This window comes from Solanum dulcamara, chromosome 2, assembly GCF_947179165.1.
Source record: "Solanum dulcamara chromosome 2, daSolDulc1.2, whole genome shotgun sequence".
NCBI lineage: Eukaryota > Viridiplantae > Streptophyta > Magnoliopsida > Solanales > Solanaceae > Solanum > Solanum dulcamara.
In genome coordinates, this window is record NC_077238.1 from 55,977,393 (window position 1) to 56,049,481 (window position 72,089).

The 72,089-nt window shown below is 36.4% G+C and overlaps 2 protein-coding genes and 1 pseudogene across 2 annotated transcripts; 1 reads left to right on the forward strand and 2 right to left on the reverse strand.

Annotated features, from left to right (window-relative positions):
* Window positions 1–1,482: 1,482 nt before the first annotated feature.
* LOC129880577 (non-specific lipid transfer protein GPI-anchored 1) lies at window positions 1,483–8,468 on the forward strand. Its single transcript, XM_055954667.1, has 2 exons — window positions 1,483–1,891; window positions 8,012–8,468. The coding sequence occupies exons 1-2, from the start codon at window positions 1,552–1,554 to the stop codon at window positions 8,251–8,253; spliced, it is 582 nt and encodes a 193-aa protein (XP_055810642.1). The 5' UTR covers window positions 1,483–1,551; the 3' UTR covers window positions 8,254–8,468.
* A 19,496-nt stretch (window positions 8,469–27,964) lies between these two features.
* LOC129876205 (uncharacterized) lies at window positions 27,965–30,201 on the reverse strand. The gene is made up of 3 exons (XM_055951568.1): window positions 29,951–30,201; window positions 29,779–29,862; window positions 27,965–29,218 (listed from the first exon to the last, which is right to left on the reverse strand). Exons 1-3 carry the CDS (start codon window positions 29,996–29,998, stop codon window positions 28,250–28,252), a joined length of 1,101 nt encoding a protein of 366 aa, XP_055807543.1. The 5' UTR covers window positions 29,999–30,201; the 3' UTR covers window positions 27,965–28,249.
* Window positions 30,202–43,035: 12,834 nt separating this feature from the next.
* Window positions 43,036–43,137, reverse strand: LOC129881290 (5S ribosomal RNA; annotated as a pseudogene).
* Window positions 43,138–72,089: the final 28,952 nt, after the last annotated feature.

Genomic DNA, 72,089 nt, shown 5'->3' on the forward strand with positions numbered 1-72,089 from the left:
GAGATTTCTCACGAAATTCTCTTGAATTTAGACCCTTGAATCACCAAAATTAGGTTTATATAGGCCAAGAAATAATTTCTCGAAGTTCTTCCAAAACTCAATCCGAAAATGGGCATTACTATAAATAAAATCACGATTTTTACCTGAATCGAATGCTCAAAATCAGTTTTCAATCTCTCCTTGCATTCTCCACGAAAAATTTCACAAGTTTGTCTTTTTAATCATCCAATTTGGAGCCCTAATGCACAAGTTATGGAGTTTTAAAGTTAGAAAAAAAAAACCCCAAAAAAGAAATAAAAGGGCTGCTGCCAGCCCTGCTGCCCTGCTGCACTGCTGCAATTTTTGAAAAAAAATAATCAAAATCTCCGATGGGGTGCTCGGGATTCGTTTGGAATCCGATAAAAATAAACCACATATGCTACCCCACTAAATTCGATGTTTCGGACTCAATGGCGCATTCAGAATTCCCATATGAGATCATTTTAATAAAAAGTGAATCCCACACCCAAGAGCCATTTTAAGTCTCATTCCACAATGAGTCTCGATATTAGTCCGGAAGCCTCGAAAAGTGAACGAAGGGTCGTTCTAGACCAAAATTAATTTTTTGGAACTAACCGTGCTATTAGAATTTTCATTCGAGCTCATTTTCTAACAATGTTGACCAAAGTCAACCATAGACTAAGTTTCAAAGTCAAAAGCGTCAAATCGCCCCAAACTCGTATCGATTGCCTCGATAGTCATTCCAACAGTGCTACTAGCCTAATTTGGTCATTTCGGAGCTGATGGAACCATCAGAATTTGAATTTGAGATCTCGTTGACCCAAAACTCAAAAAGTCGCAACTAAACCAACTTAGGCCTTTAAAATACCAAAACGGACTCGGGACCTCTAAAAATTCAACCAACACTTCTTCTAGACCAAAAACCATCTCCCGAATCTAACGGAGTCGTCGGAATTCCATTCCGAGCATCGAAACTTCAAAAGTTGACCAAAGTCAAATCTTGGCTTAAAGTTCTCAAATTCTCAACTCAAGGCCTCAAATCTTCGTTACAACTCCAAAACTGATTCTGTAAGCTCTCCTAGGCCAATTTCGACATTTCGGAGCTGGGAAATCGACGGAATTTTATTTCGAGACTCATAGCTCCAGTTGATCCCAAATACCACTTTCTAGTACTTAAAGCTTGTGAAAACTCAAAATTTCCAAAGACTTAACTTTTTATAGAATTTTTTAAAACTCAACAACCGATACCAATCAAAAATGATTCGAGACAACTAAAGAGAGGAATAAAATGATCATTTTATAAGAATTCAAAAAATGACCATGAAGGTCATTAGAATGAATTGGATACAGATACGACAGCTGACTTCATTTAAGACCATCCCGCTTCACATGCTGACAACCAGCCTATAATTCATTACGCTCCCAACTACCCACCTTTATTATTCCGCCTATTAATTCCTATTTATTACACCCCGAAGACTTTACTCTCCACAACAAAATTAAACATCTACGTTTTATTACTACAAGCTTTCCTTCCTTCCCAAATAAAAAATGGCAAGTGCGTATAAATTAGTAGTTTTACTGATAGTCTGTACTGGATTATTAGCTGATGGGGATGATAAGAGCTTCGATGACAAGTGTGGTGCGGAGTTTCAAAAGGTGGCAGCATGTTTAACATACGCGACGGGGAAGGCACCGTCGCCATCGAAGGAGTGCTGCGATGCGGCAAAGGATATAAAAGAGCATGAACCGGTTTGCCTATGCTACATAATAGAACAGATCCATAAAGGATCAAGTCCTCAGTTGAAGAGTATGGGCATTCAAGAAGATAAATTGCTTCAGCTTCCTTCTGCGTGCAAGCTCACTAACGCTAGCATCTCTAACTGCCCTAGTAAGCTTCTTTTTATACTATATACTATATATAAAAATAAATGACCTGCATGTTATACTCTAACAGTGTATAGTATAAATTCGTTAGATGACATAATCTTTTCATGTGAGTTCTTGTTCATGCCATACTATAGTCAATATGTGACTTTATAAGGTGTACATGCTGTGAATTACTTGTAACTTGTAAGCTATGTATTCTCTCTTATCCTTTTTACACTTGTTGACTTACATTATTCTTTTAAAATTATTTAATGTTTTTATTTTTAGTTATTTTACTATTACTACTTATTAGAAGACGCTACAAGCAGGCATGACTTCGTCAACATACCTGCTTGTATGCCAAGGGTAATTTGGTAATTTACTTTGTATTTTTTTCATTTTGTATTTTATTGCTTTATATAGATAGAAAAGTATGTAAAAAGTAAATTATAATAATTATTAATTTAAAATATTTTAAAAATAAGTTAATTTTTTTAGCTAACTCTCAGAATTCCATCTATACCACATAAATTGAGATAAAAGGAGCAATATATATTTTGTAAAATACATAAAATATAGTATAAATCACAATAATTAACAACCTAACTACAAAAAGCTTATTAAAAAATTTGTTGACTTTCGAAATTTTATTTGTATCACATAAATCTGGGCAAAGGGAGTAATATGTATTATGTGAAAATTACATAAAAAAAATATTATAAATCACAATAATTAATAACTTAAAATATCTAAAAACACATATAAAAAATCTGATTGACTCTCAAATTCATATGTGTTACATAAATTAGGATAAAAGAGTAACATATATAATGAGAAAATTACGTAAAACGTATTATGAATTACAATAATTAACAATTTAAGATATTTAAAAAGCATATAAAAATTGGTTGACTTCAAATATCATATATCACACAAATTGAAACAGAAATAGTAACATATCTTGGGCCCATGGTGGTATGGACTCGATATCTAGTATTAAAAATAGACATTCACTTCTATTTATCTGTTCAGTTTGAAAGAAATCAAGAAATAATTTATCATTTTGTTTCTATTTTATTTTTATTATTAAGTACTATAATTATTTTTAATTCATTTCTCAATATATAATAATTAGAGATGATATTATAACATTATTATTTTTATTTCTTATTTCTTAAAAATTGCGTCAAATCAACCATCTGGACAGATGGAGTATCTATTAGGAGTTTGTTTTAGTAAATTATATATACTTATAATTATACTTTTGAAATTTAAGTTAATTATTAATATTTAATGATAAAAAATATTAGAGAATAAATTTCTCTTAATTTGTTAAAATAGATGAACAAAACAAATATTTTTTTAATAGAAGAAACTAGTAAAAAAGAAAAAGAGGGAATACACTACATACATAAGAAAATTGCTCATACCCAATTTTTAGTTTTTAGCATGTTATTGTACTTATTTTTCCAGCATGGTTTATCTTTTTCAAACACCATAAAAATAAAAAAGAGCTTAAAAATCAAAAGCGTTTAGAATAAATCAATCCAAACATCTTTTTAGAAATTACTCCTTTCATTGTAATTCATGTGACACTTTTATGAGAGTAAAATTGACAAAATATTTGGACAAAATTAAATTAAATTAAATTAACTCAATATTTTAAAATTTAAATTGAAAATTCTAAAACAATTTATAAATTATAATTTATTCATATAAATAAAAATATATTAAAATATTAATCAAAATTGGGATAATTTAGCTACCTAAGTTGTTGGGACAGATAGTAGCATGTGTCAATTACAAAACTAATTGTTTTGCGTTCATTCTCGTTTAAAACTCTGCTTGTTCAAAATCCTACTGTTAGAATTTTTCTGGCTTAATCGGTAGGGTATTCATTTTCAACCGTAATCGAATTTAAGAAACAGTTGGACCACTTTGAGGTGTGTATAATAATCCAATATTATAAAATCAATACCGAACTGATATTCCAATAATTGTTTTTTATAAAACTATTAAACAATCGTTAACCCAATAACTCAATAGCAATAAACCAATAACACTTTTTTTGATTCAATTTATTGGTCGGTTCGATTTTTGTACACCTCTACTTTGAACAGTTAGAATTGACTTTTTTGGTTACTTATAATTTTTTTTATATTAACTCTTCATTTTTATATCTAACAAACTTAAAAAGATTATTTTCTTCTATCCATTTTTCATGGCAAAGAAATCCACATTCCTCTTTTTTTCTTTTTTTTATCTTCGTCGTTTTCTTTAAGGTTGCTTTGGTTGTGATGACAGTGACACAGTTTATACCAACTTAAATAAAGATATGAGTTTAAACCAAAGAAATATTTAGGCATGAAATATTTGACTATGAGCCCGTTTGAATTGGCTTTAAGTTGGTCAAAATCAACTTAAAGCCCTTTTTTAGCTTTTGGACGTGTTTGTCTAATGCTGACTTTAAGCCATAAAGTTCTTAAAGTCAGTCAGAAATGAAAAGTTAGGATTTCTAACTTTTTTTTCCAAAGTGTTTAAAGTCATTTTCTTTGACTATGGAAATTACTTTTATATCCTTTATATTTTAACTAAATTCTCAAACTACCTTTTTTTATTCTTTTAACCCTAAAATTCACATCATAAGCACTTTTATCCAAACACTCAACTGCTTATTTATAAAAATAACTTTCAGCACTTCAAAATTCTAAAAGCACTTTATACATAAAAATTACTTTTTTAAGCATATCCAAACGGGCTCTATATAGGGTTACACGAAAATGACTTTTATCAACCTGTCTAGTCAAAATTTAGCCTCTTCATTAATTGTGGACCATCTCACAATGTTTTCAACAGTACAACTCTTAATATATTTATGAAAAATTGATATAAGTAGTTGTTTATTAAAGTGTAATATATATTCAAGGATATTCATCAGCTATCTTCTTAAAATATGAGATTTAAAATTTTAGGAAAGATAAAAATATTATTTATTATATATAATGAATAAATAAACTTGATGCTATAAAACTTATTTACATTGAACGATTTTGACTCTTTAAGTCCGATACTAAAATTAAAGGAGGTTAGACGGGATGACTCCTTTATATGTCCTGGAGTTTTGAAATGTGTGTCAATTTGGGATAGCTATTCTGCTTCATTTTACTTATCAAGGTTATTAAAAATAATTGGTCATAAATATTTTTTATTTTGAAAAGGTTTTTTTTAAAAAAAAGTTGTCCGTCAACAAAAAATATTTATGGACGCTAACTAAAATATACAAAATACATACTATATAAAACATACACATTGCCGAATATCATTTTTTAGGACGGCACTAAAAGGTAATTATTTTTTTTAATAAATTAAAATAGAATTAATCATTTTTCACTTTTACACTAATTCTAATAAAAAGGGACAGAGATTAATGTGCTAAACAAAAGCTTATTAAATTAAGATTAAAGAATAAAGAGATACGTGTCAAAAACACACCTAAACTATTTTTTTTTAAGTTTCATACCTAAACAGCTAAACTATTGGAGTGTGCGTTAATAAAAATATTTTATATTGTTTATGAGGGTGGGATAGTAATACTTTAATATTTAATTTTAACTAATTCTAAGAATTTATTTAATTTTTATCTAGGTGAAATATTTTGTCTATGTGGAGTGTGATGTGACAAATTTTTTAAAATAAAAGAGAGAGAGTAGCACACACAAGAGTGGAATAAAAGCTTATTAAATTAAGATTAAACAATAAAAAGATAAGTGTCAAAAATACACCTAAACTATTTTTTTTTAATTTCATACCTAAACAGCTAAACTATTGGAGTGTGCGTTTTAAACAGAGTTTTTGTCAATTATCACAAAAAGAATATGTTATTTGGAAGTGTAAAGAAAATACTACTCTCTCATTCTTAACATATGTGAATTTTTTATTTTTAGTTAATCTAAAAAACGAGGCTATTCAGGATAAGGTAGGAGTGGCCTCAGTGGAAGATAAGATGCGGAAAATGCGACTTAGGTGGTTTGGGCATGTGAAGAGGAGAGACACAGATGCCCTAGTGAGGAGGTGTGAGAGGTTGGCCATGGATGACTTCAAAAGAGGTAGGGGTAGGCCGAAGAAATATTGGGGAGAGGTGATTAGACAAGACATGGCGCAGTTACAGCTTACCGAGGACATGACCTTAGATAGAAGTGTGTGGAGGATCCGCATTCGGGTAGAAGGCTAGTACATAGTCGCGTTATCCTACCCTATTAGTAGGCGCATTAGCGCACTATAATTTCCTTTGTGGAGGACTCAGATTAGGATTAAAGGCTAAGTGATTCATCTTTTGCACCATAGTAGTTGTAGTTCTGCTCATTGTTTATTGCCTTTTGATTTCTGCATTGTATTGCTGTTTATAGTTGTGGCGCCGTTGTACTTTGACTGTCTTATCTATCTTATCTTATCTTATTTATTTATTTATTGTAGTTACGCCTCTTTCTTCCCGTACCACTCTACCACGACTTTCCCTTTTGCTATTCCTGTTTTCATCTTGTTTTCTATATGTTTGCCCCTATCTGACCTTTTATCTTGTCCTCTCTTAAAGCCGAGGGTCTTTCGAAAACAGCCGCCCTACCTTTCAAGGTGGGGGTTAGGTCTGCGTATACTCTACCCTCTCCAGACCCACATTATGGGATTATACTGGGTTTGTTGTTGTTGTTGTAGTTAATCTAAAAAAGAAAGACATTTTTTATATTTAGAAGGTGATGATTTAACTTTAATTTTTTTTAATTTACCCTTAAGTGATGTGCAACCATATCATTATGTATGATTTGTTTTAGGGGTGAATATGGCCGGTTACGTGACTATAATTTGTTTTCACAAAATTACCTATCTTTTCTAACACAAGAGTCATTAAATTTTGAGATACTAACTAAAAAATCACAAAGTCAAAAAATGCTAAACCTTTTGATGCTAACTTTTTAAAAAAAATTAATAAATAAAAATTCAACTAAAAGCTCTAACCCGACCCTATCCAAAATTCAACACCCAAACTTATATGAAGAAAGTAAAATATTAAAAAAAATTGAATAGAACCTTGTTTCCCAAATCTGTTTGAAAGGGCTGATCGGAGCTGCGAAAAATTTCTACGTACTCTAATTTTGAACATACAAAATGTGGTAGACATATGTATCAAATTTCAGACAAAAATATAAAGGCAAAGACTTTGAAAGATTTAGTTTGGAATGCAATAAGAGAACATAATGAAGTCCTGTTTAAGAGATTATTTATGGACGAACTAAAAAATGAAGATAAGAGTCGTTCTTCTAAAATTTTACTTTTTTCATATGGATTTTGGGTCCGATAGGGTCAAAGCTTTTTTGTTGAATTTTTATTAATATATGATTTTTTTTTAACAAAAAGGAGTAAAAAAGAGTTAGTATCGGAAAGTTTAGCATTTTCCAACATTGTGATTTTTAGTTAGTATCTCAAAGTTTAGTGGCTTGTGTGTTAGAAAAGATAGTTAAGGGACTTTTGTGAAAACAAGTGATGATTGTTACGTGATCATATATGCAATTTGCCCTTAGGCCTATACCACAAGTTTCAAAGGTCTTTCTTTTACTCATAAACGCAGAAGCGGATCCAAGGTTTAAATTTTGTGAGTTCAACCTTAAACATTTTAGCATTGATCGATTATGGGTTATGAATTCATACCAACTATTTATTATAATTTTAGTAGATCGTTACACATTACTTTATGTTTTGCATTGAAAATAAATTGGATTTAGATGAATCCGATATCATAACTATGCATCGGCATTTACATAAATTTTGTGTGCCGTTAAATACCTTCATATAAATTAAGACGAAGGAAGTAATATTCATGTCTCAATCCAAGCATATGATCAATTATATTATGATTTTTTTCCATAGTTCACGTTGCTTCATTTAAAATCATCATATTATTTGGAAGTAGAAGGAAACAATTTAATAATAACATTCTTTGTGGATGCTGGTGCTAGGATATTTTTCTCTTCAAATTTACTCAAAGTCATATCCATACTCATGTCGGATTCATTTTAATATGTCTCTAGCTACTTATAGTTCTCTTCTAAGTCGAATTAAAATACATTAATTTCCTTGATGGTGAGCGCAGAGCTACTCAACATTCCTCCAAATTCTCCTGACTATGCCATCTTCACCAATGCGACCAAATCACCTATATCCACACCTGCCGGATCTTCGTCATCATCATCATCGTCGTCGATGGATACTAATAAAGACGTTTCCAAAGGATTCAAGAACGGACCCAAGCTTTCAGTCGCCGGAACAGTTATAGCTGCTGCACTTGTTGCAATCTTTTTAGCTGTAATTCCTAGGGAGCTACTAATGTTTTGATTTAACTAGAGCAAACAAAAATTAGATCACTTCTGTTGATTGCCAGGTTTGGTTTAATTTCCTTGAAGTGTTTGGTTGTAAGTCGTCTTGCTTTGTTTTAATGAATCGATGTACGTACGTACGTATGGAATTATGTTGTATGGATTTCTTTTGCCTGTACGAGACTAAAGAGATGTTTGACCATGTGAGTTATTCAACTTTATGTTTTTCACTTTCATGGAGGTCGAACTTTTTTTTTCAAATCCATTTTCAAGCCATTTTTCTTCTTCTTTTTCATTGTATTACTTTTCTAAATCTACTATCACCTCCCTTCATCTTTTTCACCGAAAAAATAGATACCAACACTCATATTTCATATTTCTTCTCTCTTTATTTCTCCTCTCACTCTTTTCTTCCCACAAAACAACACTAAAAAAAACAAAAGAAATAACTATGAAAAATAAAATAAAAGAAAATTATTTTAAAAGCACAAAAGAGATTTTTGAGTGTAATGAAAAAAGACGATTTCTGATAGAAAAGGAGGGTAAGGTATTGTAAGGAGGTGAACTCATGATGATCTAACCCACTTTGGCAGCCTAACTCTTAGACTCATCCTTTCTTTATTTTCCCTCAATCTCGTTTCACACTTAGACAATGTCTACGAAATAAGAAACACACAAGCACGTACAGGAACAAATCCCAACTTTGTATTAAACTCGTGCCACAAAGAATCACACAAAATAAACCTCACAAAAATTCGACCCAAATGACTCTCTGCCTGTGACTGGTTTGCCTATGCCAATAAATAGGCCACAACACCCAGTCATGTGCCTGCAAAGTCAGTTGACATCTCCAACTGATAGGACAATTCAAATTCGAATTTACAAACTTATCTAAAATGCTGACAAAGGCCAAAACGACTAGAAATTGCTCAACTGCCCACGCATGTACGAGGCACACGCGGGCAACATTCACTTTTGGTGCCAAAGTTTGCATCTGGCCTCCCAAACTTGCGCTTTCCCACATGTCTACACTATGCCCAGGTCCTGCCTAGCACAACTTGCCATTGTGGTCCAGTCTCCTCAGCCTTTGCCTCATTTATCCAGCACTTAGCCCACACTTTTTTAGCCACGACCTTGCCACCATCATAACCTTGTCTTGCCTTAGCTTTGCCCAGCACTTGTCATGCCTTAGCCATGTCTTGCCTTGCATGCCTTAGCCACGACATTATCAAGGTCTTGTCAATTGAGCTTACTCTTTACTGATTGCATTGAGCCTTGACTAGGTTCATCATGTAAATCCCTAGCCATGTCCGAGCCACTCGAACCATCAAGTTGAGGGTCTAACAAACTTCCCCCACCAGATGAGTTCATCATCTTCGATAAACCAGAATCTAAGTACGCCTTGATCTCGTCTTCAAACTGCCACAAAGACTAACCTTTCTCCCATGTAGCATCACACACTGGCTTCCCTTTCCATTCAACCATAAATTCTTTTCACCAATTCTTCTTGCTTTGACCCAAAGTCCTATGATCCAGAATCCTCTCAAGCTATTCTTCAAAATGCTTTCTTATAATAGGAGGAGCACGTCTGGTTGTTGACCTTGTTGGATCCTCAGCATCGTCATTAAAAGACTTCAAAAAAGTCACATGGAATGTAGGGTGAATTTTCAATTTTTTCGGCAAGTTCAACCGATAAGGAACTTCACCCACCTTCCTTATGACTTCAAAAGGTCCATCATATTTCGAAATCAGTATACGATGAATTATCTTGTTACTGATTTTTTTCTAAATTTGGGGAGTAAGTTTTAGCAACACCTTATCCCTAACCTGAAATTCCAAAGCATGCCTATGTTTGTCAACATACTTATTCATCTGTTTTGTTGCCTTCCTCAAGCTGTCTTGTACCTCATCTAGAAACTCTTGCTTGTCTCGTGCATACCTGTAAGAAGCAGGGGAATTTACTTGTGATTTAGACTTAGAAACTTCCAGTGGTGTGTTAGGCTAAATGCCAAACACCAATTTAAAAGGACTCTTCTCTATTGCTGACGACCTATACAGGTTATAACAGAACTGTGCACTATCCAGCAACTCAACCCAATTCCTCTTACTTGTATTCATGTAGTGTCTAAGATATTCTTCAAGCAGATGATTGATCCTTTCAGTTCGTCTATCAGTTTGTGGGTGGTTTTCCATTGAGAACTTCAAATCAATACCCATAATTTTAAACAAAGCAGTCCAAAACCGATCAGTAAACCTAGCATCACAATCACTCACAATATCCAATGAAACACCAAAATTTTTCACAACCTTCTTATAGAATAACTCAGCAGCTATTTCAAAAGAACATAAAGTAAGGGCAATAATAAAGATATCATATTTTGAGAACCCGTCAACCACAATCATGATTGATTCTTTGTCATTCACTCTTGAAAATCCACTAATGAAATCCATTGAAACAGAAGCCCACGGACGCTCTACAATAGGTAGAGGTTGAAGTAACCCAGCTTCCTTCCTTCTTTCTGTCTTGTCCAGTTGACACACTAGACATGATTTCATATTGGCCTCAATGTCATCTTCCATTTTTGGCTAGAAATAATTTTGGGACAGCAATGCCATCATCCTTTCAACATGTGGATTCCCAGCATAAACAGTATCATGTGTCTCTTTTAGGAGTTTTCTTCGAATCCCATTACCTTAAGGAACAATGATTCTCCCCCCTATGAAATAGAGCAGATCATCCTCGATCCAATACCGTCTAACTATACCTCCTTCACTTGATCCATTAACTTAACATATAATGAATAATATGCAACAATAACTTTTATCATATCAAGAAAATCAGATTCAAGTCTAGTAATTGCATAAACAACAACAAATACCTCTTTGCGACTTAGTGCATCAACCACTTGGTTTTGCTTGCCTGGTTTATGTACTTATACGAATTCATATTTAGCCAATATCTCTTGCCATCTAGCCTGCTTCGAACTCAATTTCTGTTAAGTTTTGAAGTATTATTAGCTACATTGTCTGTCTTGACAACAAACTTGGTCCCAAGTAGATACACCTTCCAGATTTGAATACAATAGAGTAATGCCACCATCTTCTTCTCATGACCAGAATACATTTGCTCCGCAGGATTTAATTTTCTGCTCTCAAATGCAATAGGATGTTCACCCTGCACCAGTACACCGCTAACAGCATAATTAGAGGCATCAGTATGTACCTCAAATGGAAGATCAAAGTCAGGCAGCCGTAATATTGGTTCAGATGCAATGACCTTCTTTAACGAATTAAAAGCCTTCTCTCATGATTCTGACCAAGACTATTTCACGTTCTTCTTTAGCAAATCCGGCAATAAGGTTACCTTCTTTGAATAGCTTGCTATGAACTCCTATAGTAGTTTTCAAGACTAAAAATGATCTCAGTTCTTTAACCCTACTAGGTGCTTTCCATTCTACAATTGCCTGCACTTTCTTAGGGTCCATGCACACTTGGTCTTCACTTACCAAATGACCAGCGAACTCACATTTTTCTATCTTGACATAGAGTTGGTATTCTCTAAGTCATTGTAGCACCTTTTTCAAATGCAAAATATGATATTCTAGAGTCATACTATATATGAATATATTATCTAAGTAGACTACTACAAATTCATCAAGATACTCATAAAGTACATTGTTCATTAAGTTGCAGAAAGTAGCCGGGGCATTAGTCAGCCCAAATGGCATTACAAGGAATTAATAGCTACCATATCTAGTGATATAAGTTGTCTTTGGGGCATCCCCCTCAACAATACGCACTTGCTAATAGCCAGAGCTCAAATCTAACTTAGAAAAGAAACTAGCCTTAGACAACCTATCCTGCAATTCTTGAATCAACGGCACTAGATACTTGTTCTTCAGAGTCACTTTGTTCAATGCCCTGTAATCAACACAAATCCTAAGACTGTTGTCTTGCTTCTTTCAGAACAGGATTGGTGTACCAAACCGAGCCTTTGAAGGCTGAATCATTCCGGCATCAATCAACTCAGACAATTGCTTACGACATTCAATCAACTCCAATGGGGACATGCAGTAAGGAGGTCGTATCGGTGGCATTGATCCAGGAATCAATTCAATCCTGTGATCAATTTCTCTCCTTGGAGGCAACTCTTTAGGCAGTTCCAGAGGCATCAAATCCATGTACTAAGTCAGAAACTTAGCAAAAGCATCTAGAACTTCAATCTGCATATTTGGCTTCAGTTTAACCAAAGCAACAAGATAAGTCGGTTCACCCTTCTTCAATCCCTTCTCAAAAGCCATAGCAGATAATAGTGCAGAAATTCTAGTATTCTTCTTACTTCCCTCGTCAAAAGGGTGGGTTTATTTCATAAATCCAGGGTCCTTCTCACCTATAGATATCAGACCATCTAAATGACGAATAGGATTAATTTTAAGTTTCCTCATAAAGTCATTTCCCAAAAGCTGGTTAAAATCATCAAGTGATACAACAGTCAGATTATGCACACTAGACCAGTGCCCTATTGTTAGAGGCACGTCAAGAGCCATGCCATAGCCTGGTTGTACAGCATAATTGACTACCTTCATCCTCATTGTACAATCAGTCCCCTTTAAATCATATTCTTTGACAATTTTTGAGGCAACAAAAGTATGAGTCGCACCAGTATCTACCATTGTAATCACATTCTTGTCCCGATCTTCATGTCAATGTACATTAGAGTTCTATAGGTGTCTGATAAATCATCCACCATTTCAGCAGCATTTATATAGGCAACATCTTTGTCTGTGTCCATTTTACTAATACTAGACAAAGTGTTTAGCAAACGCAAATGATTAACATAAGCAGCAATTTCCTGTCCCTTACTCTTTACTTGTTTCTCTTCGGCCAGTAGAGCATTTATTTTTCCCTACTTAGGACAGTTCCTTGCCTGATGGCCTGGTTTCTAACAAGTCGAGAAAACCTTTTCACCAGTGGGCTTGCTTTAAATGGACGACGCAACATCCATCTTCCCCTTTCCTTTGTCATTTTCCTCTTTCTTTAAGTTGTCTTTCTTCTAGTCTTTACCCTTATCCTTCCTCTTAGTCTTAGATGAAGGAGTTGGGTTAGTAGTGGCACTGTTAGATCAAAAATCAATTAAGGCATCCATTGCAGCAATTGTACTTGACAGATCTTGAAGTTTCTACCTGTGCAATTCATTCTATGCCCACCCCTACATGCCAGAAATAAAGTTGTGCAACTTATGTTCATCGAGCATGTTCTGAATATCCAACAAAAGTGATATGAATTCCTTCACATACTCACGAATAGATCCCACTTGTTTCAAATATTTCAACTTGTCCCTAGCAACCAATGATGAATTAGTTGGTAGGAATTTCTTATGAAGTGCATCCCTAAGTTTTTCCCACATATCAACCTGAGACTCTTTGCACTCTCATCATCAGCATTCTTCGTCCGCCACTACAGAATAGCATTAACACAAAAGTAATGGACTGCAATAATCAACTTGTTGTTTGTAGGGACTGAACACTAGCAAAGTAATGCTCTAGATCCCACAAGAAATTTTCCAATTCTTTGGCACCACGAACACTATCAAACGACTTGGGTTCACGAACTTTAATCTTGGCATGTTTTTTGTCTCCTCTTGGCAGATTTGCAATAGCCAGATGAAGGACTGTCACCTTCGTCTTCAGATCTTCATATTCCTTCTTAAGGCCCTCAGCCCTCAATTTGTGTACCCATAGACTCATGAAAAGCTTGCAACTCAGCCAACTGCACATCAACATTCCCACAATAAGTTTGCATCACTGCATTGATGCCCTAAATTTGAGTTAGAACATCAATCATGCCTTCATCGCCTGTTGTCATGCCAGAATGGCCTCCAATCATGCAACCTTTTCCTATAAGTCATTGTAACTGTTTTCGCAAGCCATTTTTAGTGTCGAAACCCTTTGCTCTGATACGAGTTATAAGGGGGTAAACTCACGATAATCTAACCCACTTCGGTAGCCTAACTCTTAGAATCAACCTTTATTTTTTTTCTCTCAATCTCATTTCACACTTAGACGTTGTCTGCAAAATTAGAAACACACAAGCACGTACAGGAACAAGTCCCAACTTTGTATTAAACTCCTGCCATAAAAAAGCACACAAAATCAGCCTTATAAAAGTTTGACCCAAATGACTCTCTGCCTGTGCCAATAAATAGGCCACAACACCCGGTCACATGCCAGTCATGTTCCTGCAAAGTCAGTTGACATCCCCAACTAATAGGCCAATTCAAAATTCAAATTTACAAGCCTATCTAAAATGCTGACAAAGGCCAAAATGGCTAGAAACTTCCCAATCGCCCCGCAACCTTCACTTTGGCTTCAAAGTCTGCCTCTTGACCTTTTCGCCGAAAAAATGAATACCAACATTCATATTTTATATATTTTCTTTCTTTCTCTCCCTCCCTCCTCTCGCCTCTCTTTTTCTCTCAAAATAACACCAAAATAAAAAGAAAAAAAGAACTAAAACAATTTTTTAAAGAAAATTAAGAAAAAAAACGAAAATTGTTGAGTGTAGTGGAGAAGAAAAATACCATCGAGGCAAGGGGTGAAATTGATTTTTTTAGAATAATATTTTTATTTTATTCACTAAATGAATTTTAAACTTAAAATAACACATGTAATCATTTAATCGATTGTTGTTATGTCATCAACGAGTGTATTACACTCTCCTTCAATTTTTTGATTATTGTCAAAATGACACAACGGGAGCCTACATGAGGTGCCTGCAATGAATATCGTCCAATTAAGGTGTCTAAGTGAAACTTGGTGCCAATTTTAAAGGGTCAACGATAGATTTGGCCTTTCAAGATCAATGGTTGGTTATAAAATTTCTAATTGGTCCATTTTCACAAATTTTAAATAAAATGTTTCTTCTTTCCTTTGCAAAAAGGTTTAATCAAACACAACTCATTTTTAATTCTACTTCATGATCATCCATTTGAAACAAAGTGAAAAATATTTAAAATTTATGTTCAAATTAGGGATGTCAATAAAGCGGTGAGGGTGCAGGGAGGGGCTATAAGCAGGTTTAAATTTTTTTCAAAAGAGGTCATGAGGGGTGGGGCAGGTCGCAGGTTTGGGGATAAAACTCTTCGCAACAAAATAAAAGCTTTTATTATTATTATTAGAGGTAAGTGTAAAAAAACATACCTAAAATATCCTTTGTTTTTTGAGTTTCATACCTAAACTATTGGAAGTATGAGTTTCATATCTAAAGTATCACTTATTAGTTTGAAAAACGCACATCAGTGGTATGTGTAATACATTTTCTCTATTTTTTGAAAAAAACCTTGTCACATGACATTCCACATTGATAGAATATTCCACCTTAACAAAAATTAAATAAACTATTAACATTAGTTAAAATTTAAAGACTAAAGTATTTCTTTCCCCCCAACATTATTTTTTTATAAAAAAATTACTTTTTTTTTAAAAAATATTTTTAAAAATAATAAAATTTAAAATATTTTGCCGCACATCGCCACCTCTTCCTCCCCCCCTTCCCCCCACAATCCCCGTCCTTTTATTATTTAAATTTCTTTTATCGAAACATTTTTTAAAAATTCATACTTCACCCCAGCACATGTAACCTTCTGCTCTTAATTTATACTTTTTTTCTATTTTTCTCATTTTGCGTTAGATATTTAGATATATTTTTAGGGAAATATTTTTTCCTACTTGCGTACCGAATATAAGAAAAATAAAAATTTTATTTTAAGAAAAATCTTATGGCAAGTAAATTTTTTTTTCTAAAATCAAATGTATATATCTAACACAAAATGAGAAAAAAAATTAAAAGTGGAGGATTAGGTGGGGCAAGGTAGAATTTTTTTTTAAAATAAAAATATCTAAAATATTATTTGAAGGGAAAGGAGGGGGGAGGGGTGGAGATGAAATAAGAATTTTTTAAAAAACTTTTATAAAAGATATTTAATAAATAAAAATAAAACTAAAAAATTGGGATGTGTGGGGTTTGGGGAGGGGGTATGGTGAGAGAAAGTGGTGGAGTAAGGTAAGAAAATATTTTAAATTTTATTTTATAATTTTTTTGGGTGAGATAGTAATACTTTAATAATTAATTTTTAACTAATTCTAATAATTTATTTAATTTTTGTTAAGGTAAAATATTTTATCCATATGAAATGTGATGTGATAAAGTTTTTTAAATAAAAGAGAGAGTGTAGTAAACACTATGTGAGAGTGGAATAAAAGAGAGAAGTGTGTTTTTCAAACTAATAAGTGATAATTTAGGTATGAAATCTACACTCTCAATAGTTTAGGTATGAAACTCAAAAAAGAGGATAGTTCAGGTGTGTTTTTGACACTTATCTCTTATTATTATTATTATTATTATTATTATTATTGTTGTTGTTGTTGTTGTTGTTGTTCTTTCTTATAAAACTCTAATTATGAGAAAAAGAATAACTTTGTCTATGAAACTGCATATTTTTCTGCCTCTGAAAGATAAAAATTGCCTCATCGTTCTCATGTACCTCTTCGGAACTGAATCACATCAATATGTTAGCAAAATTACCTCGCACACGTGGTTGCTCGCAAAGGAGACACCTGGCGATAGAATGAAGCCAGGAGATGATTTGGTGTGAAGGGTCGAGGAAAGCATCCAAGCATCCACTTCAGGATTCTTTGCTCAAGTATCTGGATTGATGGTTAATCTAATTTAGTTAGACTCATCTCTCAACTAAGACAATCAAGTGTTCATTATCATATAAAAAGGTGGGAACTGGTGGCCTGAGGACGGAATAGGAGAAGAAAAAGACTTGCTGCCCAAAGGCAGAATAAAAGTTCAAAAGGACGAATACGTCAGATATATCCGTACAAGATCCTGCAAATTAAGAGAAATAATAGCTAACATGCATAACGATATTTTTAGGTGGAAAGTTTCCATTGGTCGTAGTACTTTAGCACTCGAGTGGAGCTTTCCTATAAGTTGATGTATTAACAAGTCAATTCCTTAAATGGTCACCCATGTTTAGGAAATTTGTCACGACCCAACCCACCGGGCGGTTCGAGCACCTATTCTAACACCTAGATAGGAGAATCCTTACAAAAATATCATGCGAAAGTTTAACAATACCAAAATACCAGCCTAAAGAGTCAGGAATACACCATAATTGAATTTAAAAACTCTAAGGTTTATTACAAGAAATATTCTAATACCCCCAAGGATACTAGTATAAACAGGTATAAGAGCTTCTAAGAGTACAATATATAAATAGAATAATGATACAACTCCCACCATAAAGAAGGAAGAGTAGAAGCTATTGAAGAATCATCCTCGTCTTCACTTATAAAATATCACTAACCCTACAACTAGACTATGCCAAGTGACATAGAGAGAGTAATATTAGTACAAACAACACATACTGGTAGGCATCATCGGTCAACCCGATACCCACCGCATAGTATAAAGAAATCAACAAAAAAAAGCATGCTCTTAAGGAATTACACTGCCAAACCTTTATGCATAAATTCTTACCATTGTAGCTGGTACACTGCCAACTCTAATACAGATCAAGGCCTAGCCCTTCTAACACATAGAGGAGTTTCTGAACTACGAACCACAACTAACTCAATTTAACCAGTCTACTACTTTCAGCTTTCACACCAACACTTGGCCCTAGAATAATTAACATCTCACAAATATTTAGGTGGGCTAAGGCTCATTTTCTAACCCTACTGGCCCACTGTGGCAGGACCTATCCCCTCGCCAGAGCGGGATTCCTTCCGCTAGAGAGGCATGTTCAGAGGAAAAAGTTTTGAATTCTCTTCAAATATCCACATTAACATAAATGCCCATAGAACATCAGGAATATCTGACTTTAAATCACTAATTTCACTTAATAATGCATTGATTACTCTCCACTTATTAACTTACGACCCCATGCCTACAATGCAGACAAGTCTAGCAATCACAACATAATCCGAACGGGCATATACATGAACACATTATCAATTTATAATTTCAGAGCAATATAAAGTTTCACAATGTAAATCTCACATACAACTTCAATATGGTAACACTTGGACCTTCGGTCCTTTTATATCAATTATTACAAAAGATAGGCATGCTCAATTATAATTGAGTCAGTTTCTATATCATCACATATATAGTCAAGATCAATTCACAGATGATAGCTACACAATATTTCTCTCATGGAACTAATACTTAAACTTTTAGTGTGTCAAAATGTGGCAGCTGATCCAATAGTTAGTAGGTGTCGAAATATCATCAAAATGCGACACCCGATAAAATATATGTGTCGAAATGCGATACCCAATTCAATATATATGTCAAAACACGACAATCAATCCAATATCACAATCATAATGCAAAATCATAATCCACAACGAATAGTTCACATACTTGCACAATCAAGTAATCTGGCTCATTGTATGTAATTGTTCACAAATAGTCGTTTCATTAGTTTCATTCTATATTTTCCTTCATTAACAATATTTCATCAAGCCTTATTTATTTAAGGCATCACTTTTGGGTAGAGCAAGTTTAAGATTATGAATTTCATAGTCTAGGAATTGTAGACCCATCACAAAAATATATCAATCATCTGACCACAACAATTAAATACATGGTAAACATCACCACATTACTTAGTCAATAATAAGGGTCTCTCAGTGATATAGATTAAATAATAACATACAACCATAGGTAATCAAATAGATTCATGACATGAGATTTATCAACACTAAGTCATTCACATTCACCCTTTTATTTCATGATTCGCATTACTCAAGTAATTCACAAGGAGTAATCAGCATAAACACACAAAATTATAGGTATAATCACATCTCTTTTATATACATCAATAACTCATAACCCATAGGTCTCAAGATCTCTTGACAATCCAGCAATAGTCTACATTCTGCAAGGGTCATTGGCCTTCTAAATAATTTTCACCAAGGTTAGCATTCAAAGAATGAACTTTTATCACTAGCCACATAATAATCATGATCCACAATATACATTCCCACTCTAAACATTAATTGACAATCATTTAACCATCCAGACTCCGTACCTGAAGGCCCGAGCATGAAATCTTCCATCAATCTATATTATATTATGTAATGAGAATAAATTTATAACAACTCAATTGAGAAACCCTAGCCTATTTGGGCGCCAAGCTATTATAGAAGGATTATAGTACGATCCCTAACTTTCATAGGGAGAAACTTTGGAGACGGGCCTGAAATCCATGGGTTGTAGCCTTCCTCATGCTAGGAATCTCTTTTTCCTTTCTCTCTAAGCCTAGAACAACCTTTTGGGGGTTTATAGGGTAACCCTCACTTATTTTGGCACTTGGGAGAAGAATGAGATAATAAAATTATGCCCTTTTAAACTTTTTTCCCGTCAAATCCCACTCTGGCGGCCAAATCCCGCTTTGGTGGCCCAGCATGGACAATGCTCAGTAAAATGAACATAATTTTTATTCTGAATTCCAAATGAGGCAAAATTGGTGGAGTTGGAAAGAAGATTTATAGACCTTTAATTTAATACGTCAGGGGCCACCTAATTCCTTATAGGATGAGAGATATAATCATTTGAAGTTGACCCTAGTTTGAACTCAAGTCCAAAACTAAATCGAAAAGACACTTTCAACTCAACTTTAAGATAAGAGCATAGTACGACCTTAATTCATAACTAATGCACTCGCATACCAAGAAATTGATCCTAGTCTTATGATGAAAGAGATTTGTATGCCTTAACCGCATATATTTTTAATAACGACGGGCTAGGTTATTATAATAGATACCAGTTTATCCCTCGTTCATTCCCAAACGACAACACAGAGGAGAGGGAACAAGCCAATGTAATAGTTTTTCAAAACCAATGATGAGACACCATTACAACTTAGGGAAAATCACATCTAGGCTAACCCTTTTTATGTCAATGCTATATCTGGAGTTCCACTAACCTGAATTCTATTTTAAAAGTTCCTATAGGATACTATGTCCCTCAGATATCATGATACCACGTTAATCTTCTCAAACTCTACACCTCAAGACACCAAATAAGTCTAAAGCACACAATTCATAAAGTTCATTGCAATATATTCTAATTGAAATCTTGTCAACTCTCATACTAGGATGAACTTTTCCCAGGCACTTACTCCCTAACAAATGCTATAACGAGCACATCATCCCTACTCAAATAGCAGTAACAACAAAGTATCTCACAGATAAAATATAAGAATCAAAACACCCCAAATAAGTATGCAAGAATGCTCATTCAAAATCAATAATCGAGCATCAGTCACATTCACCGATAATGACCTCGACATCACACTCTCGTCGAAAATGACCTTGACATCACACTCTTGTCGAGAATGATCTTGACAACACACTTTTAATCTCATCACAATGATCAGGAACAAAATACAATTTGGCATGTTCACACAATAATGAGGAAACAAAATTTCAAGCAATTCACAATCCCAATGGACTATCAAAGCATATCATAAGATTCATATCAATGTCAATATCAGCCATTTTCACACAAGGGTCCTCTCATGGGACCTACAAGTACTTAGTATGTGTTGGAACATGACATCCGATCCAAGATTTGTGTCAGAATGGGACACCTGATCCAAATGTGTATTGAAACGTGATACTCATTTGAAGCATACAATTCAGCCAAAATCACAATGAATAGTCACATTTATATATCTACCAAGAACATGTTCATCACAGGTCAAGTCTAGTAAGTAGTCATTTCACATAGATCATTTCATTCTTCCCTGTTCATATATACATATGCATACAATGGAGTAATTTAGTAGGCAAATGAATCACATACGGGAAACAAATCATCAACTCAACCCGGAAACATTACCCATATCAAATTAATAACCTTTATGCCCATTACCAAAAAGGTTCTAAAAATACTAGACAACCATGACCAGACACACACTTAAGAATTTTTCCAATTATCTTAGCATAAACAAATATGCACACTACAGGGATCTGTTCATCATCCACCTTAAACTAATAACATCATGATAACTAGAAATACCATTTTAGAAACAACTAAAATATTGAGTTCCCATAAACTCAATCAAATAGTCAAAACAATTATGATAAATAGGCACACAATATAACAATAATTACACCATTGAGTCCTCACAAACTTAATCCAATAGTTAAAACAATCATGATATATCCCGAACTCCCAATCTCAAGTCTTAGCTTAGTAAACACATGAAATTGTATTAATTCCTTTAACATAGTTCCAAGACCAAACCAAGCAATGCATAGTCAACAACTCAGTATCACATTATTGAAAACCAGTTCTGAGATATATTTAAAAAATCTTTCATAACCACAATTCCGCTATTACGCAATAATAGCCCTTTTTCCCCCTTCTCATATGGTTTTCAACCAATCCCGACTGTCCTAAAATCAGAGTTTCTCCACAGTCATAAATCATTCTTTTTCCTTACTATTTTCACGATCGGTAAGTCCATACACAATTAAGAGTTTTATTCCCTCACATGAGTATATCATTTAACATGTCAGAAATTCATTCATTAATCACCTTGTAATTTATCGTTAGTGTTGACACCCAATTTTGACCAATCTATAACTACTTTTTGGATTGCTATCCTAATAAATTGACATTTTCAAAATTATTTCTTTGTTATATAAATAAATTTATATTTAGTTTTACCCAATAAATTGGACATTTTGACATTCGTAATTTATAATATTTTTGCTAATATTATAACTATTATCTTTGTTTTTTTTTATTTTTTAAATAACGAGCTTCATACGTTCACATGTCTATTTAGTATATATTATGTATGTGTGTGAATTTTCTTTATATAAAAATATATTTCTTAACTAAGTTTATTTTATAATTTACTTATTCATATTAACATGCACATATTACATATCTATTTTAATACGTCTTGTATACATGTTCATATAAAGGTATTACTTAATTAACTTTATTATATATTTTAGATAACTATATTAATTATGCATTTATTTTAGTACGTATTATATACAAATGCACAGTATATACACATATACATATATTTACGTAGCATATACATAAGTAGTTACTTTATGTATAAAAATATTACTACTTGGTAAAATTTATGATTTTACTTATTCAATATATATATTATGATTATTAATTAGATAACAATCTATTCAATTTTTTTCACAATTTTATTTAAAGCATAGTCCTATTCATTTTAGTTTTAGCCAAGATTAAACTCAATATGACCCAAATTTCAAATTTTAAATCTTCTTTTAATCATATCCATCCATCTCATCTTTATCAAATGACAAGATTCAATCTAAATCGCTCATCAAAATTGATGAACGGCTAAGATTACAATTTCAATTTCTAATTACCAAACACCCCAAAACCCTAAATGATTTTGATTTTTCATCTTCTTCTCATCTTGAGAAGAAGACCGTCGCACCTCCATACTCTTTCTCGAAATCGCCTCACCTTCTCCGTCGCTCATTCGCCATCGCACCTCCTCTCTCTATTTTGTCTCCATTGACGCCCTTCTCTCTTCCTCTCCTCAGCCGCACGAGCTGTTGTCCAGAGAAGATAGCAGCAACCACCAGCTTCTCCTCTATGAGATGGATAACACAGCAACACCGATGTAGCAGCCGCGCGAGCTGCTGCCCAACAACCAGCCACTCCATCTCGATGTCCAGCACTACTCCTCCAGCTGCAGCGTCGCCTACAACAACAAATCAGGCGCAACAACAAAACAATAGCTGCAACAAGCAGCTCAGCAAACACCTACAATAACAGCTCCTCTGCCAGCAACCACCGGTGAACGCCATGCAGCAGCCACTGGTGCTTCTTCTTCTCCAGCGCCGCTCCAGTCAATTTTTCGGGGTTCCGATCGATGAGCAAACAACAACGATAAGGCTAGCAGCAGCAAGTGACGACGACCGTTGTCAGGATCGAATTGACCAAGGACTCGTGGGTTCGAGTCATTCGGCAAAGACGGATCTTTACAGATCCATCCCAGTTTTGTTCTCAAATCCATTATTTCATCCTCGAATGATTTCAAAATTTGAAGTCAGGTTTGTTTGGTGTTAAGCTTGTTTAGCATTTTATTAATACTCATTGTTCATGTGAAATTGATTGCTGCTCATTTCGTTTAAGGCATGAACCTTTTTTTTGTATTTCTTGCTTACTGATTCTTTACACTTTCAGATATGAAACCTTCATTTTTGTCTAATTATTTTGTTAATTTTGGTATGTGTGTCACTGAATCTGGATATGATTAAGAACTCTTGGTATTTGGAAATTTTGAGTAGTTTTGTTATGAAATTGATTATTCACTAATTTTGGTTATGTCTGTCATGACCTAAGGAACATGACCCAATTCCTTAGGTCATGATGGCACCTACAATAACCCTCTAGTAGGTAAGCTAATCCGTCAACCCGAAACTTTAAGTAATGGGTTTGAGAAAAGAAATTAAATAAGAGTATCAAATTAAAAAAGTAAACAGAATGAATAAGCGGAAGTAAACCAAAACATGTTTTAAACAACTAAAGATCCCTCCCAGAATCTGGAATTCACAAGTAAAGAGCTGCTATAAAATAAAATATGAGTACAAGTCCCGAAAGTGGACCGAAAATATATATAACAACTGGCTAGTCTCAGAAGGCAAAAGATGGGCTATCCATGCTGAAGGAGACAAGAATGATCTAAAAACGCCAAGTTCTCACCCTAATATCCGAAGTTAACTACAAGAGGCTCGATTTATCCACAACGATAGCTGGTGCTTGGTCCTACATCTCGAGAGTAGATGCAGAGTGTAGTATAAGTACCAAGACAGTAGGTACCCAGTAAGCATCATAGGTCAATTGAGCAAAAAAGGTAAAAACAATATGAAAAAGAAGAATAGCCTAAATATGAGTCAACATAATCATCAAAAGGGGAAAGAGTACTACCTATGAGAACTACAGCTAACTATACCTAACTGAGCCCCCATAAGCCCAGTCGGGACACTCGTGCGCAAGTTAAATAAAAACTCGGACGAACCCCCATAAGCCCGCCGAGTACACAAAATAGCTACAACTATCCAGGCTAGGAACTAAGAATCTGCGATGTTAGGAGCCGAAATACTATATCATTTCTAAATCCCGAATCTTTAAGAGTCAATCGATCTAGTGGTGACTTAGGGATCGAGGCCGGGACTGGAACCCAGATGCTCATCCAAATATTTAAAGTGGCCAAGGCCGGGACAGAGTACCCAGATGCTTGTCATAATACATAAGTGCGATCAAAGCCAAGACTGAGTACCTAGATGCTCGCCGTAATACATCGGCATGATCGAGGCCGAGACTGGGTACCTGGATGCTCATCATACTAGCAAGCCGGTAGAGGCCGGGGCTGAGTACCCGGATGCTCCCTGATAATTCAGAGTGGAGGCCGGGACTTGGTATCTGGATGCTCACAGATAATTTATCCAATGATGCCAAACATTCTACTTTCCAACTTAGAATACAACAGTACCAAAAATCTTTTCCTAAATGAGTCAACCGATATGCCACCAAAATTGAAATCGAAGCCAAAGTCAACGATCACGAAATCTAGTATTGCCGACGCATCATGAAAGTCACGATTATACCAATTTATGAATGAGAATATTTTTAAGAGCAAGGATAATGCCTAACTAAGGTCAAACTATCAAGCACTAGCCTATTACACCATTCTACAAGGATCTAAGTCCACCGGAGCGGCGCCGAAACATCTAAAGAAAGTTTGCATCCTATACTAAGGCCAATATACCCCACACTGTCAACAATGTGCTTATTCAACTCTCTTTATAATACGAACAAGTAACGATAAGATACACATGCTTCTAAATATCCGAAAAACCTAATAACAAGCCTAAAGCATGATTTCTAACACATAAAATATACAATCATACTACCCAACCCAAATTCCAACTATTTCAATATGCTTTCACACATTCCATCTCAATCTAAAGAAAGATAAAATCGTAGCCTACTTGTAGGCTAAACACACGGGTTCCAAATCACTGTGCTGGAGTTTTTCCCCTCCGAACTACCTCAAAATATTTCCAAGCTGTCAAAAACAGAACCACGATGTCAATACGGTCGCTTAGACACTAATTTCATAATTTTTGGAGACAGACCAATTTTGGAGTCTAAAATAGAAAATGTGGGACCCACATATAAAATTCTGGATTTAACCCCCAAAACAGATTCTAAACGTCACCCCAAGCTCACAAATTAAATTTATAACACAATTCAGGGTGAAAAATTATGCAAGACGATCAAACAATCAATTTCCACATGTTCAAACTAAGAAAACAAACAAAGCAGTCTCTTTACATGTCGATTTCTCAAAAAGTGAATTTCACAGTCTCAAAATTTTAGACCCATCATAACAATATATCAATCATCCAACCACAACAATTAAATGTATGGTAAATATCACAATATTACTCAGTCACTATTAAGGGTCTCTCAATGATATAGACTAAACCATAATCTATAACCATAGGTAATCGAATAGGTTAATGGCATGAGATCTATCAACACTATGTCATTCACATTCACCCTTTTATTTCATGATTCACATTACTCAAGTAATTCACAAGGAGTAATCAGCATAAACACACACATTATTGTTATAATCACATCCCTTTATATACATCAATAACTCATAACCCACATGTCTCAAGATCTCCTGACAACCCAGCAATAGTCTTTATTTAGTCCCATAAGGGTCATTGGCCTTCTAAATAGTTTTCACCAAGGTTAACATTCAAATATTGGACCTTTATCACTAGTCACATAATAATCACGATCCACAACATACATTTCCACTTTAAACATCAATTGACAATCATTTAACCATCTAGACTCTGTGCCCGAATGCCTAAGCATGAAATCTCCTGTCAATCTACATTATATTAAGCAATGAGAACGAATTTATAATAACTCAATTGAAAATATCTCGCCTACCTAGGCGCCAAGCAGTTGTGGAAGGATTATAGCATGATCCCTGACTCCCATAAGGAGAAACTATGGAGACGGGCCTGAAATTCTTTTAAAGACTTGAGCCTTCCTATGAGCTCATGTATTAACTTAGTTGTCTATAAATAGTAGCTTTCACTTACTTTTGAAGGATTGAATTTTTGGCAATTCTAAGCAATATTCTTCTGATCTAAATCTTTCTATATTTTATATTCATTACTAAGAGTCCGTTTGATGGGCTTAAAAAAGTAATTTTTATGTATGAAGTGCTTTTAGAACTTTAAAGTGCTGAAAGTTATTTTTATAAATAAGCAGTTGAGTGTTTGGATAAAACTGCTTAAATGAGAAAAATGATGTGAATTTTAGGGTTAAAAGAATAAAAAGGGTAGTTTGGGAATTTAGTTAAAATATAAGGGATATAAAAGTAATTTCCATGGTCGAAGAAAATGACTTTAAGCACTTAGAAAAAAAAGGTTAGGAATCCTAACTTTTCATTTTTGACTGACTTTAAGAACTTTATGGCTTAAAGTTAGCATTAGGCAAACACGTTCAAAAGCTAAAAAGAGGCTTTAAGTTGGACAGGCTCTAAGTCTTAGCTCTCAAGTAACTTAAGCTCAATCATATCTGATCGTAAAACCGACCACATGTTGTTGTCTCTTGAACAAAGCTAAAACATCAAGCATCGGAGCTTTACCGTTTCATTAGCTTATTTTACTATATTAGTGTTATCATTATGCTCATTTATTAGCAAAAAATTTCTTGCAATGAGATAAAATTAAAATTAGTTCTGTACTCACATGTTTTGATTCCAAATTTTATACTTCAACAACTTTATTGAAGGAAAATTTATTTAATATTTTAGAAGTTGAAATTTATAAAATTGTAGATTTGCAACTTTTTAAAATTTTGAATTAGATCGATTTTATTATTCTGTTTATTTTATTTTACATAGAGAAATTAGAGTAACAAGATTAAATCTCTTGCTTTTTTGTATGAAAAATAAAATTTAAAAAATTCACCATGATTACAAACCGTTAACTGCTAAAGAAGGAAATATGAAAGTCATTAACAATAATAACATGCTTCATTTAATCCTTTATTGAATTAAATCATGACTTATATCTTCTCTCCTCATTAATTTTATTTTGAATCATTGAAGTTAGGGTTCTTTTTTAAGAGCAATTTGAAGAAAAAATTTCGGGGGAGAGAACAACTGGACAACTAGGTTAAAGATTTAATTTCACGGAGGCATGACTTCCGTTAATATAAACCTAAGCTACTTGTATAAAAAATAGACATAGACCAAACTTGATAAGTTTTTGAATACTTCAATAACTAAAATCGATAAGTGTATAATTAAGGGATTAAAAATCAGTAAATATATAGTTAAGGTATTAAACTTAATAATGTTTTGGATAATTAAATGACTAAATCCGATAAATACATAGTTAAAGAACTATTTTAGATCTACTCCAATAGTTTTGGGACCATTTATGACATTTTCTCTATGAAACTCACATTTTCCATAATTTAACTATGATATTAAAAAAAGAACAAAGATATTTTGTGTGTATTTTTTACCCTCCTAATCAGTCACTAAAGAAATCACAATAAATATTCCCCTATGTGAATTAGATCACCCACCCACAAAGAAATTTTTCAAGAAAATGTAACATCTCAAGGATGTATATAATCATATTCGAAGCAAATGAAAACTAGTAGAAATTGTCTCACTCTGTTTTAAAACATCAGTAAACAGAGAATTATACATGCACAAAGATACATTGTAGTTGTCCTCTTTTTAACTTTCTTCCTTAACCCTGAGATTTTTTTAATTTTTTTTCCTACCCACCCCATCACCCATTAAAGGATCAATAGTATTTTCACTTACTATCCATCGTAATTCGACCCATCAACCTATGAATTGATGGCAGAGGTGCTCAACCACTTGAGTTGCCCTCACTTTTCAACCCGAGTAAATTAATTTGTTGAAGAAGCTGCAGTTCAAAGGATTGTTTCCTTACGAGAAGGCAGGTGATTTTAGAGGGCTGAGCATGAGTATTATCAACTGTACATAACATGAAATCCGGCCGATGTAATGCTAAAGACAATCTTTCTTTTCCTGCATCCAAACCAGAAGCATCTAACAGAACATGCCATGAATTTCTATGAGCTTCTGAGATCCAATGCATTGAATAACGCGTTTCTTCCACATAAGCTGGATAGGCAAATAGCCCTTTTGGACTATGCTTTGATTTCCTCCTAAAATATTGGCTAAGTTGTGATCCTTTGATCCTCAAATCAAGCCATGTTTCTGGTGCTGCAATCACTTTGGAATCTTTAAAAGTAACAAATTCCCTTATGCAATCATACTCTTCACCAAGAATTGTCATGTAGTAATTTCCCCTGAAGAAAGGGTAACATTCTCCAATCATCATCATGGCTTCTTTAAATGTAAGTGCAAAAACAACTAAATACTCCTCTTCACTTAGTCCACATTGTTGCAAAGCACGATTACGGACTTGAATTTCTGGGATTGAAATGAAATTCCCTTGGTATGAAGTTTTCTTGGTGAGGATATCTAGCAATCTTGATGGCTCCAATTGGATTTTTCCCAACTCTGAATTACTATTGCCAAAAGAAGACGATGAGGACTCTCTCCTCGGGGATTTTCCCTTTTCATTAGCCGATGATTCTGAGGATTCATCGTTTATACAAAGTGCATAAAGATCAATTTTATCTCCTTCTTCCACAAGTCCATTGCAATATTCAGGGTACTTGGCCAAAACATATTGTTGAACATATTGCATTTCACTTGGTGTTATTGGCCCTGACCATCTTAAATCAAGCCCATGGAGTGTTGATATCGCTTCTGCCACCAAATGCGCTGGAATTACAGTATTTGCCTTCTGTTCTTTTATCAATAAATCATAATTAGATCAAAGTCTTTAATATCATAACATGAAATAACTAGGATGTATTTGGTATGAAAAAAAACGCCTTCCAGAAAATAAGTTATATGGCGTTTGGTTATCAATTATTTTTCTTCAAGAAACAATCTTCCATCAAAAAGGAGAAAAATGACTCCGTTCACCTTTAGGTGTGAGTAATTTTTCCTTCACAATTATCTCAGCTCTCAATTTGATATCACTACTTTAACCAACCCAAACATTGTTATCAATCTTTATTGGAAGATTTCAAACGCCATCAGGTTTGTCAATTTTTTTTATTTTTTATAAATCATTAATGTATATATTTTTTATAAAATATTTTACACTTCCGAGAAAATGTTTTACATAAAATAAGTATTCCAACAACATCTAAAATATAAAAGAAGAAAGAAGACCAAAGGAACAATAAATTTAAGCATTCAATTTGGCACTATTATTTTCATTTACATTCAGTTTGAATAACCTTAGGAACAAAATTATCATTAAAAAGCATATAGATGGAGAGAAATTGAACTTGCCTTAATCACCATGCTGTTTGGTCTGCTGTTGATTGGTGATTTTGGTATAGGGGGTAACAGGGAATATTCTACAACTTCACCATCCTAATCATGAAATTGAAGCTTCATTAATTGAATCCTTAATTAGTACAAAACCTTGATGATTACTAAGAAGATAAAGAAGAGGTCATACCTTGGAAGCTTTGTTTAGGCTTAATTGTTCTTCGGCATCTTTTCCCATGTTGTGATGTTTCTGATTTTTGATTAAACTAAACAAGAAGGAAATGAAATTTTGAGAAAAATAATGGTGCAGAAGAAGCTAGTTGATTTGCACAGGCATTGTTAAGATAAATAATTAACGTTAAATATGTTATGAAAGAGGGACACAAAAACGCCGACATTAATAGAAGTAGGTAAGACATTTCTTCTGAGTAAACAAATAATTCTTCAGGTTTTTGGCTGGAGAACAGATTAAAAATGTTTTTACAATATATTGTATTATCCAAGCGTTGAAAATAACCTTTGGCAAAAATATAAGATAAAGACTGCGTATAATAGACCCGACAAATTCTTCTCCAAACCCCGCGCATAGCGGAAGATTTAGTGCACCGGACTGCCCTTTTATGCAATATCATACATTTTTGTTAATATAAAGTAACAAAAGAAGTGTCATATAAATGTAGAGTAGTACTGCTCTTTTCGACTCACTTGATCTTTTCTACTCTTTTAATCTTATGTGAAAGAAGAAGAAATATTTCTTTTTATCAAATTAAAGAATGCTCAGAAGACCAATTTACTAAGATGTTGAAATGACTTTTCAGAAGGTATTTAATCTATATATTCTGATAATATAAAAAGATTCTTATGTTGTTAATGTATTTAAACCTATTAATAAAGACAGCTATATGTAATTATCGTCTAGGTGTTCAGACAGTGTAAATATCCCCTTACACTGGTAATATATAGGATTTAAACTGGAAAATAAGTTCCGGATAATTTTTAGTATTCATAAAGTTTATGAATAAGCGAGGGACATACTTAGTAATAATGCTTCAACAAATCAACTACGATATATTGTATTATTAATTAGTTGGCATTTAGTCATTAATGAAATTTAAAAAGGGTCATTGAGCTTGATGTTCTTGGGTTTCGTAATATAATTCCAATCAAGCGGATTAGCGGACATATAAGCCAATCACAATTTGACTAAAACCAATACGGAAAGTGCAACAACTCACTAAATTAATTTGTTAATTACTAATTAACAAAACATAGGGGAATCACTTGGAAAAAAATAATACTATTGTTAGAGATAACGACCCTTACAGCATTTAAGAACGTTGGCTAGGTATCAAGATTGTTTGGTCCTACTATGTGAGATCATCTTGAAATGTTCAGTACTAATTCAACAACAATTCTTTTAATAGAAATAATAGAAATATACCGCCTTTGGTCTCATCTCCAACGTTATTTAAAAATTTTAAGTAAAGAAAATTAATTTTGAGCAATATTCTATCTAGAATGTTCATATTTGACCAAAAATCAACAGGGCAAAGGCATCTTTTCTATGCTCTAATGGGTATTTACATTGCACAAAAGAACAACTGGTCAAGGATTTCTCAACATACAATAAATAAATGATGATATCTGAACTTTTCTTTTCTTTTGCTTGTTCTTCTGACAATAGATCCAGTATTTTCGAACTGCAGAATTTTATATAAAGTAAGGTGTTGGAGTTTTAAAAGGTTTCAATAGAAAATGAAGGGTTGCGATTTTTCTGAAGAGTTGCGATTTTTTGAATAATTGTGATTTTTCGAAAGATTGTGACTTTTTTGAAAGGTTATAACTTTTTCAAAGGATTGTGTCTTTTTCGATAAGGCACAATAAACACTTGTTTATACTACCCTTTGTTTTCTGTAAATAGAGGGGTTTTCTCTCATTTCTGACATCGAATTTTCTTCTTCTTCTACATATAATTTCTTACAAAGAAAGTAAGAGTCTTTGTGTGATTTCGTTGTTGACTTTTGAGTTCGCTGAAGTTACTGAAGTTTGAGATACCTGTAAGACCCCAAAAGTTGGAATGCCAAAACGAAGGAAAAGTTGCAGAAATAATGTTCTGGTGCAAATTTCTACGAGCCGATCTACGGATCGTAGGAAGACTTATAGTCCATAGGAGGATCTCGTAGGTAGGGTCCTAAGATGGGAAAAAGATGCGTGTGGGCTCAAGCAACGAGTGGCTTCTACGGACCATATAAGGTCATACGACCCGTGGAAGGGGGTCGTAGGAAGGTCCTAAGGAAAAGGAAAATTCCAGTAGCTAGAGTTATGTTCCACGAGAGGTCCTATGTATCGTAGGAAGTCTTATAGGTCGTAGGATAACTTATAGAGTGAGATTCAGAGAAGTTGATTTTTTGGATTTTTAAAGTTGTGCAGGACGAGTGGTCCTTACGACTCTTAGGGGAGTCTACGACCCATAGACTAGGGTTGTACGATTGAAGTATCAATTTTAGTAGCTTCAGTTTTGGTGCATGATTTCTGCGAACCTCTTGGACGAAGTGTAGAAGACCTAACAAACAGTAGGTCTAATCTGTACGGTCATTTCGAAAGAATTAATCTTGGGATATTTTGGTCATCTCCCATTCCTTCAACTCCTAAATTATGTAGTTTTGGGCTATTGTGGACGACCTATATCTACTCAAACCCTTCAAGTTTCCCCCATTCTTTCCAATTCTCCTAAATTTCTTTGTGGAATTAAAGGATTTCTCCCCTAAGGTCATCCTCTCCAACAAGCTAGGGTTCTAAGAAGTCAAATCTTCTCTCAATCTTTTAGGCTTGATTTCAGCAAGATATGTTCAAATTTCATCCATGGATCGTCTTCCATCCATATCCATGGAGTACCAAAGAATCGTCTACTGTTTCATGAAATTAAATTAAATTTTTCTAGGATTTTGATGATCTTGCATTGAGTTCAATCATGCTTTTACTAGATCTCAATGATCTTATTATGCACAAATAAGTCTTAATTATATGATTTTGATGAATTTCACATGAACCCATGCCCTATGACTATTCTATGATTAGAAGCCATGTTTTGAAGCTATGCATGCACTATAATTTAAGGATGCTTCTATATGAAGTATTAATATGAATTTTATGAAAAACTTGTCATGACTAGGATGCTTTAGATAAATATCTCTTATGAATTAATTATGTTATGAATCATGATATGTTGAAAGAAGTTATTCTTATGAATTTCAAGTATGCTATGATGAATTTGATATCACTAGATTTTTACCATCTTAAAATATTATGATATGTTCACGTTTATGTATGATATTTCGTTGAGAGAATTAGCTAGCACTGAGCGGACTTTGGGATGGAGGCTCTCCCATTAGTAGAGGCCATACCTCTAGTAGCAATCCCCTATTCCCATAACTACGTGCCACCGTAGGAGAAATGGTCCTCCGTTAGTTGAGGCTTGATCCCTTATAGGTTAATGGGTCCATTTATGTTTATGATCCTTACCTTGACATGTAGGACAACCTCTTTTGAATGTTGGGTAGACATTAGACTCCATGTTGTAGCTCACATGGTTTATGTCAGTTAACAGTATCTCTCACTATGATTTATGATTCTTACTATGTTATGTTCTCAGTATGATTCTCTTATGATTTTCTTATGAATATTACAGTGACCATGTTTTACATTTCTAAAAATATTTTTAAGGGATTTCATTAAAATTTAGTTTGGTCATTACATTATCACATTTATGTCATGCATTGCATATTCTCCATACTGAGTATATTCATATAGTATTGACACATACTCTTTTCCCTATATTATTTCATAATATAGGTCACGACTCTTCTTCCCATTCTCCTGGCTAGTATAGGTTCCATTTGGCATTGCTTGCTTTGGTGAGTTCTCATATTTCGATGGAAAAACAACTTATGTCGTCTTTATTTTTAGACTCATTTTACTTTTAGATGCTTTGGGTGAGCTAGGGCATGTCCTATGCCCTCGTTTATGATAGTAGAGGCCTGTCAGACTAGACTAATATGGATTTTCTTTTATTTCAGATGTTATGTTTATATTCTCTTTTATCGAGACTTTTGTTTGAGACTCTTCCACATTTAAATTTACTCTTGAATATTATGTTATCTAAGTCATGCTATATTATGCTAAGAGGCTTGTTTAGGGTCTTTTGAGATTCTATTCACCATGTCACGTCTATGGTCTAGCTTGGATCATGACAAATTTGGTATTAGAGTATATGGTTTAAGTTTCCTAGGGTATCTGACAAAGCCGCATCTAGTAGAGTCTTGTTTATGAGTGTGAAGTGTGCCATATTTATGAATGAGAGGCTATGAGGGGCTTAAGAAACTTCACTTTTTTCACAACTCTTAAGTCATGCAATAGAGTTGCACTCGATTAGATTTTTCTTCTAACTCTTGTTGTTTTCATTACATAACCAAGCCTCCAAGAAGATCTTACATGAGAAGGAATTTGAATGTGAATGAAGATAAAGAGCGACAAGCACCTCAACCTCTGGTTGATCCATTGGCTGATAAATTCTCCCATGCCGAATTTAGTGCCATTTTTCAAGTGCTTTCACAAGCTATAGTGGCACAAGCCAACCGAGAGTTGGTAGCTCCTGTGAAACCAAATGTGGGTACGGTGGCTACAAGAGTTTGTGACTTCACAAAAATGAATCCTCCAGAATTTTATGGTTCAAAGGTGGATGAGTATCCACAAGAGTTCATTGAGGGCATTCAAAATATTATTGATATCATGAGTGTGACCCCGATATAGAAGGTGGTTTGCCGTTTATTAATTGAAGGGAGTGGCTCAAGTTTGGTTCAACTAATGAAAAAAAGGAGAGAGTTATGGGTGACGGTCCTTTGGATTGGGAAAAGTTCAAAGATATTTTCTAAAATGCTTATTTCCTCTCTAGATGCGGGCGATAAAAGTGCAAGAGTTCATAAATTTAAGGCAAGGAAATATGAGTCTGAGGGAGTATGCATTGAAGTTTACACAATTATCCAAGAATGCTCTAACTTTGGTGGCGAATTCTAGAGCTTGTATGAGCAAGTTTGTCTCCGACATTTCCTACTTGATTTTCAAAGAATGTAGAACCGAATATTGATTAAGGAGATGGATATCTCGAGGTTGATGACTCCTGTTGGAAAAATTGAGGAGGAAACTCTTTAGGAGATGGACAGAGAGTTCAAACCGGCTTAGATCGATAATGGTGACTTTTCACATTTAAGGCCCGATAATGGAGGTTGTTCTCAATTTCAACAAACTTTAGGTGGTGGCTCGTTCTATAGGGTCCGTATATAAAGTCTCTTTTCTCATAATGACATGCCACTGCAGGTTGCCTTCATGGATTAGCTAGTGGATCCACATATAGCATATGTACATGATCCGCCTAGCAGGGTAGAGTCTACCTTGGCAAGTAGATTCCCATTTTCTTTTTTGTATGGGGAGATAACAGGATTCCATATTATAGCTCGCATGATATTAATATCGGTTATGGTTTCTATCCCACCTATGTATACTTTTCCTATGTTCTTTATGATTTTAACTATGTCTTTAAATGCGTTGATCGTTATGGTATTTCCTCATGATCTTATCCTCTTCATCATATATGGTAATTGATCATTTCATCCTATGTTTTACATTGCATGTCATGCTCACATACTTAGTAAATTCAAACATACTAACGCATATTGTGCCTACATTATCTCATAATGTAGAGGTTAAGGATGATATTCACGTACGTAGCTAGTTGAGTTTCTTATAGTGAAATGTTGGTGAGTCCTCATCTTATCAAGGATGAGTTACGATGTTGTTTAATCCTAAAGACTTTTATTGAAATTAAATGTTGAGGGTGAGGTAGGACATGTCTTAGCCCCTGCCTTTCTTGTTTAGTAGAGGCATTAGTTGGAAAGATGAAGTAGAGTCGATGTTGCTTAAACTTTTACACTATTCTAATTCATGTTTAGACTCTTCCCATATTATTTCAGCTTTACTTTACCTCATGTATGCTTAATGATATGTCAAGAGGCTTGGTTGGATCCCCTTAGGGATTTCGATCGTCGTGTTACGACTAGGCCTTAGGTCAGGTCGTGACAAACTTAGTATCAGAGCACAAGGTTTAAGATGTTCTAGGGTGTCCAACATGTCGCGTTAAATAAATTCTTATTCATTAATGTGTAGCGTGCCATATTTGTGAATAGGAGATTGTAACACCCCCTAAAAACGTTGTATATGGTGTTCCAATTCTCGATGAAAATAATACTGATTCTGTATTTTGGTTATAACTTTTCATAGATTGGTCTAAATTAGGTGATTCAAATTTCTAAATAACCCCAACATCATTACCTACAACTTTTGTGAAGACCATATCTTACAATACAGAGGTTAAGTAGGTCAAATAAATTAATCTTTGCAAGACCTAATGCTTTGATGAAATAGAGTATTTGTAGAATAATAATAATATCTCACTATAGGATTCTCCAAATCAGTTGATTCTTAAACGATATGAAAGGAGACTTCTAGAGCTACAATTCATATGAAGATACCAAATCCTAATTAGGAAGTTATCTTGTTCAAAGTAGCTTTGAAAAAAAAAATTCCGTAAAAAGAAGATTCATCTCACCAACAATGGAAGACCTAGATCCATTTGACATCACCATGACATCAATATCCTCTATTTTAAATCACCCATGACATCACAACCCTCCATTAAATTTTCAGATTTTTCTTTATAGTTATTTTAATTATTGTTAGATCCCTCCTACACACCTATAAATATCCACCTTATTTCATTATTTTGTTTATCAAGATTTCTCGAGCAACTCTTCTCTCTATACACTTCTTTACACATTCTCAAAATATAGTTTTAGTTCTTAGTAGTGTAGAAATACTAGTCCAGTGATTTCTATACTCCGGGTAGTATACAAAATGCTCCGACAATGAGAAAAGGCTAGGATTCAAGAGTGTTCATTAAGTTCTTCAATTCTTAGTAAAGTTTCGGATTCTAGATATGTAAGACTTCAATGAGAGTATTCCTTCCACTTTCATGCCTAAAGTATTTTGATTATATAATAAATTTTGTTTATTTTCTTTAAGCTTTACTCTAAGGTATGTGGGTATTGATTCATGGATGATGAAGCCCAAATGAATTATCAAAGTCTTCTACTTAATTCAAGTATGAAACATTATGAGTTTTCATATCATGATTTCAAATGCATAAATTATTGAGTATTTGAAGTTTAATTACCTATATTAGCGTATATAAGGCTTCAATGGGAGTATTACTTCCAATCTCATGCCTAAAGTATTTTGATTATATAATAAATTGTGTTTATTTTCTTTAAGCTTTACTCTAAGGTATGTGGGTATTGATTCATGGATCCTTTCATTCATGAAGCCTAAATGAATTATCAAAGTCTTCTAATTAATTTAAGTATGAAACATTATGAGTATTCATATCATGATTCCAAATGCATAGATTATTATGTATTTGAAGTTTAATTACCTATCTTATATTAGTGTATGTAAGACTTCAATGAGAGTATTCCTTCCACTCTCATGCTTCAAGTATTTCGATTATATGATAAATTATATTTATTTTCTTTAAGTTTTATTCTAAGGTATGTGGGTGTTTATCAAAGGGTTCTCCCACCTATGAAGACCAAAACTCTTTCAACTAAATCTGTTGATTTAAAATAAAAATTTCTTATGGGTAATTCTTATTTCTACTCAATAGCATAAATAATGGTTAAACTAATAATTATTGATCTATGTTGATGTAATATGATTTTATATGTATGAATTGATGGTTTGTAATATTTTTTTATTTGTCTCCTTAAAGGTGCTTGAAATTCATGGTGGGTTATTTAAAACATGATTTTTAATTAATGAATTTCAAAGTATTTATGCATAATTTCATTTACATTCATGTTTGAAAGTTGAAGTAATTTGAATCCACCTAGTTTTCTACGTTTTTAATAAAGTTTGACTTGAAAACTTTGACTCCAAAGAAATATTTATAAAAGCAATGTCTATGATTAAAAGGGAGTCTTATGAAATAAAAGAATAATGAAATGATATGAATAATGGATTCTTTATTCAATAAGGACAATTCTTGCATATTAGAATTACCAAATGTTTTAATGAGCTATGATGTTTTGAATTCTCAAGCTATATGCTATGACTATTTTGAAGTATTAAACTATTTCGTGGGATTGCCTTAGCATCGAATTGGTCATTGAGATGGAATTCGGTAAGGAAATCCTAGTAGCAACCCCTTGTCTCATTAATTATGTGCCAACATAGGAGCCCTTGTAGGCTTAGGCTAATGGATCCATGAAATCCCTTAAAGATAAAGTTAAACAAATGAATGAAGTTGACGGAGTTTTACCCGGCAAGTAGTCTCCCCTGCCAACGTAGGGGGTTATGTTGGATTCCATGTAATAGCTCACATGGTCTTAAATGTTGGTTATGGTGATATTCCCACAAAAAATAATGTTTTAAAGGATATCTATATGATTGATTATGAATGCATTGCATTATGTTTCCTATTACACAAATGTTTTAATGTTTTCTTAAAGTTCATGCACGCCTATATACTTTGTACATGCAAAGTACTAATGCATACTCTTTTGCCTATATGATATCACCATGTAGGGACCGGTGCTCCTCCTCGTTCTTCTCTACGTGGCTAGTTGAGATTTCATTTGAAGGCTACTTTTGGTGAGTTCCCATGTTTCAGGAATAATACTCCTTTGCTTTCTAGCTTATGATATGTTGAGACCTCTAGACACTTACTATGACAATTCATTCTATTTTGATTGATGGTGATCTAGGGACTTGTCTTAGCCCAATAAATCTAAAATTTAGAGGTATTGTTGGACATATATAAATTGAAGATTTACTATTATGGTTTTTTCTTATTCTTTTATAATTACCTATGAAAGTTTAAATGAATGCTAAGAGGCTTGTTTGATGTACTTTCGGGTTCCTCATTCCTTGTGTCACGTCTAGGCCCTAGGCTTGGGTCGTGAAAGAGGCTATAAGGTGTTTTAGGAAATCCTCACTTCTTTCATGATCTATGTCATTCTATTGAGATTATTGTAAGACTTCCTTTCCCTAACGATTGCCATTTGCGATTTTCAGAAAATGCCTCCAAGAAAGCACCTATGTAAAGAGGGGTCAATGCTAATGATGACCAAGCTCCTCCGATCCCTCAAGACAATGGTCCCCTACCCGATCAAGCGACTAATGCAGAGTTCTAAACCGCTATTACCATACTAGCCCAAGTAGTTTCCAACCAAGGGGTTGCGTCTCTTCCTAATACTCCTACTCCGACTTCTAGAGTAAAGGACTTTGCATGGATGAACCTTGCCGAATTCTATGGTTCATAAGTTAATAAGGATTCTTAAGAGTTTATCAATGAGGTATACAAGATAGTGAGTATTATGGGGGTAACTTTGGAAGAGAAAGTGGACTTGGAAGCTTACCAACTCAAGAGTATTGCTCAAGTTTGGTAAACTCAATGAAAGTTGGAGAGAGTGGATGAAGGTCCTATTAAATGGGATTCCTTCAAACTTGCTTTCTTTGATCTCTTTTTGCCTCTTGAGATAAAGGAAGTCAAGGTATTGGAGTTCATCAATCTTCGACAAGGCAACATGGGTATGAGGAACTATGCCATCAAGTTCACCAAGCTATCTATGTATGCTCCTTCATTAGTTGCCGATCTACGAGCCCGAATGAGCCAATTTATATTGGGGGTGTCCGACTTGGTTTCTAAAGAACATTGTACCACTATGCTTGTTAAGGAAATGGACATATCTTGTCTAAGGACAATTACTAAACAAATTGAGGGACAAAAACTCAAAGAAATGAGAATGTCAGATTCTAAAAGAGCTAGGTATGAAGGTGAGTTCTCTAATGTTAGGATCGGAAGTGGTGATAGTGGCCGTTCTGTCACGACCCAACTCCGTAGGTCATGAATGGTGCCCGATTTGGGCACCCATACGTACCCTTAGCCCCACTGAGTATGTTAACAGAACAAACAAATGAGAAAATCAAAATAGATCGCTAGAGAGTGCACGAAAATAAATGTGGCACACGAAGGCCGTTAAGGCTGTCACTGAACACAAGCCAAAAAAATATATACATAACCCACATCACAAGTCTACAGACCTCTGCAGAACGATAGTATAGTCATATAATGGGATAGGGCCCCGTCGTACTCATAACCAATATGTACAAATGTACAACAGAAAAGTTAGTACCAAAATAGGGCTCCGGACAAAGGAGCACTGCCAACCAATAGTACCAAAATAGGGCTCCGGACAAAGGAGAAGTGCCAACCAATAGGGTGGACGTCCTAAGCAAACGGATCAGCAAACTGAGCGTCTGTACCTTGAGCATGAAATGCATCCCCCTAAAGAAAGGAGGTCAGTAAGGAAAATATACCGAGTATGTAAAATATGGACTGTAATAAGTAAAGTCATTACCAGAGCAGAATGTGCAAAAATGAGCAAATTATCCAGAAATATCAAAATGCTTATCTTAACCACAAATAAGGTATGCATAAAAATATATGCCATATCCGACCCCATTATAGGACTCAGTGAACAAATCGTGGTCGTTGCCCCATCACCGGTGCCACAGCACTTCATAACTTCAGAGTAGGGAATATCTCAGTAATAGATCATATCATATCAGATGGTCATATCATATCATATCATATCATATGTGTACATGGCACATCATAACTCCACAAATCCCATGTACACGCCGTACCTGCCTCCTCATATCGGGGCATGACGAACAATGCAAAAAAGTACGCAAGATAATAAATCCTGGCCCAGGCTCAGTGAAAGAAGCATTAAGACATCCACGAGTGGAGTAGTGAGAAACTAAATGTAATATAAAATACAAAACCTTTCGAGAGACTCGATAGCATAGCTCCGATGACAAGTCATAAAAGAGAAATTGAGCAATAATCATAGTGCATGTCTTTCAGATGTCATGATGGTCTATGTCAAAATAGTCTTTCTGAAATCAGTTCCATATTTCAAAATATAATATGGAGCTTAATGGAATAATTAAAATAATAGTCGTTTAATATTTGGAAGCATAGAAAAAAGTTTCCTTTGAATTCTACTAAAGATAAGTCAAATGGAATAATTAAAATGAGCTATCATTCAAAATCAAGACAAGAGTCCATATCAAGTACCTTTTGAAAGTCACTATGGATTACATCAAAATAGAACTTCTGGAATTATATACTCGTATCAAAGCATAATAAAATGTCTTTTGGGAAGTCAAGAAATTGGCCATCCTAGTGGCTCTAGGAATAGGAACTTCCTTGGAACCATATAAAATTCATATATTTGTTTCATAAAGACCATGCCAATAGAAATATTAGCTTTACATACTTATGCCAAGCCATTCTAAGAGAAAGAATAAGCTTTACATACTTATGCCAAAAATATGCCGAAAGAAGGAAACGTTAGCTTTACATACCTCTTATGGATTACTCTTAATATATTCACCTCGTCTTCTCTTGAAATTATTTAACATGAAAGTAATATGAATATCAACCATTCCTAACTTTTCATCATCTTAAGTTGCACACGAGTATTCATAGAACTCATTTCCTCGCTCGTCTTCTTGAGTAGTTCTTTAGCTATTTAAGGAGTTAACAAAAATCGGGCAGCACCTCCTTTATAACATGCCCTATCCGAATTTCCAATTAGATCCCTAATCACTAAATCCAACCAAAAAAAACAACCTGCATCTTATATATAAATAAAATATGGCAATATTACACAACATAAGCTCCAAACAACTTGCTAAAAATTACGATACCAAAATAGGGTTTCTAGTATTTATTTCGCAAAACCTTTAATTATACAAAATGAGGGGTCGTGTGGATACAACCAGAAGCCCCCACACTTATTTTATTATACTTTTAGTCCCTTCAACACACTACCACACACCTGCAACAGCATACCACAAGCACAACACCTTGCTTCGACTACAATATAACTATATCGACTCCAATTTAGCTTGCTTCGAACGTTAAACATTTCTACAACATTTTTACACCTCCAGCAGAATAAAAGGTGTGTAATACACCCTATAACAACACCATAAACTTCAAATTGGAATAAAAAACCTTACCTTACTTGAAATTGGCCAAAACTCACCAAATCGAGCCTCAGAAACTCTTCAAACTTGCTCAAATCGCGCGGACTGCTTGTTATCCATTTGTTGCTTCTACAAGCCATGATTTTATACTATTAATACCTCCATACCATCATTTTATATGCTAGATAATTAATTTATGGAATGAAATCGGGACTTACCCTTTGTTTCCTCCTAAGTCGTTGCCCTTTTCTCTCTTAGATTAGGGTTTTCTTTTCCTTTGATTTGCTGAAGTTTTGGGATCAAAATGAAGTTATGAGTCATGTATTATGTATTTATAGGCTGCCTAGGTAGGTGAAACATGTTATCCCTTAAGGGTGATATGTGTCTAGCCCCTATTAGGTCACCGCATCCATGCGACCAATGAGGGGCTGCCACATGGCAGTGGGATCTACCCCAAGATGATGCATCACCTACTTGACCCTAAGTAGGTGTATCACCTTCTTTTACAAGTAGGTGAGTCACCTACTTGCTTCGAGTAGGGGCGTCGTTTCCTTATTTCTCTTTTGTGAGCTCGTAATCTCATCTCACTTCAAGAGCCTATGTATTCCTTGCTACTTAAGATCAATGTGTACTCAAGTAGATTAGTATGTAAAATGTCCCAAGTAATAGCTTTCACAAGTAAGTTGAGTCCTACGACTCACTACTTGACCTCCAACTTCTTCCGGATTCTTATAACCCTAGTTTCAATCTTCTCTCTTATGGAGTATCTCCTTCTTTTTTCCTTAGGATTATTTGATAGCGTTATAGATTATCCGACTCACATGATGACTTCTAAGAAACTTAAGCGCCTTCCCAAAAATTTAAGAAGCTTAAGAAGCATTCCAAGGTACAAAATTATAGGGTGTAACATTCTTCCCCCCCTTTGGAATATTCATCCTCAAATGTAAACCAAAACCTTCCTCAGATCTTATATGGACTATATGGAGAGTTTCTCTGTCCCATTGCCATAACATATACTTTCATCGAGCAATCAATATCAGAGTTCCAAAGGTTAGTATTACTTGTAGACGTAGGAAATAGGTATGGATACTTGTGTTTTATTTCCTCTTTCACTTTCCAGGAGGTCACCCATCCTAGTACTACTCTCGCCCAAGCATGCTTAACTTCGGAGTTCTGATGGGATCCGGTGCGTTAGTGCTGGTATGATCGCATCCATCCCTTAAGGTCTCCACCAATGGTTCCTTACACGGTCTCAGATACCGCGACTTCTATCTATTTATTGCTGGCCTCGAGATCCATTCATTCCTTATAGGATTTCGTTTAAAGTTTAAGCGTTCTCATTTACATATGATAGCGTTAGTTGATTTTCTCTTACGCTTGTACTTGTCTTATCCACTTCCCCCCTTTTAGGGTGTACCCATATCATCCTCTATTTATTTTCAACTATTCATGCGCAAATGATTTTATTCCAACATATTTAACATGCTGTACCATGTCTACACCCTATGTTAGATCATCCATACTTTAAGTTGCCCCTATAAGAAACCCTAGTACCACCATAAGGTGCTTAGTATCCTCGATAGATAGTACATAATATAGTCCGAGTACTGATACTCGAGTCATACAACATAATGTAGGAGTTTAGTCAAAGCCATATTTCATTCACCCCAATATTATCAATCATCAATGGAGGAATATATTATAATGTAAAGCCTGAATTTATCAGTACATATACAGTCTGGGAAAAGGTCAACAATGTACCTGTGATCACGTCTGGAGATGCCTCCTGATCCTGTCGGGTGGCCAAAGCATAAGTGCAGTTCGAAGGACTGCTAGAACCAGAGACCCCACCATGGTCCCTACCGCGGCCTACCAGTGTAGCTACACCCTGCCCCATAGGGCTCATAGCTATCAAAAAAGACGATGACCCAATAGCTGATGTAGTAGGCCGAGCCGTGCCACCCAAACTACCCTTATACGGGCAATCTCTCATCGTATGGCTTTGATGTCCATAAGAAAAAAACCCCTTATAACATGGTAACACTCTCCCAGATGGTACCTGCCACAATAAGAACACTAAATCCTGGGTGGCCTTATCTGACTAGAGTCTCTGTCTGGCTGCAAATTGGAAGCCCTGAAGTTTAGACATGCTCCCGAATATCCTACGCCACCTGGTCTCTGATCTACGGACTGCGGAGGCATACTCCATGTTAGATGGGTGGGCTGTCTGCTACCCTGCTGCTAGGATGGTCTACTCCAAAATTCTTCAGAATACCCGGCTGACCTAGCTCTCTTGGGCTGACTTCTGCCAAAATCTTGGTCGGACTAGTGTACTCTATGTCTGTCCTCCATGCCCTGAGCATGTGCCTGTATACGGGCAATGTCTATCCCTGGATGGGCAGCCATTACCAAAAAAATATCAACCAGATACCAATCTAGGCCCATCACATATCTGTGTATCCTGTCAGTCATATCAGTTACTAAAGCGGGTGCATATTAGGCTAATGAGTCGAACTCCAAACTATACTCGCGAACATTGCGGCCTTGCTTCCTTATTAGTAAAAATCTATCCACCCTGGATCTCCGTATCTCAGGAGGCAGGAAATGACTGAGGAATTCCTCCACAAACTTGTCCTATACTGCTGGAGAAGCGACTCTGCCCCTGGATAACTCCCAGGACTCATACCAGTTAGCAGCTACCTTGTGCAGTTTATACGAGGCCAACTCGAATGATTCTGTCGTAGAAGCCTTAATCAGACGTAATGTATGCTGCATCTCCCTAATAAACTCCTGGGAATCTTCCTCGGTCTTTGTACCAAAGAACTCTGGAGGATTACAGGTCAAAAACTCACGAGCCCTTGAACTATCTGGCCTGTGTACCTCATCTCTACCTAAACCATATCTATGCTCTTGGCCTGCCACCAATTTAGTCAAAAGCTAGACCGCATCCCGCATAGCTCTGTCCTTAGCTCTTAGCTGTGGAGCTAGAGGCTCGGGTGCTGGGGCTACAAAAATTAGTGGTAAAGCCGCCTTCTGATCTATAGCTGGGGCTGCCCTAATCTTCTCTGATGCTGGCGGCATAGCAGAGCTGGTTGTCAGGGGCACAGTCTCCGACTTAGGCTGAGGTCGGGCCCTGGTAACTCTGTGGGCCTGACTAATCTCACCCGGTGCTACTGATTTGCCTTTTTGGGTAGCTATTGCTTTCCTCGGAGGCATTACTGAAAACCATAATAATTCATTTTGTTAGGGCGGAATCATCTTGATAATACAACTCTATCGCATGATCTAAGATAAGAAAGAAAGATAACACTCTAAATGTCCTATAGCCTCTTATTTATAGATGTAGTGTACAACACACCGATAAATAAGACTCTACTAGACATGGTCTATAGATATTCCAAGGATGAACTGCTATGATACTACTTCTGTCATGACCCAACTCCGTAGGTCATGACTAGTGCCCGATTTGGGCACCCATACGTACCCTTAGCCCCATCGAGTATGTTAGCAAAATAAATAAATGAGGAAATCAAAACAGATCGCTAGAGAGCGCACGAAAATAGATGTGGCACACGAAGGCTATTAAGGCTTTCACTGAACACAACCCCAAAACATATATACATAACCCACATCACATGTCTACAAACCTCTACAGAACAATAGTCTAGTAATATGATGGGACAGGGCCCCATCGTACCTTTAACTAACATGTACAAATGTACAACAGAAAAGTTAGTACCAAAATAGGGCTCTGGACAAAGGATCACTGCCAACCAACAGGGTGGATGTCTTAAGAGAGCAAATCAGCAAACTGAGCATCTGTACCTGCGGGCATGAAATGCATCCACCCCGAAGAAAGGGGTCAGTATGGAAAATGTAGCGAGTATGTAAATCATGGACTGTAATAAGTAAAGTCATTACTAGAGCAGAATGTGCAAAAATGAGCAAAGTATCTAAAAATATCAAAATGCATATCTTAACTACAGATAAGGTATGCCGAAAAATATATGCCATATCCATCCCCATTATGGGACTCGGTGAACAAATCGTGGTCGCCACCCTATCACCGATGCCACAGCACATCATAACTCCAGAGTAGGGAATATCTCTGTAACAGATCATATCAAATCAGATGGTCATATCATACCATATCATATCATATCGTATCATATGTGTACATGACACATCATAACTCCACAAATCCCATGTACAGGCCGTACCTGCCCCCTCACGTCGGGGCATGACGAATAATGCAGAGAAGTACGCATGATAACAAATCTTGGTTCGGGCTCAGTGAAAGAAGCATTGAGGCATCCATGAGTGGAGTAGAGAAAAACTAAATGTAATATAAAATACAAAACCTTTCGAGAGACTCGATAGCATAACTTCGATGACAAGTCATATAAGAGAAATTGAGCGATAATCATAGTGCATGTCTTTTAGATGTCACGATAGTCTATGTCAAAATAGTCTTTCTGAAAATGTTTCCATATTTCAAAATATATAATAGGGCTCAATGGAATAATTAAAATAACAGTCGTTTAATATTTGAAAGCGTAGAAAAAAGTTTCTTTTGAATTCTACTCAACATAAGTCAAAGGGAATAATTAAAATGAGCTATCATTCAAAATCAAGACAAGAGTCCATATCAAGTAACTTTTGAAAGTCACTATGGATTACATCAAAATAGAACTTCTGGAATTATATACTCATATCAAAGCGTAATAAAATGTCTTTTGGGAAGTCAAGAAATTGGCCATCCTAGTGGCTCTAGGAATAGGAACTTCTTTGGAACCATATAAAATTCATATATTTGTTTCATAAAGACCATGCCAATAGAAATATTAGCTTTACATACTTATGCCAAGTCATTCTAAGAGAAAGAATAAGCTTTACATACTTATGCCAAAAATATGCCGAAAGAAAGAAACGTTAGCTTTACATACCTCTTATGGATTACTCTTAATACATTCACCTCGTCATCTCTTGAAATTATTTAACATGAAAGTAATACGAATATCATCCATTCCTAACTTTTCAGCATCTTAAGTTGCACACGAGTATTCATAGAACTCATTTCCTCGCTCGTCTTCTCGACTAGTTCTTTAGCTAGTTAAGGAGTTAACAAAAATGGGGCAGCACCTCCCTTATAACATGCCCTATTCGAATTTCCAATTAGATCCCTAATCACTACATCCAACCAAAAACAACAACCTACAGCTCATATATAAATAAAACATGGCAATATTACACAACATAAGCTCCAAACAACTTGCTGAAAATTACGATACCAAAATAGGGTTTCTAGTATTTATTTTGCAAAACCTTTAATTATACAAAATGAGGGGTCGTGTGGATACAACCAGAAGCCCCCACACCTCTTTTATAATACTTTTAGGCCCTTCAACACACTACCACACACCTGCAGCAGTATACCATAAGCACAACACCTTGCTTCGACTACAATTTAACTATAGCGACTCAAATTTAGCTTGCTTCGAACGTTAAACATTTCTACAACATTTTTACACCTACAACAGCATAAAAGGTGTGTAATACACCCTATAAAAACACCATAAACTTCAAATTGGAATAAAAGACCTTACCTTACTCGAAATTGGCCAAAACTCACCAAATCAAGCCTTAGAAACTCTTCAAACTTGCTCAAATCGCGCGGAATGCTTGTTATCCATTTGGTTCTTCTCCAAGCCATTATTTTATACTATTAATACCTCCATACCATCGGTTTATACAGTAGATAATTAAATTATGGAACGAAATCGGGACTTACCCTTTGTTTCTTCCTAAGTCGTCGCCGTTTTCTCTCTTAGATTAGGGTTTACTTTTCCTTTTCTTTGCTTAAGTTTTGGGATCAAAATGAAGTTATGAGTCATGTAACCTGTATTTATTGGCTTCCTATGGAGGTGAAATATGTCAGCCCCTAAGGGTGATACGTGTCCAGCCTCTATTGGGCCACCACATCTATGCGACTAATGAGGGGATGCCACATAGCAGTGGGGTCCACCCTAAGCTGCTGCATCACCTTTTTGACCCTAAGTTGGTGCATCACCTTCTTTTACAAGTAGGTGCATCACCTACTTGCTTCGAGTAGGCGCGGCGTTTCCTTATTTCTCTTTCGTGAGCTCGTAATCTTATCTCACTTCAAGAGCCTATGTATTCGTTGCTACTTAAGCTTGACATGTAATCAAGTAGCTTAGTATGTAAAATGTCCCAAGTTATAGCTTTCACAAGTAAGTTGAGTCCTACGACTCACTACTTGACCTCCAACTTCTTTTGGATTCTTATAACCCTAGTTTCAATATTCTCTCTTATAGAGTATATCCTTCTCCTTTCCTTAGGATTATTTGATAGCGTTATAGATTATCCGACTCACATGAAAAATTTTAAGAAACTTAAGAGCCTTTCCATAAACTTAAGAAGCTTAAGAAGCATTCCAAGGTACAAAAGTACGGGGTGTAACACGTTCTAAATCAGGACAAGGTTCAGGGAAGAAGTTTATAAAGGATAGGGTCCCATACCCTAAGGTTCCAGTAGGAGGTGTGAATGCTAGTAGCCCTTCCTTTTCTAAGTGTTCAAAGTGTGGAAAGAATCATGGAAGAAAATGCTTAATGGGAATAGATGCTTGTTATGGATATGGCAAGATAGTCCATAATCAATCTGAGTGACCTCATGTTTCCAACAAAGGCATAGAAGGTCTTCCTCAAGGAGGACAATTACAACAAGGCACCCAAGCTCAACCAAAGGGTGGCCAACGCAACAACCAATTCTATGCTCTTCATGCTAAGTAAGATGTGGATAAGACTCTCGATATGGTTACGGGTATGTTATGGGTCTTTAACTTTGATGTTTATGCATTGCTTGATCCTTTTGCCAACTTGTCTTTAGTTACTCCTTACCTTGATATAATATTTTATATGTGTCCCGAAGTATTGTTAGAACCTTTTTCGGTTTATACTCCCGTGGGTGATTTAGTGTTAGCCAAGAGAGAGTCTATAGAAATTGTCCCATGTCAGTTTTGCATAAAGTTATTCCTTGTGATCTTGTTAACTAGACATGACCTATTTTGACATTATTCTTGGTATAGGTTGGTTACATGACTCTTATGCATCCATTGATTGCTGAACCTGTAGAGTCAAATTTCAATTTTCTGATGAGCCTATTTTTGAATAGAAGGGTAATGATTCGGTGGTTAAGGGTTAATTAATTTCATGTCTTAAGGACCAAAAAATGATTTCCAAAGGGTGCATCTATTACTGTGCGAGTTAGGGATGTTGATTCTGAAACTTCTACTCTTGAGTCGGTTCCTATACTTAATGAGTTTCCTAATGTGTTTCCCAATTATTTTCCCAAAAGGAAAATTGACTTTGGCATAGATCTCTTCTCGATACTCAACCTATCTCTCTTCCTACTTACCGTATAGCTCTGGTGGAACTTAAGGAGTTGATGGAGAAATTGAAGGATTTGTTGGATAATGGTTTTATAAGGCCAAGTATTTTACCATGGGGTGCTCCCATGTTGTTTGTTAGGAAGAAAGATGGGTCACTCCAAATATGTATAGATTACTGACAATTGAATAAGGTCACCGTCAAGAACAAGTATCTAATTTTAAGGATAGATGATTTGTTTGATCAATTGCTAGGAGCAAGTTACTTCTTCAAGATTAATCTCCATTCTGGTTATCATCAAATAAGGGTAAGGCAGTATGATATTCCTAATAAGGCATTTCGAACAAGGTATGATCATTTTGAGTTTGTGGTAATATCATTTGGTTTGGATAATGCTCCCGCTATTTTCACGAATTTGATGAATTGTATTTTTAAGCCATACTTGGACTTATTTTTTGTAGTGTTTATTGATGATATCTTGATTTACTCTTGAAATGAGGAATATCATATGAATCACTTGAGGATTGTATTGAGAATTTTTAAGGGATAAACAACTATTTGCCAAGTTTAGTAAGTGTGAATTTTTGCTAAGGAAAGTGGCATTTCTTGGCCAGGTAGTGTCCGGTGATGAGATTAAGGTTGATTCAAAGAATCTGGAGGTGGTTAAGAATTGGCCTAGACCATTGTCTCCTTCAGATATTAGAAACTTTTTGGGCTTAGCCGTTTACTATTGGAGATTTGTTGAAAGGTTCTCCTCTATTGCCTCACCTTTGACTAGGTTGACCCAAAAGAAAGTAAAGTTTCAATGGACGGATGAATGTGAGAAGATTTTCAAATATTGAATGATCGTCTTATGTTGGCTCCTATTTTGACATTTCCCATAGGTGTGGATCGGTTTGTTGTTTATTATGATGCCTCACATGTTGGTTTGGATTGTGTTTTGATGCAATATGGTAAGGTTATAGCTTATGCCTGTAGGAAACTAAAAGTACATGAAAGGAACTATCCAACCCATGATCTTGAACTTCCAACTGTTGTATCTTTTTTGGATAATTTAGCGTCATTATCTTTATGGGGTGAATGTTGATGTGTTCACTTACCATAAAATCTTGCAATATATGTTTAAGCAAGGGGACTTGAATCTTATGCAAAAAGAGGTGGATTAAACTCCTAAAGGATTATGATGTGAGTGTGTTGTACCATCTGGGTAAAGCAAATATTGTGGCAAATGCTCTTAGTCAGTTGTCTATGGATAGTGTTACACATTGGTTAAGGACGTTCATAGATTGACACGTTTAGGTGTATGGTTGGTTGATTCAAATGATGGGGTGTTCTTATGCATACTAGTTCAGAATCATCTCTTGTGGCAAATGTTAAGGACAAACAAGATCATGATCTGGTTTTGGTTGAATTAAGGAAATTGGTTGCTGAAAAAGTCATTGAGGCTCTCTCCCAAGGGGGAGATGGGGTACTCTCTACCAAGGTTGTTTCTATATCCCTAATATTGATAGTCTAAGGGAGTTGATATTAGATGAAGCCCATAGATCTCAATATTCAATTCATCCGGGATCCACCAAATATATTGTGATTTGAGGAAAGTGGATTTATGAAATGATATGAAGAAGGACATACCAGAATTCATGGCTAGGTGTCCAAATTGTCAACAAGTTAAAGTTAAGCATAAAAAATTGGGAGGTCTGGCTCAAGACATTAAAATTCCTACTTGAAACTGGGAAGATGTAAATATGGACTTTGTGATGGATTTGCCTCATACAATAAGGAAATATGATTCTATATGGATTGTTGTGGATCGAATGACTAAGTCGGCTCACTTTCTACGGTTAAGACTTCTTTTTGGTTCCAAAGATGATGGTAAGTTGTATATTCGGGAATCGGTAAAATATCATATGTTCCCATGTCCATTATATAGGATAGAGGTACTCAATTCACTTTATATTTTTGGAAGTCGTTCAAAAGGGTCTTGGTACGAAAGTGAAGTTGAGTACCGCCTTCCATCCTAAAATCGATGGATAGGCCGAAAGAACAATCCAAACTTTAGAGGATATGTTGAGGGCGCATGCGATTGATTTTAAAGAAAGTTGGGATGAACATTTTCCATTGATCGAGTTTGCCTACATAAAAGTTATCACTCTAGCATCCAAATGGTTTGTTTTGAAGCATTGTATGCGAGAAGATGTAGATCCCAAGTGGAATGGTTTAAAGTGGGTAAGATGACATTGATTGGTCCCAATTTAGTGATTGATGCAATGGATAATATAAGGCTTATAAGAGAATTAAAGATGGCTTAAAGTCGTCAACAGTCCTATTCTGACGTTAGAAGAAAAAAGCTTGAATTTGATGTAGATGATTCATAGGTTTCACCTATAAAGGGTGTAATGTGTTTTGGTAAGAAAGGGAAATTGAGTCCTAACTATTTAGGACCTTATAGAATATTGAAGCGTATTGTTAAGGTGGCATACGAGTTAGATTTTTCACATGAGTTGGCCATAGTTCATCCTGTATTTCATATTTGATGTTGAGAAAATTTGTGGGTGATCCCAACTATAATGTGCCATTGGAAATTGTGAACATTGAAAGAGAATTTGACTTATGATGAGGTTCTAGAGGAAATCTTAGACCGGAAGGTGAAGAGGTTAAGGAATAAATATGTTGTGTCCATCAAGATATTATGGAGAAATCAACAAGTAGAGAGTGCTACGAAAGTGAAGTCGTTCAAAAGGGTCTTGGTACGAAAGTGAAGTTGAGTACCGCCTTCCATCCTCAAATCGATGGATAGGCCGAAAGAACAATCCAAACTTTAGAGGATATGTTGAGGGCGCATGCGATTGATTTTAAAGAAAGTTGGGATGAACATTTTCCATTGATCGAGTTTGCCTACATAAAAGTTATCACTCTAGCATCCAAATGGTTTGTTTTGAAGCATTGTATGCGAGAAGATGTAGATCCCAAGTGGAATGGTTTAAAGTGGGTAAGATGACATTGATTGGTCCCAATTTAGTGATTGATGCAATGGATAATATAAGGCTTATAAGAGAATTAAAGATGGCTTAAAGTCGTCAACAGTCCTATTCTGACGTTAGAAGAAAAAAGCTTGAATTTGATGTAGATGATTCATAGGTTTCACCTATAAAGGGTGTAATGTGTTTTGGTAAGAAAGGGAAATTGAGTCCTAACTATTTAGGACCTTATAGAATATTGAAGCGTATTGTCAAGGTGGCATACGAGTTAGATTTTTCACATGAGTTGGCCATAGTTCATCCTGTATTTCATATTTGATGTTGAGAAAATTTGTGGGTGATCCCAACTATAATGTGCCATTGGAAATTGTGAACATTGAAAGAGAATTTGACTTATGATGAGGTTCTAGAGGAAATCTTAGACCGGAAGGTGAAGAGGTTAAGGAATAAATATGTTGTGTCCATCAAGATATTATGGAGAAATCAACAAGTAGAGAGTGCTACGTGGGAAGCAGAAGCAGATATGGTAAAGCGTTATCCATCTCTCTTTCATTCCACTCAAGACTAAGGTTCTAAGTTGATCATGATCAAACCGATTAAACTCCTACTTTTTAGTTTTGTATGTCTTTTATATGCATGCATATCAATAAATCTGGTTTTAAAAGCATGATTTATGTTAAAGTTTGAAAATCTCATGGTTTATGCTTTTTTATATGTTATTATATTTATGTTGGGTTTCTAGTCCTCATTCTATATACTTTCTATGTTAAGTTAATCTCATTTGAGGATGAATGTTCCCAATGGAGAAATATTGTAAGACCCCATAAGATAAAAAGTGAACAAAAGGAAAATATCAAGAGAAAATAGACTGATCCTATTCTACAAGTCAGTCTACGACTCATAGTGACTATTATGAGTCGTAAAGATGACTCGCAAAAGTTTGTCTAAGGTGGAAAATTGGTCAAGGATGGATGGCACCAGGACGAGTTGAATAGAAGACTCGTAATCATGATGACGAGTCATAACAATGACCCTTGGTAAAAGTTTTAAGGCTTAGTATTTCTAGGTTTGAGAGAACCTACAGGACGAGTAAGGGTTACAATTCGTAGACTCCAAGATGATTCATAAACATGACTTGTAGAAAAACTTCAGAGGCCCCAACTTTTAGGTCTTTTGCAGGGCCTTCAGGATGAGTCCTTCCTACGATATGTCACTAGCTCTAGGAATCGTAGAGTGACCTCGTAGGGATGTCCGACCATGTTTTAGTTAAGGGGAAATCCATCTTTTTGCAAGTTTGGTTCAATAAACCTAGATACTTTTATGGCCACATTCAAAGTCTATATATACCCTATTCTTCAAATTTCCTTCCTATTCAATTCACTCTTCTAATTTTCCCTAAGGCAAGACTAAGAGATCCTCTCAAAGCTTCTTCTCCAAACTTTAGCTAAGGTTTCAAATTCATCAAGGTTCCTCTTCAATTCTAGATCAATCTTCTCAAGGTACGTGGGGATAGATAGATGGGCCTCTTTCACCCATGGAGTCTAAGGCCTTACTCAAAAATCTCATGAAATTTCAATATCTTTAAACTCCAATTTTGATGAATTTCATTGGGCTGTTTCAATTTTGTTTTTAGATGTTACCAATGATCATTACAAGTATATTTCTTTAATTTCATGATTTCATGTTAAATTATAAATGCACATGCATGAAGCTATTTTCAATAGTAATATACATGAAGTATGATTTTGAAAGATTAATGATTTCAAGAATTATCATGGTTTTCAGCTAAATTGATTATGTATATGAGTTTTACTCTAAATTTAAGTATGAATTATGATCATGGATTACAGGTATGTTCAATTTATGAATTCCATGCAAGTTGTGAAGAAATATGACTTAGGGCTTTATGTGGTGACCTAGGAACCTAATGACATGAAATATACAAGTATGATATTGTAATATTGAAAGGCTAATACTCATATTGAAAGTATGATATGAAAATGAGCTGCTCTATGAATTTTGAAGTTTATGAACAAGTATATGATATATGTTAAGTATGATTACTATATTATGTATTTCATGGGATTTCACTTAGCACCGAATGATGAATTGAGGGGGGGGCTGGACCTATGTGGTCCTTATGTAAAGTCTCTTGTCTCATAACTACATGCCACCATAGGTTTTCTTTATCGCTTAGCTAGTTGATCCATATATAGAGTATAGACATGACCCGCCTAGAGGGATAGAATCTACCTTGGCAAGTAGATTCCTCTTTTCTTCATTGTATGGGGAGATAATGAGATTCCATGTTATATCTCGCAAGGTCATATTGTCAGTTATGGTTCCTATACCACCTATGTATACTTTTCCTATGTTATTTATGATTTGAACTATGTCTTTAAATGCTTTGATCATTATGGTATTTCCTTATGACTAAACTTATCCTTTTCATCATATATGGTAATTGATCATTTCATCCTATGTTTTAAATTGCATGTCATGCTCAAATACTTAGTATATTCAAATGTACTAACACATATTATGCCTGTCATTGTCTTATAATATGGATATTGAGGATCATATTCACGGACATTGCTAGTTGAGTTCCTTACGGCGAAGTATTGGTGAGTCCTCATCTTATTGAGGATGAGTTATGAATTTGTTCTATCCTAAAGACTTTTATTGCAGTTCAATATTGAGGGTGACTCGTAAGGATAACGTACATGATCGCTTTCTCTCTCTAAAAACTTCTATCTAGCAAGAGCTCTCAAGGAAGGGCATTTTAGTCATAAAACAAAAATGCCGGTGGACCCACCATCGAACGTCGGAAAATTTCGATCCAAAGATGGGATCGAAGATCCCGTCAATACGAATCCAACGCAAGTTATTACAGCTTCTAATTCCAAGAATAGCTCCTCTAATCAGCAAAACAATGAAGCGATCAATACTTGTGTCACTGCTGAGGAGCTAAAAAATTTTCAAAAAATCAATTATCTTCAAAGTCATGGATTGATTCAACTAAAAGGAATTGGAGGAAATGAATCCTCATCAAAAGGACAACATACAGTCCAAATTTCACAAGAAAAAATTGATATCAGTGTGCACCATGAAGAGGCGCAATCTGCAAGAACAGCGGCAGCACCTTCGCCGGTGCACCTTCAAATATGAACCAACTCCGGCGAGATTCCATCCATTGCACCATCTGGGGTTTGTTCGCAAACACCTGAAGCAGCTATAGGAACAAAGTTCACCGAAGAAATCATCTCCGGCGAAGAAAGTATGGTCATCGCCGGAGCTACGGCATCCCAAATGGAACAAAAACAATGCCAAGTTGTTCAGCATGGTGAGGAGCACCACTCAAGCACCAAGCTTCAGTTCGAATCAGTACCAGCAACTTCGAATGTCCAGTCAACCACTGACAACAATGGTGTCGCCGGAGCTCCGGTAACCCAAATTGATCAAATTGAATGCCAAAATGTTCCTTATGTAGAGGTGCATCTTCCAGGCCCGGAGTGCCATTTCAAATCAACACCAGGAGCTTCGAATTTACCTTCCAACCCTGATAATCATGGAGTCGCCGAAGCCCCGGTGATCCAATGGAGGCACAATCAATGTCAACAGGTAGGCAACAATGTAGAGAGGATTCCCAGCCATACTGAATGTCTCGAACTACAACCAAAAAGCTCAAATTCGAAAAGTCATCAAGACAACTGTCAAAGTGGGCTTGCCAGAGTTCTATTGAATCAATTGCAGCAACAAACAGACCAAAATGTTCATATTGGTGTTACAATTCCAACAAAGTATCCAGGTTATATTGAAACTTCCCCAAAAAGCTCAAATTCGAAAAGTCGTTAAGACGACCAAAGGAGGGAAGAACACTGTGCTGCAGACGAGGAAGTGAACCTGCCTCAGGATAAGGCTCAACAGTATGGACTTGTCTCTCAATCTACAAAGGATGAACATAATCAGGAACATGTGAGAAATAATTTGATTACAGGTCACAAGGCTACAGGAAGTGACCACAGCTTCCAGAACTTCAGACTGTCTGCACAAGGAGCAACAGGTAAGTCTCTTAACTTGACTAATCATAATACTCATGATATTATTCATAACAACTCTGTACTGCAGCATATAGAATTGGATAATATTCAAGATTGTGTTGAGCTGAACATGGCTAAAGTTGGTATAAATGATCAACCCCTAGTACTCAAACAACTGCTGCTGAGATAACTAAGTTAAAGGGCAAGGGCCAAGCTCAAGAACACCATGATACTGTCCAACAACAGTCTCATAACCAAGCCAAACATACTCCCTACATTCCCAATAACCAACCTTTGGTAGTCTCCAACAACTTTGAACCTGTGAAAACCAAGGCTGGTAGAATTGATCCCATTAGAACCCAAGTTAATAGAACCAACCTAACTGTCCCTAATCCTATTAATCATGTGATGCCTCAAGCCTGGGCTAACATTAGAAACAAGCCGCCTAGCCACACAAATCCTAACCTGGCCCCTCCTAACCCTGTCATCCCCCACACTTTAGCTACCAAGTTGAGAGCACAGGAGGCTATGAAAGATGATGATATTGATATTACTCCTCCAAAAATCACAACAAAACAGGGATATCCTGCTGTGGTGTTTACAAAAGAAGACTTCATGGTGAATCTATCCAGTGACTGTAGGTATACACTAATTGGCAAATTCACCAACACCATGCCTAAGATGGAAATCATCAGAAAGGAATTCATCATTCAAACTGAACTTAGAGGAGGAGTGAAACTTACTCACTTTAACTCTAGATACATCTACATAGACTTGGACAATGAATATGACCATTCTACTGTATGGTCCAAAGGGAAAATGCATATCAATGGGCAGCTGATGAGACTTCAAGTATGGACTCCCACCTTCAAGCCAGAAGAAGAAACCCCTCTGGTCCCTATTTGGGCTATATTACCTGAGCTACCATGGCATTGCTATAGGCTTAAAGTAGTAACCCCTTTACTATCCTCTATTGGCAAGGTTTTGTTCTTGGACTTGGCTACATACAAAAAAACTAGGGGTAGTGTGGCCAAAGTCAAAATCCAAATTGATCTAACTAAACAAAGACCCCAGCACATCTGGATGGGCTTTGATGAAGATGAAAATAGAGATGGCAGGTGGCAATCCATTCAATATGAGGGAATGCCAGACTACTGTCCTTACTGCAAGCATCAAGGTCACACCTTACAAGTTTATACTGTTAAAAAAAGAGATGAGGAGAATAAGAAAAAGAATGATCAAGAAGAGGAGGTCAGGAACACAGACAGGATCATCACTGATAAGAGAAAGGCTCTGCAACCTGCTACTGATCAGCACAAGGAAACTCATCACCAAGAAGACCAACACATTAAGGAACAACAAAACACTAACAGGGCTGAAACTGAAAAAAGAAATCAATAGCATACAGGGTGGCAAATCCAAAGGAGAAGAGGCAAGAAAGATGGACAACACCAACAACATCAAACACAGCAGCATAAAACACAAGTATACAGGTCAAAAGGAAAAGGTTCAGTACCTCACCAACACAATGGCACCAACAACAATGATGAAAGAAACCAGCAGCAGTCAGGTATGCCTAATAACTCCAAAGTTAATAGTTGTAATGTCCAAACTTGTAATGTTGAATCTGGAGTCCAGATTCAACCCCCCCTTCTCCAAAAAACTGTACATTCCACTTCCCATAATCCCACTCAGTAGGTTGGAACTACCAGACCTGCAGACAAGGAAAAAGATCAAAATATTGCTGCCATAGAAGAACCAAGTTCTGGCTTGAATACTGTTGAAAGAAATAATGTCAAAAGCACAGGTATTGACTTACCAATCCCACACCCCCATGGCTCCCTCAATAATTTAAATGTGTTAAATAATTTTATTGTGCTGGCTGAAGAAGTCTGTGGGGTTGAGGAAGGGGAAAGTCAGGAGAAAATTACTAACATGCAGGAAGGGGCTACCAGGGGGAGGGAACTTCTGTTGGTTGACCCTAGGAAAGACTATAAAGCCCCTGCAACCACTCCTCCAAATACTAGCAGGTCCAGGGTACAAGAACATCAAATTGATACCCAACAAGAAGATGAGATCAGAAGGAACAAGCCTAATGATACAGTACAGGGTAATGTGGCTAATATTCAGGCCAATAAGGGTTAGAGGCAACAAACTGAGGTGCAGGCTGCTGAACCAAATATGGGAAAGGATCAAACTCCTAATATCAGTATAACAAACCACAATACACATTCTCAGACCCTCAACAACAAGGCCACATTATCTCTAAGCAAGAAGAAAAGGGATGCTATTAACAAGAAACTTATCTAGGAGAGGCAATCAGAGCAAACAAGTGTGAACTATGTTCTGGTACCAGAACAAGCAGGAATCCAGATGCAGTCTGCAGAACAGAGTAAACTTAGTCAGAAAACCATATCAGATGGTTTTGAAGAGGAGTACACAGCTACTGACCATGCCACACCTTTGCAAATTTATGATGTATCCAATGAGAGGCAGGTGCTTAGTAAAGAAGACAGTGTAGAAGACTTATCTGATGAATATAGGGTCACTCATTCTGAAGATGAGGAAGACCCTGACCAATGGGAGGATGAACAATAGGATCAAAAACAGGAAAACCAATTAGAGACATTCAGATCCAATATGGAAGCCTTATTGCAGAAGGAAACTTAGCAAGAAAAGGAGAAGAAAGAGCCACCTTCCAAAAGTAAGCAGGAAAGGAAGAGGAGTAAACAAAGCTTAATCAGCAGCTCAGATAATGTTGCAGTCAAAAGCAACATCAACACAAGGTCTAAATCCCATAAGTTATGATGATCAATACACTATGTTGGAATGCAAGGAGTATTGATACTCAAGGAGCCTTAGACAGACTACAAAGGTTGAAAGACTATCACAAGCTCTCTATGATTGCAGTGTTGGAACCTTTCTCCAATAAATCTCAACTCCACTTCTACAGAATTCAGTTAGGTATGGATAATGCCATGTCCAATCCCAACAACAAAATATGGCTATTTTGGAACAAAGACTGTGTGTGCAATCTAGTGGATCAGGATCAACAACAGCTTACCTGTAAGATCAGACATGCAGCTTGGCCTAAACAATATCTCATTACCTTTGTATATGCCAAATACAAAGACTACATGAGAAGAGAACTATGGGACAAGATGCTTCAATTCTCTGATATGGAAGAACCTTGGTGCACCATTGGAGACTTCAATGTAATTACTCATGTTGAAGAGAAGATGGGGGGCCAACCTTACAACATGAAGAAGAGCCTTGAGTTCATTAGTGTCATAGAAGCTTGTGGACTCATTGATCTTAGCTTTCATGGACAACAATTCACATGGTGCAACAAGAGAGATGCAGATGCCAGAATATGGAAGAGACTTGATAGGGCCATGGTTAATGATGCTTGGTAAGAGGTCATGCTTGTGAGCATTCTTAATCACCTAGCCTCTACAGGTTCTGATCACTGCCCTCTCCTGCTGGAATGTACTGAAAGACAAAGTCATACTATCAAATATTTCAAGTTTTTACACTGCTGGGTTGAAAATGAAAACTTCCTTGATACTGTAAGATCTTGCTGGGAAAGACCTATGGATGGAAATCCAATGAGGACTTTCCATCAAAAACTGAAAAGAGTCTCTAATACCCTTAGCCACTGGTCTAGAAATCAATATAGTGATATATTTGCTTCAGTCAAATAGTTTGAGGAACAGGTGATACAAGCTGAAGAGAATATCATCAAAGACAATTCTAAGGATAACAGAGCCAAGCTAAATCAGATAAATGCCTAGTACATCAGGTATTTGAAGATAGAGCAGTCCATTTTGAAATAGAAAACTCAATTGCACTGGTTCAAAGATGGATATACCAATACCAATTATTTCCATGCCATCATCAGAGGGAGAAGAAGAAGGCTATTCATCCATCAGATCAGTGATGAACAAGGAAACTCTATCCAGGGTGATGACAATATTGCAAGTGCAGCTTGTGCATACTTTGAGAAACTCTTTACTGCTGAGGAGAAATATATCAATGAAGATGTGATTAAATGCATCCCAAAGATAATTACTGATCAGCAGAATGAACTACTACAATCCATACCTACAAAGGAGGAGCTAAAGGAGGTAGTATTTTCTATGAGTCCTACTTCAGCTGCAGGGCCAGATGGCATGAGTGGCAAGTTCTTTCAATCATGTTGGGATATCATTAGTGATGATCTGCTGAAGCTAGTGCAACACTTCTTTAATGGTCACTGTATTCCCAGGTACATACTCATGCATGTTTGGTTCTAATTCCTAAAACTGAGCACCCCAACAAACTGTCAGAGTATAGGCCCATCTCCCTCAGCAATTTCACTAGCAAGATCATATCCAAACTACTCTGTCTCAGACTTGCTCCCATTCTACCTCAGCTCATTTCAGACAATCAGTCAGGATTTGTTAAAGGTAGGAGCATATCAGAAAATATAATGCTGGCACAGGAAATTATTCACAACATTAAGAAACCCAATGTAGGGGACAATGTAGTGATCAAGTTGGATATGGCTAAGGCATATGACAGGGTCTCTTGGTCCTTCACTTGTATGGTCATGAGAAGGATGGGATTTGGAGAAGTCATTATTGATATGGTGTGGAGGATCATGTCTAACAACTGGTATTCAGTCATCATCAATGGGGTAAGGCATGGATTTATTCATTCCACAAGAGGTCTCAAGCAAGGAGACCTCTTGTCACCTGCCTTATTCATTATAGGAGCAGAAGTACTATCCAGGATGCTGAATAATCTTAACTAACACTACCTATATACTAGATTCCTCATGGAAAGAAGGGGCCCCCAAGTGAACCACTTGAGCTTTGCAGATGATGTGATCATCTTCACTGCTACCAACAACTTGTCCATGACTCTTATTACCAAGACTTTGAAGGTTTATGAAACAACTTCAGGCCAGCTAATCAACAAGGACAAGAGCCAGTTCATGCTTCCTCTTAATACCAATCCAGATGTTATTGATAGGATAAGCAGGATCACAGGCTTCAAGTGGACACATGGTCCCATTACTTACCTGGGCTGTCCTCTCTACATTGGAAGGCAGAGAATCATTTACTATATAAGTATGGTGTCCAAAGTTCTAAGCAAAATCAGAGGATGGCAGACTAAAGTGTTGGGCTATGGAGGCAGAGCAACATTGGTAAAATCAGTGCTGCAATCAATACCAATCCACTTGTTGTCTGCAATCAGACCTACTACTACCACTATGAATCAAATTAGAGGACTTTTAGCTGACTTTTTCTGGGGATGGGACAAGGAGAAGAAGAAATATCACTGGGCATCATGGGAGACCCTCAGCTATCCTGTGGAGGAAGGGGGTATTGGTATGAAGAAAATACAAGATGTGTGCTTAGCTTTGCAATACAAACAATGGTGGACCTTCAGGTCTAAGAAGACTTTATGGGGAGAATTTCTGAAGGCTAAGTACTACCAGAGGGCTCATCCTGTGATAAAAAAATGGCACACAGGTCAATCTATTATGTGGAAGCACATGATGGCTAATAAAATTGATATTGAGCCACATATACACTGGCACATCAACTCAGGTACAAGTAGTTTCTGGTGGGATGATTGGTTGGGTATAGGCCCCCTAGCTTATCATAACAACCATCTACCTAGACTCAACAATACTAGAGTATCTGAATATATTGAGAATGGGGAGTGGAATGTGCAGAAAATTAGAAAATATGCCCCACCTCAGCTGGTACAGAAGATACTAGACACTGAGATACACTATCACTTTAACACAGCTGATCAAGCCTGCTGTAAGTTGACTTCACATGGCAACTTCACTTCTAAATCAGCCTGGGAACTAGTTAGAAAGAAAAGAGCCAAGACCCTGACTGATGGGTGAACTTGGCACACTAACATTCCTTTCAAAGTGTCTTTTCTACTATGGAGAGGTCTGAGACAGAAACTCCCTACTAATGATAAACTTGTCCAATTTGGAGTAGTACCAGCAGCATGTTCTTGTTGTTACAGACCAGGATTGGACAATGTAGATCACATATTTGCTTCAGGAAATTTTGCCAAGCATATTTGGCAATACTTCTCTAGCTCATGGGGGATAATGCAAGGGACCTGCTCACTGAGAAGCATACTGATGAAGTGGTGGACTGCCAAGCCCAGTAATGAGGCTCAGAAGCTCATGTTGCAGGCCACTCCTATCTTTGTATGTTGGCATATATGGAAGAATAGATGTGCAAGTAAGTATGGAGGAAAGAAATCTAGTACTACTAGAGTTAAATTCTCCATAGTCAAGGACCTTTACATGCTGATACACACTGCTTTCCCCTACATTAAGTGGCCACAAAGCTGGAAGGAACTGGTTCCTATGATAGAACAGTGTCAACAAGACATGAGAGTGACCAAAGTTATGTGGATCAGACCTCCATCTTCCATTGTAAAATTGAATACTGATGGGAGTGCATTAGACAACCCTGGGAAAATTGGATCAGGGGGAATATTAAGAGACCACAATGGTAACTTAATATATGCCTTTGCAACTCCATTGGGAATGGGTACTAATAACCAAGCAGAGGTGCAGGCAGCAACTATTGGCCTCACTTGGTGTATTCAACATGGACATAATAGAGTGATATTGGAAGTTGACTCTGAATTATTGACTAAGTGGCTGAAACAAGACCTTAAGCCACCTTGGAGCATTCATAGATATGTTACAAAGTTACAATCCCTAGTCCAACAATTGGAATTCTTTCAGTGCAAACATATATTCAGAGAAGCAAACCATCCTGCAGATACCTTATCAAAATGCAGCCACAAGTTCAATGATACACAACACTTCTACAACCTCCACCAGCTACCACAGGAAACAAAAGGTTACATCAAGATGGACAAGCTAGGAATGGCAAGTTTCAGAAGGAAAACTCTGAAAAGAATCAAACTACCCTCTTGACTGATCTCATTCCCAATGTGTAATAGACTATTTACCTGTATTTTGTTTTACTTCTTCTTATTCCACCTAGTTATTTCCTACTGTAAGGGGAGAGTCTCCCTTGTTTATTGCTTCAGTAGAAATAATAACACAATGCTAGAAGTAAAAGATAGAGTAGGAATGCCCTCTTGTGTGGAAGCCTTGTGCAGGTACTCTACACATCTGCACTCTCCAAGAACAAGAACCTCCACCTATCACAACACTCAAGAGCATACAACAACAACAACCCAGACCAGCAATACAACATCACACACATGGATCCACACCCAACAGCCATCAAAAAGGAAGCTTAAGCTCCAATTCTGTTTACTGTTGGGTGTCTCATTGTTCAGGTATCATGCAACTTTGAGCCATGTGGTGGTGTTGCAGCAGCTGAGCCTGGAATTCATGCATCACCTACCATATACATACATACAACAACTCCACAATAGCACATGGAGCAACTACAGTACATCAACAACAGATGGAGGCTCATTCAGCTCTAGGAGTTCCCTTCTTGTGGCTTTAAATTATGCAGGAACAATGGTTAAGGACCAACAACCCACCATAGACCTGCATCAACTCAACAACATCAATTGCAAAAGCTCCATTACATCAGCAGAAGTGAATGCCACTAATCATCATCAGCAATATCCTAATAGCAACAGCAGAAGCAGGATGCAACATGCCACAACTGGGAGCTTGGCTAACTCACCTGATGCAGGCCCTCTTTGGATTTACTCTAAGGGTTGCAGTTACACAAGATCCTATTCTGGGACTCTTTTGTATAGCAACTTCAGCCTGCATCTTACCTCTATCAACAACAACATCCTCCAGCAGCATTTCCACCATCATGCAATTCTCAGGGAACACCTACAAGTCATTTTGTAGAATTGTTTGCTTGTGGATTTTTCTATTTTTGTTTGTGGGTGTAGGTACTCCTTACCAATTGTCATTACAGGTTCAAAGCACCTCAGCAGAAGAGAAGCTACAGCAGGGCATGCTATGACCTATCTTCAGCCTCCTATTCAAGCCAACCTCTTCCCTGTAACATCTGTAACTAAGCTACAGTAGGGTGTGATGTGCAGGGTGAGTTGCACCATGTAGAATTGTCAAAAGGCCTCCAAAATTTATAGGATTGCAGCAAATACTATAGGGATAAGGCCCAAGAAGTTTCATCACAAACGGACAATTAGAGACGTTAGACGAGCGACCTTGAAAAAGTCAGCTGCCTTAAGCCTAAAGAGGGTGCCTTTTTTCCAACTGGTGCAAAAAGCCTCCAAATCTTGTAGAACTAAAGAAAGGGATGTTTGGGTATATCTCAAGAAGTTTCAACTCAATCGGATAATTGGAGACGTTAGTCGAGCGACGTTGAAAATCCTAACAGACCCCAAAACATCTAAGCTACAGTAGGGTATGATGTGCAGGGTGAGTTGCACCATGTGGACCTGTCCAAAGGCCCCCAAACTTTGTAGGATTGCAGAAAATATTATAGGGATAAGGCCCAAGAAGTTTCATCACAAACGGACAATTGGAGACGTTAGGCGAGCGATATTGAAAAAGTCAGCTGCCTTAAGCCTAAAGAGAGTGCCTTTTTTCCAACTTGGGCAAAAAGTCTCCAAATCTTGCAGAACTAAAGAAAGGGATGTTTGGGTATATCTCAAGAAGTTTCAACTCAATCGGATAATTGGAGTTGTTAGTCGAGCGTCGTTGAAAATTCTGACAGACCCCAAAGCACTCTTGGAGGACCTTTCTTTTTTGCTAGCTGGTGCAAATTCTTTTTTGCTTTTGGTGGTTTGTTGTATTGTTGCAGGTTGCTGGATTGACTCATCAACATGCACTGACAACAAATACATAGAAGACATCACAGATACAACCATCAAATCAAATAGAATCTCCAAGACCACTGCACAAGGACTATCCTGCTGTCTGTTTGGCTATTTGTTTTTCTGTGATGTTTTTTGTGCAGGTATAACAACTGATGGGGAACCTTGGCAAATGAAACACATCAACATAGAGACAACAACCTTCCAAAATAGGACCTCACCAACACACCAGCCCTATACCCATACACACTCCACCCCTGCAACACCTGCAGCAGCCCCAGTGCAGCCCAAAACTCTTGAAGCTCCTTGCTTTCTTAATTATTATGTGCAGGCACATAAGATACCCTCAAAGGAAATGCTCATTTCTCCTTTGGAGGCAACAACAAGCTGCCCACAGGTTGCCAACAGTCCCTATAATTCTCCTTTGCCTCTTTGGTTGTTTGTTTGTGCAGGTAAACAAAGCCACAAACAAAGGGAGATAACAGCCACAATTGCAAGGGCCTCACCTACTCCCATCAACTCTTCATGCCTACCAGCTGTATCCTTTCAACAACTGCAACAGCCCCCTCACCTCCAAGACACTGGGCTCTTGTTATATTTGTAGATATGCAACTCAACACCTGCAGCAGCTCCTGTAGGAGCACTGCTGCACCCCAGCTGCAACTCCATCTTTGAGAATGCATTGATTGTCCATACATGCAAACGAAGGGGAACTAAAGCTTGGCAGGCTAGGACCTCAACTTCTGAAGCAGCTACTGCAGCAGCAATACTGCACCACAGCTGCAACTCCAACTTCAAGAATGTATTGAATGTATTGATCTCCAACCCACCAGCAACAAACATCAGCCAACCCCTGCTTCACCAAGATGCAGCACACACTGAACAATTACAAGCCAATAGTACTTGGTACAGTAGCTGGAAGGTTTGTTTTGTATGTTGTTTTGGTTTGGTGTATCTGTGCAGGTGTCCCAAGATACCTTCAAAGGAGCTATTCAATTCTCCTTTGGAGGCAACAAGAAGATGCCTACAGGTTTGCAATAACCCCCACAACTATCACACTTGTTTGGTTCTTTGTTTGCTTGTTTGTGCAGGTAAACAAAATCACAGACAAAGGGACATAACAACCACAATTGCAAGGGCCTCACCTACTCTCATCAACTCTCCATGCACACCTGCTGTAGTCCTTCAACACCTACAGTAGCCCCCTTTTATCCAAGTCCTTTGGAACTCCTTGAATGGTTTCAGTGAGGAGAAGACAAGAAGACAAACACATCAGCCCTCCACCCAGGCTAACTTCTTTCCTGAAATACCTGCAGCACCAATTCTGCACCATAAAACTCCTGCAGCTCTTTGTTCTGTTACTTGTTATTTGCAGGCACATAATACTCTCTCAAAGGAGCTGATCATTATGTATTTGGAAACTATAAGAAGCTGCATACAGACATACATGCAGGAGTCTCATCTATTCCTTTCAGCAATCCTTGCAGCCAAGACTATTGGACCTACTGTATATCTGTGGGTATGCAGATACAGGAGTACCCCTGATCACCATCGACAACATTGGAACCATCCAAAGTGCAAGGCACCCATTCCAATCAGCTGCTCAAGTCATGGCTACAGCACATACAATTTGCATTGTATAATAACAACTCTAAGGCTGCTGGCTACTATGGCTCCATCTACTTTCTATCCTTCCATCCTCCTTAACTGCTTCCTACTATGGATGTTGCTGCATAACTTCTTTGGACTTACTTGGTATGACAAGACTAAAAAGGGCAAAGATGAAAAGAATTTTCCCATCCCATGCGAGATAGAAGTTTCATATACTTGTTCTTCTTTAATGTAGCTATGTCGGGTACGTAGCATAGTTGAATAGGACTAGTGTAGGTTACTTTCCTATTTTCTCATAGAAGGGGAGAGTCTCCCTTATTTATGCTTTCTTAGTCGATTTGTATCGGGAGGAGTCCTCTCATAGATTTATTGCTTTCTAGTTATAGTTAGTCCCTTTTTTTGTATTGGGGATGAGTTAGCCGACCTTAATAGGTTAGCCGACTTATGAACCACCATAGGATCGGAGGTAAGGTTTATGTCCCCCTCCTTGTATTTTTATTTTGTTTATTTATATTAAGGCTTGGGGGTGATGCTCAACCCCTGACTGTGCACGAGAGGTGGGAGCCTCGTTTAGGGTCTGTTCCCATAAAAAAAATAAAAAAAATAAAATAAAAATAAAATATTGAGGGTGAGCTAGGGACATTTCTGCCCTTCTTGTTTAGTAGAGGCATTAGTTGGACAAATGAAGTAGAGTTGATGTTGCTTAAACTCGTACACTATTATGATTTATGTTTAGACTCTTCCCATGTTATTTCCCCTTTACTTTACCTTATGTATGCTTAATGATATGTCAAGAGGCTTGGTTGGAGCCCTTTTTGGGTTTCGATTGCCTTGTTACGACTAGATCCTAGGCCGGGTCATGACAAAGAGTGTCTTCATTTTCAAATTTGGAGTTGTTTCATGAAATTGAGGTCCTAAGTTAGAAAGTGGTTTTAAATAAGCTAAGTTTGACTTTGGTCAATAATTTAAGTTCGAAGACTCAGATTTGATTACTAATGATTTTTTTGGTTTCAATGGGTGATTTTAGGCCTAATAGTGGCTTTATTATAATTTTTGGAGGTCTCGAGTACATTTTGGTATTTTTGAGGTTCAAAGATAGTTTAGTCGTGCCTTATTGAGTTTTGGGTCAAGAAGACCTCGAATTTAAATTTCAATGATTCCATTGAGTCTGGAATCTTAAATTTAGTAGGTGTGCATATATGGTTTGTGTGTATGGGATTTTGAACGAATTCTAAAGATTCGCTAAGAGACTTGGAGTTCAGGAAATATCTGGTTCTGGTGCAGGCATTTTAACCCTTTGCATTCATGACCTTGGATTCTGCATTCGTGAAGAAAAGCTATGTGTGCTTTGCATTCACAAACACTAGTCCATGTTCAAGATGGTTCATCCCTTTAAGCTTCACGATTGCGGCAGTGATGCCCGCGTTCGCGTAGAGCATACCCTTTGTACTCCACGATCTCAATGAGTAATGACCCACAATCGTAAAGGTCATTATTATTTTACCTGAAACAACTTTTAGTTGGGAAATTATCCCATTTTTCATATTCCACCATGTTCAATAGATTTGACCTTAGAAGGGGCAATTCTTGAAGGGATTTCTCGAGGATTTTCATTTGGGTAAGCACCCTTATAGTTACTAAATCAATTTCATTCATTTTTATCTTTCAATTCACCTTCAAAATCAAGTTTTTAAATTGGATTTTTGGGGGTTTTATTCCAAACTTTAAAACTAAGGATTTGATGATTTCTAGCTCAATTATTGGTCAATTTTTAGGGATTTTTAAACCACAAACTCCCCTCAATGAGTAGAATGTATTTTTGAAAGAAAATTTCAATTTTGATCTTTTTGAATACTAATTGATTTTTGGACCATTTTACTCTTGGTTCTAAATCCTTGCAATATTGGTGTCGTTGGACTCTTTGTAACGTATATGTTTCATTCTTGATAGCGGGTTGTCATTTTGGATATTGAGTTCGAAGGTTGCTCATTTTGTAGGAGCGCTCGTGTGTGGTTTTTACAATTGAAGTAGATTTTCATATCCTTCTTGACACTGGGATGGGGTATTAGTCAATCTTATGTTATAGACTATGGAATGGGGTTGTAGTATAGATTGGGACTGTTAAATTATTTTTATAGCACATATGGGGGCTTATGTGTGTTGTGTAGCCCATGTAGAGGCCTTATTTTCTATCTTATCTTCTTTTGAGAATATGTAACTCGTGATTTATCTGTGATAGAGGTGTGAGAGATTCTTTGACTTGAATTTCCTAATTGGAGGTTGAGATGGGGGTTTTGAGCTTATTTGAGCATTAAACTATTTTTGAAAGAGGGTGGACATTTATTTCAGTAAAACTCATTCCTATTGCTATCTATTGATGGCAAATATAATGTTTAGGTTTAGTTTATAGAACTTGAACCTTTTATATTCTTGACCACGATCTAGATGGCAAGTTGATGAGATATTGAGATTGTGATTGATATATAGGCTGCGATTCCCCCATGGGTCCTTTTCTGGAAGCCTTAGCTTGACTGGTGTATACAATAGGTTTTATGACAACTTTGATTCCACCATACCACCATATTATTGCATCATTATATTACATTGCATTGCACCAATAACTTTGATACCTGGCATATCTGATTAATTATGATAATAAACTATACTTATGTATTTAGCTTACTCGTACCGTTCTATATAAATTGGCAGCACCGATGTCAAACGGTGACTTTTCTGTATGCAGGTGGAAGCATTTCTTAGTTTATTTCATAAATTTGATTAATCTCTTATACTCAATTGGATAAACCTACTGACTACATATAGATTTTACTCACCCTTACTTTTGCGTCTCTTTGATGCAGATCCTAGTCAAGGTATCCTGCGTGGTAGCTGATCATACTTGCAGATATCTTATTATCAGATTAGTGGTGCAACCTTGGGATCCAAATCACTACTAGTTCTATCATTCATTTTCTGTCTTTATTACTATTCAGAGACTTATGTTGTATAATATTATTCAAACCCTGTATTAGATGGTCTTTATGCTTATGTAAGCAGGTTTTGGGATAATTCCTTCACTGTCTTTCTTTTCATTTAATTTGTGGCATGATTTCTCTGTGAAAGTCTCATCTGAGTTTTACTTTTTAGGCTTACACATTAGGTTGGGTTTGGGATGTATTGCATTATGACCTCAGGTTTTGGGTAATGATAATTGGTATCAGAGTGCTAGATTATTGATATCATAAATTAAAGAGTAGGGTGTCTAGTATAGTCTTGCTAATCGGTACGTGGATATCCGTACTAATCTTTGAGAGGCTACAAGATACTTATTAGGATAAATTTCTTCTTTTGATTCCTTTCGTGCGAGTTATTCATATCAAGTATTGTATGCCTCTAATATATTTCTTTTGCTAAAATGGTAAGGACTAGAGCGAGATTCACTGAGGGTGAGGCTGAACCTTCTACCCGAGGCCTAATTCACAAGTAAGGCAGAGGACACGATAGAGTTAAAGGTCGAGGCCAAGTAAGGAGAGAGGAACCTACTCATGGATAAGCTAAAGAGCTATCACCTAAGCCCATGTATAAGCATGAGGATATGATTATGACCAATAGACTGAGGAGTAGAGGTCATCCCAGCCTCCTGCAGTTCTTGTTAGTACTACGATGCTTCAGGAGCTATTGGTTAGCTTATTGTCTTGATTGGATGGTGCTCCTATTCCTAGTTTTCTCTCAGGTACTATAGGTTGTCCTATTACAGTTGGTGCTACACCGCCAGTTTTTACTAGTGCTTCCATGTAAGTAGCTGAGCAGAAGAGCTTTGAGAGGTTTATTCGATTAGTATCTCTTAATTTGATAGTATGGCCAGAGAGAAGACGTATGACTTTTTGATTAAGTACGAGGACAAGTAGTTCAGCCTGGGTATTCTAAAGGCACATGGAGTAGCTTACAATTTATATTATTTTATAGGGGTGGACAATGAGTGGTGGAGGTCGGTTCTTGCTTATAGGCCTGCTCATTCCCCTGTGATGAGTTGGGAGCAGTTTACAAAGGTATTGATAGTTTGTGCCTTATAGCCTCTGTGATTAGCATAGGGTTGAGTTTGATAGACTGGAGCAGGGATCCTTATCAGTATTTGACTATAAGGCTTGCTTCGATGAGTTGTTTTGTTATGCCATGTCGAGTATTTCTAGTGAGTTTGAGCAGATCTACAAGCTGGTAAAGGGATTTTCTATTTATCTTCAGGAGGCTACAACCTATCTTATGCTATTTGGTAATACATTTTATAGTATTATCAATCGTTTTAGGATGATAAAGAGTATTCAACATGATAGACAGGGTGGGGCCAAGAGTTTCCATCGGCAGGGTTAGTTCGATGGTCATTCCTCTAGAGGTAGAGAATATTCAATTCCATACACCCATGATTAACAGGGCAGACTAGTCCAGACATCTATTCAAGGCACAGATAGTACGGGGGATCTAGATTAGGTCAGACTGGTTATAGTGGTTCTTCAAGTTTCGATGAACGTATGGACACTTCTTGTTATCCTCCATGGGGTTCAGGTCTTTGTGTGTGTTATGGGTTTGGGCATAATGCTTAAGATTTACCTAGGATGCCTAGGATAGCGGATGTTCATTCTACACCTACTCCAGCTGTTCGAGGTGCTTCATAGAGTACTAGAGGTGGCACCAAAGGTGCCAACGGTGGAGCTCAAGGTGGCGTTCATGGTGGTTTGCAAACTAGATGTGACTGTCAGCTATTTTATGCTATATAGTGTAGATGTAAGGCAGAGGCCTCTGATGCAGTTATTATAGGTATTATTTTGGTTTGCCATTATCCCGCTTTAATATTATTTGATCCAGGGTCTACCTATTCTTATGTGTCGACCTGTTTTTATGTGGGTAGTGATTATGTGTATGAGATCCTTGTTGTACCTATTATTGTTTCTACCTTGGTAGGTGAGTCTTTAGTGGTGGATCGCGTATAGATGGGGTACGTGGTAATATTTTTGGGTAGAGAGACCCATGTAGACTTAATTTTTTAAGACATGCTTGACTTTGATGTGATATTGGGTATGAATTGGTTATCTCCTTATCATGCTATATTAGATTGTTATGCAAAGTCCGTGACCTTATCTTATCCCAATTTGCCTTGCTTGGATCATATACGTGATCTCATGAAGGAGTCATCTCCTTTAGAGACCACGAGAGTGGTGAGAGAGTTTATGGATGTGTTTACTACAAACTTGTCGAGTGTTCCTCTTGTTAGTGATATCAATTTTGTGATTGATTAGGAGCCGAGCGCCAATCCTATC

Coding starts and splice junctions, on each gene's coding strand:
- LOC129880577 (XM_055954667.1), top strand. CDS start 1,552: ATGGCAAGTGCGTATAAATTAGTAGTTTTACTGATAGTCTGTACTGGA. Junction 1,892..8,011: donor TAGCATCTCTAACTGCCCTA/GTAAGCTTCTTT, acceptor TGGTGAGCGCAG/AGCTACTCAACATTCCTCCA.
- LOC129876205 (XM_055951568.1), bottom strand. CDS start 29,998: ATGGGAAAAGATGCCGAAGAACAATTAAGCCTAAACAAAGCTTCCAAG. Junction 29,863..29,950: donor GCCTAAACAAAGCTTCCAAG/GTATGACCTCTT, acceptor TTTCATGATTAG/GATGGTGAAGTTGTAGAATA. Junction 29,219..29,778: donor CAAACAGCATGGTGATTAAG/GCAAGTTCAATT, acceptor ATAAAAGAACAG/AAGGCAAATACTGTAATTCC.